Below are 61,099 nucleotides of genomic sequence, written 5' to 3' on the forward strand. Positions count from 1 at the left end.
TGATTTGTCTTTGTAAAAATTTCACAGTGAGAACACATCTTACTATCACAACTACAAATAAATTTTCTTCTTCCATGTGCTTAACAGCAAACAAAATTTCCATTAACAGAGTTTCTTTCTTAGAACGTCCCATCTGTGGAACATGCCTTCACGAGGTTGCTTCCCCAAGGATTACAATATAGTCATCTTCAAATCCAATGTCGGTACACACTTGTTATCTCCTGTCATTCAATTTTGTCCATTCCATTAGTCATTTTCAATCTTCTTATAATATTCTCTATTGTTCAGCTGACAATCTATTTATCCCCGAGTAGTCTTTGGCCTTGATAAATGGTTAGCCATCAGTAATTTTTTTAAAAATGATAGAATAAAAATTGCAAATTGAAAGGGAGGTCTTAAAATAGTGAAGGGTCTAAATATCAAGGTGTTTGAAGTTTGAACCAATTTGTGTGAAAATGTGAAAGAAAGCAAAATAAAAAAGACATTACGTTTGGGATCACCAATTTTGAGGAGCAAATGACAGGGTTAGGGTTAGGGTTAGGGTTGAGAGGATGAAAGTTAGAGTTAGGGTTAGGGTTGAGAGGGTTAGGGTAAGGGTTAGAGTTAGGGTTGAGAGGGTTAGGGTTAGGGTTGAGAAGGTTAGGGTTAGGTTTAGGGTATGGGATAGGGTTGAGTGGGTTAGGGTTAGGGTCATGGTAAGGGCGTGAGTTGAGAGGGTTGAGGTTAGGGTTAGAGTTAAGAGGGTTAGGGTTAAGGTTAGGGTTAGGGTAAGGGTTAGAGTTGAGAGGGTTAGGGTTACGACAAAGAGGGTGAGGGTTGGGGTTAGGGTTAGTGTTGAGAGGGTTGAGGTTAGGGTTGATAGAGTTAGGTTTAGGGTTAGGATTGATAGGGTTATGGTAGGGGTTATAGTTAGGGATTAGGTTTAGGTTTGAGAGGGTTAGGGTTAGGGTTATGGTAAGGGTTAGGGTTTTGGGTTAGGGGTTAAAGTAAGGGTTAGGGTTAGGGTTAGGGTAAGGTTTTAGGATCAGGGTAAGGGTTAGTGTTTGGGTTAGGTTAGGGGTAGGGTTAGGCATCAGTGTTAGGATTAGGGTTAACGTTGGGGTTCAGGGTAAGGGTTAGGGTTGGGTTTTTGGGTTAGGGTTAGGGTTTTGGGTCAGGGGTGAGGGGTTAGGGTTAGGATAAGGGTTAGGGTCAGGGTTAAGGTAAGGTTTTAAAGTCAGAGTTAGGGTTAGGGTTATGTTAGGGTTAGGGTTGAGGTTAGGCTTTAGGGTTAGGATTAGGGTTAGGATTCAGAGTTAGGGTTAGGGTAAGGGTAAGGATTATAATTTTGAGTAGGGGTTAGGGTTAGGGTAAGGTTTAGGGTGAGGGTTAGGATTAGGGAGATGGTTAGGGATTAGGGTTAGGGTTAGGGTCAGGGTTAGTGCTAGGGTAAGAGTTGAGAGGGTTAGGGTTAGGGGCAGGGTTAGGAGTAGGGTTTGGGATTAGGGGTTAGGGTTAGGGTTAGTGTTAGAGTTAGGGGTTTACTTTAGGATTATGGTTAGTGTTAAGGTTCGGGGTTTGGATTAGGATTTGGGTTAGAGTCACGGTTAGGCTTATTTTTACGTTTAAGGACAGGATAACAGTTAGGGTTAGGGTTTAGCGTTTGGGTCTGGGTTAGGGTAAGGGTTAGGGTAAGTGTTAGGGTTAGTGTTAGGAATAGGATTAGGGTTAGTGATAGAGTTAGGGTTAAGGGCTTGGGTTAGGGCTAGGGTTAGGGTTAGTGTTAGGGTTAGGTTTAGGGTTAAGTGTAAGGTTAGGGTTAGAGTTAGGGTGTGTTTAAGATTTAGGGTTAGTGTTAGGGTCAGGTTAGGGTTAAGGTTTATGTTTGGGTTAGGGTTCGTGTTAGGATAAGGGTTAAGCTTAGGGTTGAGAGGGTCAATGTTAGGGTAAAGGTTAGGGTTAGGGTTTAGGGTTATGATTAGGGTTATGGTTACTGTTAGCGTTAGTGTTAGGTTTGAGAGGGTTAGGGTTTGCTTAAGGGTCAGAGTTAAGGTTAGGGTATGGGTTAGTGTTAGCGTAAGGGCTGAGGGGTTTAGGGTAAGGGTAAGGGTTAGAGCTAGGGTTAGGGTTAATGGTAAGGGTTAGGTTTAGGGTTTAGGGTTAGTTAGGGTTAGTGTTAGGGTAAGGGTTAGGGTTAGGGTTAGGGGTAGAGTTTATGGTTTGGGTTAGGGTTAGGGTTAGGGTCTTGGTTAGGGTTAGGGTTAAGGTTAATGGTTAGGGTTAGCGTTAGAGTTAATGGTTAGGGCTCAGGTTAGGGTAAGTGTTAGGGTTATGGTTTAGTATTAGGGTCTGGGTTAGGGTTAGGGCTAGGGTTAGGGTTAGGATTAGGGTGTAGAGTGTAAGGATAGGGTTAGGGTTAGGGTAAATTGCTAGGGTTAAGGTTAGGGTTGCGGTTAGAGTTAGGGTTACGGTTAGGGTCAGGGTTAGGGTTGGGGTTAGGGTTAGGGTAAGGGTTATGGTTAGGTTTTAGGTTTAGGGTTAGTGTAAGGATTAGTTGTTATGGTTATGGTTAGGTTTAGGGTGAGTGTTAGGGTTGGGGTTAGAGTTAGGGTAAGGTTAGGGTTAGATTTTAGGGTTAGGGTTAGTGTAAGGATTAGGGGTTATGGTTAGGGTTAGGTTTAGGGTTTGGGTTAGTGTTAGGGTTGGTGTTGAAGTCACGGTTAGGGTTAGAGCTTAGGGTTAGTGTTATGGTTAGGGTCAAGGTCAGGGTTAGGGTTAGGATTAGGGTTAGGGTTAGGGTTGGGGTTAAGGTTAGGGTAAGTGTTAGTGTTAGGATTAGGGTTAAGGGTTAGGGTCAGAGTTAGGTTTAGGGTTAGGCTTAGGGTAAGGTTTTAGTGTTAGTGTTAGGATTAGCATTAAAGCTAGGGTTTAGTTTTAGGGTTAGGGGGAGGGTTAGGGTTTAGTGTTAGGGTCTTTGTAGGGTTAGGTTTAGGGTTAGGGTTAGGGTTTAGTTTTAGGGTTAGGGTTATGGTTGGGCTTTAGGGTGAGGGTTAAGATTTAGTGTTAGGGTTTGGGTTAGGGTTAGAGTTAGGGTATGGGTCAAGGTCAGGGTAAGTGTTAGGGTTAGGGTAAGGATTTAGGGTTGGCCTATTGTTAGGGCTAGTGGTTGTTAGGTTAGGGTAAGGTTTAGCGTTAGGGTTAGAGTTAGTATTAGTGTTAGGGTTAGGGTAAGGGTTTAGGGTGAGGCTTATTGTTAGGGTTAGGGTTAGGGTTTAAGGTTAGATTTTGAGTTTAGTGTTAGGGTTAGGATTATGGTTAGGTTTAAGGTTAGAGTTAGGGTTATGGTTAGGGTTAGGGTAAGGGTTAGGTTAGGTTAGGGTTAGCGTTAGGGTTTAGTGTTAGGGTTAGTGTTGGGTTAGGTTAGGGTTAGGTTTAGGGTTAGCGTTGAGAGTGTTCGGGTAAGGCTTAGAGTTAGGGTTAGGTTTGAGAGGGTTAGGGTTTGAGTTAGGGTTCGTATTGTGGTTTTGGTTGAGAGCATTAGGTTTAGCGTTAGGGTTAGGTTGATGGTTAGAGTTTTGATTAGGGTTAGGGTTGAGACTTTTAGGGTTAGGGTTAAGGTTAGGTTTTAGTTTAGGGTTGAGAGGGTGTATGTATGATCCGTGCCCAAATGAGTTTAATTTGCAGCATGTATATTCCATCGCTGCTTTTAGCAATTCCTGAAATCTCTTGTTGATTAATTCAGTATCTTCAGCTAGGAGCTTAGGTTAGCTTATAACGATGTTTGCTTTTAATGAGGTTAATGTTAGCTGAGGTTAGCTTTTAACGATGTTAGCTTTTAATGAGGTTTATGCTAGCTGAGGTTAGGTTTTAACGATGTTAGCCTTTAATGAGGTTAATGTTACCTTAGGTTATCTTCGGACGATGTTAGCTTTTAATGAGTTTGACATTTGCTGAGGTTAGCTTTTAACAATGTTAGCTTTTAATAAGGGTTATGCTAGCTGAGGTTAACTTTTAATGATGTTAGGTTTTAATGAGGTTAATGTTACCTTAGGTTACCTTTGGATGATTTAGCTATTAATGAGATTAATGTTTGCTGAGGTTAGCTTTTAATAAGGTTAGCTTTTAACGATGCCTTGTCTGTAGAAAATAACTAACAGAAAATAGAAAGAAAAATGCTGTGTTTGAGTTTTTATAGCACGAGTGAGATTTGGAAGTAAATATGCTTACTTGTCTAATTGGCTGAACACAAACACCATTCATTGCTGCTAAAAAGTCTGTGAGATATCAAAGTGAAAAGAATAGAAAACATCAAAAATTAACATCATAGGAGCGTTATTTATTAGCATTGTCTCTGAGGAAAATAAAGTCTGATGCGATAATGTTCATGCTTAATGTAGGATTCTTCCGTCTCATAATCCAATCACACCCAAAAGTAACATGTCAGTAAGTAAATATACAGAAATTGCCTACTCCCCATGGTTTTGCATTGCAACAAAAAACAGAAATAATCTTGACTCATGATCTTCCCCCTTTAGTGCAAAGAATCAGTGAGAAGGCAGATGCTGCCCGTAGAGATTTGGGATCTTTAGAGATCTAGTTTATTTCACTCTTCATATCCTGTTACAACCAAACACTAAAAAAGAAAAGCAACGGCATTAACAAAATATTTGCGGCATGATAACAAGAACTACATATTAATAAATATAGCTGTATTAGTTGTCTGCTTTATAAGGGAGAGTACTCAATATTCGTAATAGAGCTTATGTATATCTAAGTTTAAGGACATGCAATCAACAGCGCTAATTTTTCTACCGACTCTGCAAAGAGCTCTCTTTTCTTTCTCTGTGTACTAAAATCAAACTGAATTTCCATGAACAGAGTTTCTTTCCAAGAACTTTACACCTGTGGAACACATTAACATGGAAATTTTTCCCCACAGACTACAACATGGTCGTTTTTTAGTCCAATATCCATAAATATCAGTCAACTCATCCTGTGAATTAATCCTAATTCACAATCCTTCTATAATATTGTACTATCATCCAACTGAGTATCTCTAATCCTTGTCCTTGAGTGGTTTTTGAAATTGTTACTGGTGATCCATCAGTGTACAAATAAATGTCACTGTTGCATTATGCCTTACCGTGAGTCCTTTTTGTTAATGCAGGTTGTTGTTGTCATTGTCATGGTCACCACGGTGAAACTCAAGTTGCTTTTCAGCTGTTGATAAAAAACACATGGACGCTAATCTTCAGTTTTTTTTGTTTTTTTTAAAGAATTTATTTAAAACAGAAACAGAAAACGGATTGCATTATTATGTTTAATAGGGAGAAAGATATAGAGAGAGGGATGTGGGCAGATAGATAGGCAGACAGATAAAGTACTTGTCTCATTACATCTAATACATTGTACACGGCCGCTCTCACGTTCGCTACTTCCCCACCCTCACCCACCCAGGGAGAAGAGCAACATTTCGCTTTTGCTCACTTCAGTTGTCAGCCAGAAAGAGCCAAAAATACTCTCACCTGGAAGTCACATGGTTTCATCGATTTCTACTTTTAGGTCACCTCTAACCTTTAGGGCGTCACTCAAACCTTTCCAGCTAAGCACTTCCTGCGCAACCAACACCGTGTTTAATGATTTAGTTCAGACAGGCTTATAAAATAAATAATTGACATTGGGTGTCAGTCTGTAACTGAAATTATTTCTTTTTTCTTAAGTTTTCTATTTTTAAACATTGAAAGTGATTTTCCTATTAATAGTGAAACCTGGCTAGTGAAGATTGAGTTGAGGACATGTGTTGCATGGAGAGAAATGATATGAGAATAATGTGATGGATGTATGATGTGTGTCTTAAAGACATATTTAGATTTGTGACTCGAGAGCAAGATTAAATCTGGGCAGTATAGGGAGATGTTGCAGAACAGTAGACTTCAATGTTTATTATCTTTAAAATTTTTGGTTGGCATTGTTTCATTCTCCTTAAACATTGAATGTTTCGATGCCAGTCTTTGATTTTACCTGATAGCATTTTCAGTTACCGAAGCAGCTGCTGAGTTTGCAATCCTATTCTGCTTATTGCATTTATTTAAATCTTGTCCTTTTTCTTAATCTTTGCTCTTGACGATCATGTATGCTTTTGGCTAGGAGCAAAGTGTAGTATCTGTTCTCATACTCCACTTTAACTGTTCTGTCCTAAATTACTGAAGGAGAAATTCTTATAGACTTTTTTTTTTTTTTTTTTTTTTTTTTTTTTATTAGTGAGTGGGATTTTCCCCATATTATAAAATCGACGTAGTATCTGTCCTCATGCAGAGGCAAGTAAATAAAGACTGTGCGCGTTTCATTAAAAGTTTTCATTTTATGAAGGATTCAAATCTATTCTAAATATTTTATTGCCCCTCCCACACACACACACCACCTTCTCTCTTGCAAATTAATGGGTACCTTCTGAAAACGGATGCTTGTGTGATGACTTTATAACAAAGTAAGAGTTGTGTAATCCCAAACTGCCCTTCTGATCCAATATCATTATAAAGAGAGTAGCATGCATCATGTGTCTACCATTACATCATAGGATTTAAAGAAAAAAATATATAAAAGTTATGACGGTCGTAGAGGAGCCTATCTTTGCGTGGATTTTAAGACAAACTAACGTTTTCAATTTCTAAAAATTATTTTCATATGAGTTTTTTTTTTTTTTTTTTTTTTTTTTTTTTTTTTTTTTTTTTTTTTTTTTTTTAGCTCAGCTGATAACAAATCACGTAAAAAAAAAAAAAAAAAAAAAAAAAATTTCTTAGCATGTACAGAAAAAGAGAACTAAGGTGTTTGTTGGAAGTTTTAATATTAAGCTTATTTGGAGAGAAATAGCTCATACGTGAGAAAGACGAGTATTTTCTTAACTAATCAAGGATAAATGAATGGACACGGCGAATGGAGATCTTGGGGAGGAGGCATTTCACTTTTGACGGTCGTATAGGAGCCTATTTTAGCATAGACTAAGACAAATTCCTAAAATATTTTGTAATGAAAGGAAAACAAAGTCCTATAAATAACATCTTTATTTGAGTGACCTACAGTATTAGGTGTAGGTCGATGAAGGTTATGATGGCATAGAAAAAGAATTGAGAAAGAAATTCTGTCAGCTGACAAAGCTTCACTACAATACATCATCACTAGGGCTGTGACAACAGCATATTCTTTTCATTGTTTTGACTCTTGAGTATATATCATACATGTTTTTATATAGACAGATGTGGTTCTCAGTTAATTAAGTGTGTCTGTAAGATATATACTTGAGAGTCAAAAAATAAAAAGAATATTCTGTTGTCATAGCCATAATCATCACACTGTGTACACATGCCTAATAGACTCTTCCCTTAGTTGACAATGGCAACGTGTTGCTGGTTAGTAATGACAAAAGTTCATTAAATTGCCTCCATCTACTCATAATTATTGCAATCACATTGAGCACCTGCTGTTCCCATAGTATTACTATTAGGTAACAAAACCTCTGAACAACTTCAACAAGTTCACCATCCAAACATACTTTATCAACACCACAGTTCTCATCTGCCTCCATCGTATTAAACTTTTTACACATAAGATATATCTTCTCTCAACCTACCAGTAAGTCAAACTAAACTTAATGTAGTATTACAAGAAAATGGATTGAATAGTCAGGAACACATCAGTTTTTCAGTTGGAAAAGCTAAATTCTTATAATTAAGACATGTTTTTCATTTTTTGAAAGTGCCACAAATAATGTGATCAAACTAACAAAGTCCCCTATTTTGCAGATTTAAATCAGTTCTAAGACTATCTTTAAGACTTCATGTTACATATCGATCGCACCATTCCAATATCATTTCTTTCCATGCAACGCATGTCCTTAACCCCCCCCCTCCACTGATCAAGTTTTACATTTATACATCATCATACTGCATACACATGTCTAATAGACTCTTTCCTTGGTCGACAGTGGTAATGCTATGCTGGTTAGTAATGGCAGGAATTTCCTGAACTTATTCCGCCCTCTTCTGCTATCACACTAACACCAGCTCCACCCTGTGTTCCAATTTAAACGAACATAAGCAGAACAAAATTATAAACTTTTCTGGTGATGCCAGTAGACTCAAGAACATCTTCAGGAAACGAGAAATACCATAAACCAAAATGAAAGATTTTGGCATTGAATGCTTAACGACACCAAGAGAAGACCAAGCAAAAATTAATCGAAGTAATTTAAAGTGTGACTTATACAAATATTCAAGACTCACTTAAATACTTTGCATCAATAAAACTATTACACAGGAACACAACTTGGACTCTTACCAAAAGTCAACCAAAATCATTGTTCCATACAGAAAAAAAAATGTAGACATTAAATTAGTGAAAAATAAAATATTTTATTATTTTGATGAAAGATGTTCAACTGAGCTTCCATCTCTGGTTCCTCCTCTTGCTTACCACAATTGCAGGGAGGTGAAGGTCGTTAACACGGACTAACAACCTGGGTGTAACAAGTTCAAATCTAGTTCATTCTAAGGAAACACTTTTACTTAGGGATGTTGACAAATTTTACTGGGAATCTCCCATAAGTACAAAAAAAAAAAAAAAAAAAAAAAAAAGGGGGGGGTCAATATCTAGAGATTCCAGCACATTTTATATGAGGCAATATCATGTCTATTATGAAGTCATCCTGCTAAATCTACAGATTGGATTATACTCAGAGTAAGAGAGGTCAAAACTGGAGTAGCCTGGATTCATATAGGTGTGAAATTCCACCATGCACAAACCAACAACTCTACAACCCACTTGCTGGCAGGTTTTCTTTGCAATGTGTTAATAGGGAAGTAGTCGCACGTGGATGACATGAACCACTTCATGGTCTGGGACGGGGTGGGGGGGGGGAAGCAGTGACTGGAAGTAGGATTGAGCGAGGTCTAAAAGGTGACATTACTGCAAAGTTTTTGTCCCAATTCAAAGAGAAAGAGGTACTACTGCAACATTTGTTTTCCGATTTACTCAGAATAAATAAACACCCACAAAGTAAGACAAGTTCAGTTTTAATGTCAAGGGAAGGGGGAAGAGAGACACTGGATTGGAACAAATAAAAATTGTCTTAGTCTAGAAGGAGGAATTCTTTCACCGATCGGAATAAAATAGACCAAGTATAGCATCAGAACATGCTATACTTTGCCTAGGAACAAAGGAAGATTACAGAATTCGTTACTGCATCCTCCGTACTTACCTTGTTAAATAGGAAAATAGCAAATACATTAAAACAGGTGAGAAACTGATGCAGCAGAGAAAAAAAAAATAAATAAAATAAGTACAAACAAATGTTTTTTTTTTCTTACATATTTAATATACAATTACAAACTAATACAAAATATACTATATCTGTAAATTCTTTGATACATAAATATTATGTGAAATATAAATCATGTATTTTTATTATGACAAACATTCATACAAATATATAATGACTTTTTTGAAATTGCACAAATTTTTTCTTTTTTTGGGGGGGGGGTAGACACTATCATCTAGTAAAATGGCATAATGCTGATCAGCCTAGGCAGAAATATTTTTAGCACTAAGAAAGAACCTTATTTTGTTTGGCACAAGGATACGGAACTGGAAACGCCAAGAATTTGATTTTAAAGCATCTTATTTGCAATATTAACCACCCATTTATGTCAATAGTTGAGCTTGCACGATATATATAAAAAATGTAGACTTATATACAATTAGGGTGGGAGTTACAACATATGGAATAAGATAAGAGAGGAAACAAACTAATCCTCCACTAAAATAAATACAATGATCTTTATTAAATTATATATTTGCTCGGTCACAAAATTTAATGGAGGGGGGGGGCATTTTCAAATGTTTAAGGAAATGGAAAAAGCAAGTAGCAAGTCCGACACGACTCAATGAATTGGGAAAGAAATATCACACTTTTTAGATAGATAGTTATAAAAATAAAAAGAATCTTTCTAGTTTGAGTTTTTTTTTTTTGTTTGTAACTTACTTGACGTTATTTTGTATAAATATTCAGGTGATGGGGGGGGTACATTTGTTAAAAACAAATGTGTTTCAATAAATTCACGGACTGATATTTCATCTTAATTTGCAAGTTGAAATAACGGATGAAATGACTTGGCAAATCCAGTTGCAGTATAAAACTGCAAACATTTTAAGCATGTTTTTGTGCCAATAATTTTAGTTTATTTTTGTCTACCATCTTATTTTATTTCAGGTTTTTGTTGAAAACTTAATTTCCTTTAAACAAACTCCCTCATATATATATATATATATATATAACAATAAATTAAAAAGGGATTATTTTAACACTTTATTGCAGTTTCACGGTAGATCCGATCGTCAGTAGTGCATTCTTATTCCACTCATCTACATATATTCGAGAATTCAAAACTATACAAAAAGTTGAGTAAATGTGTTAATTTTATATTAAAAAAAAAAAAAAAAAAATCCAATTTTTCAGATCTACACAAAAACATCTCTACCCTGACCATACGAGTTGAAAGCTGACAAATATAAGCATGATGAATATTGAAAATGTAATATTTCCAGGGGGGGGGGGAGGAAGATTTTATGAAAACCACAACCATTAAGTATCAGTTTTTCTTGTTTAAATTAAAATTTGTTGGCCACACGCATACTATACATGTATGTATACACAAATGGCACTTATAGAAATTTAAATTCTTTCCTTCAGGTTATGTTCTTAAAAAATAAATAAATAATTTAATTAAAAAATCCAATTCTATGGATGACAGATCCCATGATATTGTACCATATTTGAATATAACACTTTGATCCAAGCTTGAAGGCTAGGAAAGTGCCTTATATTTCATGTTCAACAACAATGCATCAGATGACATTACCTATTCGGCATGCAGACAAAGTGTGGAGAACATGAGATTACCTGACTGTATGATACATGAAATTATAAAATCATGCGAACATCGCCTACTCTAACAAATTCTTATTGAACAATCATCGGTCACAAAATGGTTTGCATCTGCTAAGCGTTCATGTTAAGTTTTGTGAGATTTTTTTTTTTTTTTTTGCAAGCCTTTAATTGTAGAACAGAGCATAGTTTCAAGTTTTACATCATTCAAATTGCAATTGTTTGTCAGTCACTCTTTTGTAGTCAAACCTTCAGTGTTTAAGCTCAATAGATTTTGATTTATAATTCCAGAGCATTTATAGAATAAAGTTCCACAGAATTTTACTTTCAATAAAACAAATCTCTTTACTCGAAAATAAAGATATAGTAGCTGGAATCTTTTTTTTTTATTCATTGTATAATTTAAAATAAATGCTGCCTTGAACCGGCTGTAAACAACCATAATACTTTGGTATAAGCTCTTTATCTGAAACTCGATAAAAAATAAAGTGCTTTGAATCACATGTATATTACACAAATTGGATTCCTCATAAAAATTTTAGTTGAAAAAAAAAAAAAAAAAAAAAAAAAAAAAAAAAAAAAAGTGTGATCATGTTATATAGCTTCGTTTCCAATTGCTCAATGGACAGAGATATATATTTATAGCATAATTATATACACATACAGGACGTTATACATTTCGATCATCCATTGGTACTGTCGCTTTTATTAAATCAAAAAGGTACCAATAGATCAAAATAATGTGTAGTGTACATTACATAAAAAAAAAAAAAAATGTAATAATCAAGCACTCTTGCTATTTCTGTTATAGCACCAAATTATATACAGACATCACATAAGATCAGAACTGTTAAATTCTAACAAAAGGGGCCTATAATAGGAGAGTCCCGTAAAGGATCCCCTTTTTAGAATTGAAACCGACAGTAACTAGGTTTTGATTTTTTGTAATACATGTGAATAAATATTACACTTTCGTTTTTGAATTTTCTTAAATCGAATACTTTGGAATGCTCTTCCATTAACATACACACACACACACATATATATATATATATATATATACACACATACTATTAAATATTTCAAAGTCACAGGAATATACATTTATTTAATTCACATTGTTTAAATTGTCTTACGCATGTTTCATTGAATGACAGACCAAGCAAATTAGACTTTTCATTAGTTCAAAGAATAAAATGTACATTTTATTCTTTGATGAACTAATAAAGTCTGGCTTATGTCATTCAATGAAACATGTGTAAGACAATTTAAACAATGTGAATGTGAATTAAGTGTATATTCCTGCGATTTTGAAATGTTTAATAAAGTTACATATGCTCTGAAAGTGTAAATATATTTTCATTGAGCTTAAAAGCTGTTGCAATTTTAAGATTGCCTTATTAAATATATAAGTTTGTTTTAAGGAAAACATACATATGTGAGAGAGAGAGAGAGAAAGACAATTGTTTATGCCCACATTTAATTATCTAATGCAACTCGGATTTGTTTATGGAAAAAAAAATTTTTTTAAATAACTAATTCCTATTGTGGCATTGACAGATTAGTAATTGAAACACTGGGCCTTGATTTTAGAACCAATCAAGATTAAGAAAATTTAATTTTAAACTAGATAGATTTTTCTTTTTGAAATGAGATTCAAGCCTTACTCAAACAAGTATTCTAGTAAAAGTCTAGGTACAAGGAAGAGGGTCTATCACTCCTACCAATTTTCTGGAAAAAAATGTTTCATATAAAGCAATAGAAATGCTTGACAAGATATGGTTGCCAACCATCAATTGTGAAAAGGGCACTAAACACCAAGAATGAAAGGTTTGATAACATTAAAAGATTTGGCACTAAAATTGTTGAATTATCTTTTCTTTTTTTTTTTTTTTTTTTTTTTTTTTAAACTTGAGCCAAATGTTCCAAAGGCAACTTTTGTATCTAAGCTGATAACATTCAGGCAAGGATAATGGCAAAGTGGATACAAACACTGCGTAGTGTGTTAGACACTCATTGGATCTATAGTACTACATATATTAGGGACGTTGGCAACATTTACGTGGTGTCCCCTTTGAGCATGTAGTTCTATTAAATATTGGAAGGGGTGTTACTAGTATAAATATTAGTTAAAATATAATTGTTCAGACGGATGTGGCATTATGTTGTAAAGAGGATATCTTCTAGATCAGTGGTTCTCAACCTCTGCGCCATGGCACATTGGCAGGTCGCAAAAAAATGATTACAGTTGTGTAATAAAGAGGTTATAGGTGGAAGTTACAAATTATTACAGATGGAAAACAGCTTTCATATTATAACCAACATTGTAATAAATACTAACTTGCACATTATTACTGATGTGATATTGATGCTTAAATATCACAAAATACAATGTATGATAAATCGTCAAAATTTTTATATTAAATTTCCATAAGAATAAACATTGGTAAGAATTGTTAAATATTCTTTTAAATATTATTTTTTTTTTTTTTTTTTTTTGCGATGGGCAATGGGCATGCTGCAGGAATTTAAAGAGGTCAATAGCATGCACCCATGAAGAATATAAAAAAAAAAAAAAAAAAAAAAAAAAGCTTGGGAACCACTGGTCTAGACAAAGATCATGAAGAGGTTATGGGATTGGTCCTTCCCTATAAACTGGGACTCATGAGAATTGAAAATGATAAAAATTAGGTGAAATTTACATCGAGCATACAATTGAGAGAATGGAAGTCACCAATCTCTGAAACACTTGATGGGAAGCTTCGATGACAGAAAACCTGCTTAAAGATTGTCTCAAAATATTTTAGTTTACAAGAATTTGTTAGTTACGCTACCCACCCTCGATTTTGGACCCCCACCCCGGTTACTACAGTGTTGATTTAATTTACATTTAAAAAAAAAAAAAAAAAAAAAATTTTTTTAATTTAGAAAATTGCCAAATTATGATTGTCCAAAGTGAATATAATTGATAATCATGGCATTTATGCAACTGTAGAAATATTTGGTAAATAAGGTGTTTGATAGTCAAAGAAATTTCTTTAAATATCTAGTAACATGCATCACATAACCTTTCACCAAAGAAAGTCTCCAATAAAAAAGGTAGAAATATTAATTCTTTCAAATATATAAAAATAGGTTTAATATGTATAAATGGTAATAAAAAAAAAAAAAAAAAAAAATTTTATATATATATATATATATATATATATATATAAAGTTAACGTGTGTGTGTGTATGTGTACATTTCCCTACGCAATAACTGTCAATTTTTAGTCTACAGACTCGAAATTTGATATACAGGGTACTGATTTGGGAAAATCGATGTGATCGGTTTTTGGCCAGAAATTTGGCGATTAAGGGGTCAAAGTTCAACGATTTGACCCTTGAGAACTCTCCCAAACTACTCCGACAATTTTGGGTCTACGCACTTGAAATTTTAGACATAGGTTCCTTGGACATGGATCTAATGTAATAACTTGATTTGAGCCCAAAACAATAAATTTTAAGGGGTCAAAGTTTTTAAAAAATTCACCTCTGCGGTCTCTTCCAAATTACTCAGACAATTTCTGGTCTAAATATTTGAAATTTTACATAAAGGGTATTCAGAGATAGGGCAAGCTTTTTCATCAGTTTGGATCGAAAATTTTTAGTTACCAATATATAAATGTACGTATGCATGTCTGCCTTAAACTTTCAATAGAAGCGACGGATTTTACCAAGATCAGTATCATTTTAAAGTTCGACCTTTCATACGACAAATATCGAAAAATTGGCTAAAAACATTAATATCTTCTCCTTCAACTAGGCACTTTTCTACAGGGGGGGGGGGTCACTTTTTTCGCCGATATTTTTTAAAGTTATCCTCTCCTTTAGATTGTCTAGCCTTAATTTTAAAAAATGTCGCTTCCGGTTTGGCGGTGGTCGTAACAGCATAAACGTTAGGTTTTACCCCGTTCTTTTCCTCCTTTGCAGTACGGGTTCAAGCCTGCTTTCCTATTACCACTTTTTTTTTTTTTGCTCAATATACACATCCAAACACCCGGGCAACGCCGGGCTGAAATGCTAGCAACAATTGACAATTCAGCAGAAATACTGACGAGAATAGCTCAACCCCGCCCCCAGAGCAGCAACAGTAATAAGGGCGGTATGAGTGCAATTTCAATTACAAAATGTTATACTCATTTGATACGATTTTTGTTATAATATCCAGCAGTATTTGTCCAAATCTGTGGTTTAAAACAGATCATTAAAAGGGTTGTGTTACAGACTCTTTTACAGGGATCACAGTAAAAGATCTTAACAAAAATTTTAAATATAAAAAAAAAAAAAAAAAAAAATTTTTAAATCTTTTAAATAACATGAAGAGGAAAAAAAAAAAAATACAGAACAAAATTGGACGTAATCTCTGAAAAAAAGCTTTCCAAATAAATTCAAAATATACCAAAACAAATAGAGCTAGATATGCAGTTGGCCAGATTTTAAGAAATAACATAATATTGTAAGTTGAAATGAGTAAAATCTAAATAAAAATGAACAGAGGCATATCTGGTTTACTTGGTATGAATATTGACATATGCAAATTTATTTTTGATTAGTGTTGGAGGATTAATTAGAATCGAGAAATTCAGAATTTTTGAGGGTAGCGGAAAAATTTGTACCTATTTTTCGATGCCAAAAAAAGATTCCTTTAACGACATGGTTTTTATTTTATTTAAATAAAAATCTTCCACTGTTGATAATGATTCAATTTCCAATTTAATTAAAAATCTATAGATCATCGCCTATAATTGTATTTTTATGTTATGTGTGCATATTTTACATATGTTTTTACGGTAATCGTGGAAAACTAGTTCAATATTTAATGATTTATAAAGAATCAAAAGGACCAAGTAAAGATTAGATATGCTGTAGCAGAAGACGAAGATTGGCACACATTTCAAGTGACACCAGTTGTCCGACCTTGATATTGCCGGTGGTTGTTTGTAAACATGTCAAATAGACATGGTCGAATGTTCGCGAGCAAGATTTAAAATATATTTATAAAACATGTTTTTTTTTAATATTAAATATTTACAAAACTTACGGATTTGAAAACTTCTCTATTTGCACAAAACTTTTTAATGAGTAACAAAACAAACATATCTAAAAATATATTTAGATAAATGGGTGTCTTTCCGAATGCGTTTTTTTTTTTTAATAAAACTATTAACAATTATAATAAAAATAAATAAAAGAATGAGCTTTATTTATTACAAAACATTAACTGAGAATTTCGGATGCTAAAACTTATTTAATTTTCCCTTATGAAGAAGTAAGCAAATATCAAGTTATTTTAATAAAAAGAAGTTATAAAGATTTGTATCTTGTGATACATTTCATCTTTATAAAAATAAGTTATAAAAAAACGTGAATAAAATATTTTTTAAATCTTGATTGTTTATACTCGTTGCTTGTATTTGTGATTTTATTATGCATAAAAATTGCCTCGGTCTAGAAGGATTTCTCCTTCACCGACCACCGACATACATCGCACTTTCAATAAATATTGAATTGTATTAAAAACGCACAGAAGAAACACACTGTACATAAAAATCAATCTTGGTCGCAAAAACCGGCAAAACATTTGCAAAAATCCAAACAAGTCAGTTATTCTATATTTGTTTCTGCCATTAAAATGTTTTTAAAATTTTATTTAAGTTTTTAAAAATGTATTTTTCTAATAGCGAGAAGAGATCAGCGTCCGAAATTCTCAGTCAAAATATCGGTTTTTAATGTGATTAATATAGCTCATTCTTTTTTTTTTTTTTATTTCTTTATATCATAAATTAGTTTTATTAAAAAGTTCTGTAATTAAAAAAAAAAAAAAAAAAAAAAAAACAGAAAGACACCCATTTATTTAAATATATTTTGTTACATTAAAAAATTTTGTGCAAATAGAAAAGTTTTAAAATCCTTAAAAGTTTGTAAATATTTAATATTAAAAAACATGTTTTGTAAATATTTTTTCTTTTAAATCTTTTGTTTTGTAAATATATTTTTTTAAGGATTTTGCTCGCAAACATTCGACCATGTCTGCTATTTGACGTGTTTACAAACAACCAACCGGCAACATCAAGGTCGAACAACTGGTGTCACTTGAAATGCACGGCAATCTTCGTCTTCTGCTACAGGGTATCTATCTTGGTCCGATAGAAAATCTTAATTTGTAGTTGTATCGGAATCGGGAAAAATACTGGAATCGTCCCATCACTCGCTTTCATAAATAAGGATTCATTTTAATGATTTCAAGTAGTGAATATAAATTTAATTGCAAAGCAACAGGGAGCGAATAAAGGCAGCTAATAAAAGCTAACTTAGTACAAAGTGTTTCCAAAAGATCTTTCAACTGACAAAATTTTTATAAACCTTGCCAACAGTAGTCCTGAGCACCTTCCTGATCTCCAAGTTTCTTAACACATGAACATGCCTTCAAAGTCAGAAAAACAGCTTCCATGAATTTCAGAAACATTTTTTTCACTCAGAATTCCTGAAACAGAACTGTTGTATTTCTGCTGCATTTAAAAGCATGACGACACACAAATATATGAAAATGGGTGCCCGAAAGTGTGTGTTGAGAAAGAGGTAATAAAAAAAAAAAAAAAAAAAAAAAAAAAAAAAAAGGTAGTAGGCAGGCAAGCCTGAACCCAGCGACACGAAGGTGGAAAAAGTGAAAGAAAATCTGACGTCTTACCGCTACTCCATGACGTGACACGAAGTTCAGAACATTATAATTAGGCAAAAATCAATCCCACCAATACGAGGACTAAGAGAAGAGAAAAAAAAAAAAAAAGACCCCCTCCTTGTAGAAAACTGCCCAGTTGAAGGTGAAGGAATTAATGTTTTTGTCAAATTTTTCAATATTTGTCAGAGACGCCGAGTTTCAAAATGATGCTGATATCATGAAAATCCCTCGCCTTTGTCGACAGTTTTGGGCATACAAATATTTAAACTGACAGGTGAGATTTATATTATAGATAATATATCTTGATCGGTGATTGATAGTCGTTAGGGTTGGTTGGTTTTACGACATATCAACCCTTTTCGGGTTATTTAATGCCGAATCCAAAGATTTTGAAGAAAAAATTTTTAATAGAATTTATTTGTTGTTTTCAAGTCGGTTTCTATTTAACCCATAGCTGGAACCCTAACAGGTACTACCACTCCGGGTCAGAGTGGACCTGGGAGCAATGGTAATTAAAGGGTGGCTCCACACTCCCCGAAGCCCACAAGCTGGGGCCTCACCACTGAATATAGTTTAAGGTCATATTCAGGACCAGTTGTTAGGGAGATGTATATATAGGAATTGAAGGAATCTATTCTCTTTATGGTCCACATTGTCAACAATGTCTTTTTGGTTAATATATAACAATTTTTGACCACCTGAAATGCCCCCCTTGGGATAGCATTGTCACTAGTCATATGGCAAGTGAGTTTTATTCAGCCATTATCATTTCACTGAATTGACCTGACTGATTACATCTAGATCAGTATACTCAAAATCTTAAATGTCCACTTTAGATAAGAAACATTCTGGATGATCAGTTTCTTTGCAGCAAGTGCCAGATTCATTAAAAGTTAATTTGCACGGTGATAAAACAGCCCATCATTTTCAAGTAGGCTGGCTGCGTAACCAAAATGAGACATGAAGTAACCCACTTTTTAGAAGCATGGAGAAAATCAAATTAAAAACCCGAGGTTAGAAAGAACACCCACATGCGGATTTATTTTTTTTATAAACATTTAAAATTTCAAATTTTCTTATAACAAAGCCTCCATTAGGAATATTTAAAAAAAAAAAAAAAAAAAAAAAAAAAAAAAAAAAAAAAGTCCTTTTTCTTACTATTTGTCAACAATGGTGATAGTGTATTGTCCAGTCCAGTGGAGAGGCACCCGTTTTTTCCACACGTAGTCGTTCTTTCTAACCTCACGTTTGGCACTTCATTTTATCCATGCTTTTAAAAAGTGGATTACTTTGCTACGCATTTGCACAGGAACAGGCGCCTCTCCACTGGACTTGTCAATACACAATCATCTACTATCTATTATCTAAATAAACTGCCAAACGTTACCATAGCAAGAAAAAAAAAAAAAAAAAAAATCTGCATGTAGTCATTCTTTTTAACCCCATGCTTGTTATATATATACACACAGGGAGACCCGACGTTGCCCAGGATTGAATGATGATCAACGAATACTTCCCACTCCTATATTTTTTATTGTCATTGAAATCCGTGAAATCGCTCGGGAGGAAGCTTCACATGCCTCCATGCAGTAACTTGGTCCAAAATATGTTACTCTACATTGCACTCTAGAGAACCATTTTTTTCTTTGTTTTTTATAGAATTATTTTATATAAAATTCTTTCCAGTTATAAAAAAAAAAAAAAAAAAAAAAAAAAAAAAATTACGCACAAGGTTTGAACCTACAGACCACATCATGCAAACAAAAAACACTATCAACTTACAGTAGAATTTTCAAAGCCCGTTGTTCTATCATTGATGCTAAGTGACAACATGGAAAAAAATGGCTTTACCAATGACAAGTAAATTAGAATAACGGTTTCATTATCAGGGTTATTCCAAGACAAAACTTGACTAAGATCACTCTCAGACTTATACACTAAAGTTCTGTAAATTGTAAAGAATATGTTGAGCCGTTTTGGAGTCTATAAGGAATGAACCCACAAAGTTGCATTTATATAATTGTAGAGATAGAGATATGCCAGCAAGACAGGCAGAGGGAGTCGGCTGGTCTGCTTGGTTTGAGGGATAGAGGGGTCCTTAGGTGAAAGGACTGATGTTAGGTTGGAAGAGAGTTTTGTCTATTTTGTAAATTTGTCATTCTGTGAACGAGCCATGCATCATTTGTTGCTAATTTTAAACTAGTTGTCATCTTGTTTGGGAGGAAAATTCTTTTTGTTGCATCAACAACAACAGAAACCACATGATTGACATGATCTGTGGTGATCAACGAACTTGGACAAAGACTGAGGGGACAACGCACACAAGTATAGCTTCACAAAGAGTACATTAAATCTTATAGTAAATTGACAAAATGAGGAGTTTAAAATTTGCTGTTGAGAACCTAAAAACCCCATCATGGGTTAACATGACACTGCTTGGAGGTTGCCGATCTTTGATCTATCGAACCATGGAAGGATTTGATTTTGATAATAGTCTTTTTTTCTTAATTGTAAAACTCCAATCAAAACAGATGAGATTGCTGATGTACACTTTGAATTTAAATATATCACACAGCATTTTGTAGAAAAATAATTTCCCTAAAGTTTATTCCCCCCCCCCACACACACACACACAAAAAAAAAAGGTATATTATCAAATAAGCATAAAGGACTACTGTGGCAGTGGCTAGATTTGTAGGGATCAACACGAGTGAGGAGTAGAGTAGGGTTTTTTTATATTTAAATTCTAACAATAGTTTTGGAAAGCAGGAAGAGAATTTCCAAAGCAAGCGATGATTTCTATAAAAAAAGGCTATTGGAGTAGAAAATCCTCAGACATCTGGATTCATATAATAAAAGAGTGGGATTTTGTTGCTAGTTGAGTGGAGGTGGGGGTCAGGGTATTCTCGTTTAGGGAGCATAATTGCAATAAGTTTGGAGCACATTATGTGTAAGAACTAATAAAGCAAACACAGGTCTGATTATTGGCAAACAGTGAAGGACCTATTAAGTTAATTTTTTTTTTTTTGCACCCTGTCCAAGAGGGAGAAGCTAGAAGTTGGTTTATCAGCTCATAATTGGCAACAGTATGTCATGCGAATAGTGGTTCTGTAGAAATATGGGATACCAACAGGTGAGTTTTTTTTGTTTGTTTTTTTTAATTCACTTAAAAGCCTATCTTTTCTACAGCAACATCTGTGTACTTTTCCATTTGATGTTATTTAAGAATGTCATGGGTTTGAACATTGGACTTTTTAGAAGTGCTATCAACCATGAAAATTGATGGCTGAAAAGGTTTCTCATTAAGGAAAGAAACATACTACAGACTGGAGGTAATTTTTTAAGGATTCTGCCATTGCCTTGGAGATATATGGGCAGTTGATTCACCCTCATACCGGGAATCAAATGTAAATACATCTGATGCTATTGCATCAGAGAGTTCATTTATAAAGATCAGGAATAATATAGGTTCAAACAGATATATGGCATAATCATGTTTACACACCAGTTCTTGTTAAATCAACAAAGTTAAGCAATGCTGAGCTTAGTCAGTACCAGATAGGTGACCATTTAAGAATACAAGGCGCTGTATGTAGGATTGGTTTTATGGCATATCAATCCTTTTCAGGTTATTTAATGCCAAATCTAGAGATTCGGAAGAAAAGTTTAATAGAATGTTTTTTTCAAGTCAGTTTCTATTTAACCCATCGTTGAGACCCTAACAGGTACTACCACTCTGGGTCAGAGTGGACCTGGGAGCAATGACAAAAAGGTGGCTCTCCACACACTCCAAAGCCCGCAAGCTGGGGCCTAATCATCCAATATAGTTTAAGGACATATCCAGGACCCTGTATTTAGTAAGACATCGATGTTTCCGGTAGCTCTTGCATCCCACCTGCCCTGCAGCTGTTTCAGTTCTGTTCAGCCACTGGATCAGGCTTTGTGCACAAACTCCCAATGTGGGTCATTCATCATCCCAAGGATGATCAGATTGTTCAGACATATGAACAGTTTTAGGTTCAAGCATTACACCCACACTGATTAAAAAAAAAATTATATTTACTGTTGTATTTACTTTACTTTTGTTGCAAATAAAAATGTCATTTTAATCAATATAAGATCCAAATCCATAAGGAGTACTAAAACTCGCAACTGAAAAGTTGGTTTCAGAATTTAAGATTAGGAATGATAATTTGTATTATTTTGGACTTCTCATCTTATGAGATTTTCCACAAGGACCCTTAGCACAATGGATATTAGTGCTAAGTTCAAGTTTTAAGTGTTTTCTGGAGGTTGAAGCTTCAATCTTTAATACAGACAACTAAAAATTTCTGTCATACCTGATACAAAAGCAATTTACTCAATTATTTAGAGGGTTGCATTTGAAATGCTCCACCTCCTTAATTAAAAACTCATTTGAAGGTCAGAAGTTACAGTGGAAAACGAGAAGATCTAAGAGGAGAACAGTAGTCTGAATAATCTAAATACTGAAAAGTTTTTCTTTGATTAAAAAAAAAAAAAAAGGCAAATCACAAAATTTTAGACTTTAAATTAAAATTTCAATCATTTTTAACACTCAAATACATTTAAACCTCATTTTCTAAAACAAAGTTTGGCTCTGAGTAAATTTCGTTTTAAAGTAGTTTGAGGTTCTTGCATTTGCACTTATGGGGTACCTATTGGAACCCTTAAATATTATAAAGCTGTCATGGGACGGGTATTTCTGCTGGTATAAAAAAAAAAAAAATGGACAGACCTGGCAGAGGAATGCAGCTAAGGACAGCCAAACTCGTTGGCTTTATGCTTGACGTACATGAAAATAAGCAATTAAATATGATTAAATAAATTTTGCTTATAAAAAAATGGAGAAAAGCATAAAAAATTTATGTATGAATGAGCTTCATTCGGATGTTAGTATTCGATTCAGAAGAGGGAGCATGTAAAAGGTGGAACATTAAAACATGGACCATCGATAAGTTTATCACAACCACCACTTTAATTCAGATTTCGATTATATAAAAATGTAGAGAGAAAAGTTTACCAACAAGATCTATGGGATCATAGAGCCAGTTATAAAAAAAAAAAAAGAAAAAGCCCAATTTCCCAATGTAAAGTGATGTAAAAAAAAAAAAAAAAAAAAAAAAAAAAAAAGTTCATTTTACATGAATCATTTACAATAGTTGTTTTGGCACTAAATTACACACAAAAAGAATGATATGCCATTAAAAAAAAATAAAAAAAAATTAGATTCTCTTAATACTGATCAAACAATATTTCATTAAAACTCCAGAACAAAATGAACAGACCTATTACACAGTATAGGTGTGAGAGAGAGAGAGAGAGAGAGAGAGAGAGAGAGAAAGAGAGAGAGATCAAACTAAAAGCAAGTTTAGCTCAATGGAGCTTATTACACTTTATGGATCCAAAGATCCTAATATGAGATTCCAGAGCAAGTATAAAAAGTACTTTGCTTGATACAATTTTTTTTTTTTTTTTTTTTTTTTTTTTTAAACCTTGTCAGAAACATTTGTTTGAGAAGTTGGCATACATCAGATCTAATAAAGAAAATTAAAAATCACATTTTACAATATAAAGATTGTAAAAATAAAAAGTTAGATCAGATATTTGGGGAGGAGTCAGTTATGATAATTATCAAATTTAAGAAAAATCAATAAATAGGATTTTTATACATGAGGTTTGATTCAATTATTTTGGCAACAGAAAAGATATAATTGGTTATTTGATGCTTTCTACAACCATAAGGGATTTTTTTTCTTTCAAGAATCAAATTTGTGGCATAAGGACTCCAATAGTCATAAAATATTAATTGTATGCTTTTTATAACAAGTATCAGGTCATTCTACAAGTTCTGCCCAGATTTTAATTCTAAAATTAAGTAGGAAATTTTATATAATTTATCATAAAGTATTTTGTAATGTAATTATAGATTATATATATATATATATATATATATATATATATATATTTATTTTAATTACATCAAATCATATTTAATTATTTAGTTCCATTAAACATTTTTTTTCACTAAAATTTCGGAAAAGTAAAATTCTGACAGATTTCATAGGATAACCTTAGTTTTGTTTTTGTAGTTTTTAAAAAGATCACATTTTGGGTTTTAGCTGCATTGCTTGCCTCTGTATTAAAATCATAATGGAAAAAAATAAAACTATTTCAACATTTGTGCGATGTGTAAACACATTACCCACCAGCATCAGGTTTTGCTAAATTCAATTTTATTACCAAAATTCAATAATTTATTAGCATACAAATAAGTTTGAAATAAGCTTTATTTTTTAATAATTACCATTATGAAAATTATATAATTTGCAAAAATTAAAGACTTGGAAACTTAAGTTCACTAAGAATCTAAAGCTTCATTTTTTTTTTGTAGTATTTATCCATAGGAAAACTATTTGGTTGTAACATGTTATGTAATAAGTAATATTTTTAATGAAATTTTTTTTTTTTAAATATTTGTTTATATCAAAATGGTTAGTTTTAAGAATTTATGGATATATTGGAGTACTCCAGTAAATTGAACATAAAAATAAAGCGCTTTTTAGCATTCATGGCATCATAATTGTAAAGAACATTATCTTTTTCATTTATTTAAAAATAACAGATTTAGTAAATCTTCTCTTTACTCGCACTTATCAGAGGAAGCTGAAAACCAAAGTAAGAGCTAAATAAAATGAAAATCCTTCCAAATCAGCCAAACATTCAAAGAATAAAACTGAATTTCAAATCTTAAAGTATGTTCAATCACCATTTCATTTGTGCTATTGAGACTGTAGTTTCCACAGATTGGAATCATCTGCATTGCAAAGTCACTTGTGATGGTATAGGCATGATGAATAAAGCTTTGGTTGGATAAAGACATACACATATCTCGGTTGAGAGTAACCAATGAAAAGGCAAGCTGAAGATTTGAGTGATTCAGTCAAAAATGACCTCCAGCAATGACATCAAAACCGATGCAAATAGAATTTTGGTTTAAAATCACCTCTCAGATTTCATCTCGACTTGATATTTTTCTTTTTACCCACCTACATTTTCTTTCTTTTTTCTTTCTTTAATAAAGATACAAGATCTTTTAAAAAATGTAATTTGCTCACATTTTAAAATTTTTTTCATAAAGTCATTATTTTTCTTTCCTGATCGTTTTCATTTTTAATTTCTGTCCTCACATTTTTATTTCTTCTTTCATCAAGTCATCTTCAAATTCTTTGTCTCAATTTCCATTCCATTTTCTTTTATCTTACTTTTACCATTCAATCTTCCATCATTTCTCCTTGGCCAACAGGACTCACACCCCATGCAAAAACATGCTAATCAACAAAGTTTGAGGCAATCTTATTAGCAACCATAGTTATCCCAAATTATTTCTGAAGTACATAAAGATTTTATCAAATATCTAATTGAGCTTTTTTATTCAGTTCCAAGCATTACTTCTGATGAATATGAGTCAAGAGGAGAAAATTTTATTAAAATGACGATGCTTTTTTAGTTGGAGAAAAATTTGTACTAAATCGCAATTTACTTATTTTTTTGATCCCAGAAATAAGTTATCCATTTCCACAACTTAAAAAAAAAAAAAAAAAAAAAAAAAAAAAAAAAAAAAAAAATTTTCACACACACACACACACACTAAATAAAATTGAGATTTATGAAGTGATGTTCTTAAAGAACAGAAACAGAAGAGCAGTGATAGCTGAAGTTGTAAGAGTTAGCGTCATGAATGGCAGGAGGAAAGCTTTGGAGAGTTTGAGGTAGGAAGTAGGAGCAGTGGTAGTTGATAGTTGCAGTGGCCAATAGTCACCACAAAGGGGAATTGGTGATAGGTCCTTTCCAGCATGCAAGATCAGCTCTCGCCAAACGTTCAGCAAGAAAATCCAATTTTGGTTCCACATTCTGTTCAAGTTCCTGCATAAAAAAAAAAAAAAAAATTGTTTTAAATTTAAAAAAATTATCATTTAAACTATTTTTATCTTTGTTGCTATTTTTTTTTCACATTTCACCTAATGTAACTTTCAACTTTCTTCAGGTGTATCATGTCAAATTGTAAAACTTTCAGTCAATGACAATAAAAGGAAAGATGCAAGATTCAGAATTAAATGTTGGATTATTTGACCTTGAGATCTCCATAGCACATCCACACCTAAGAAACAATCGAGAACTCTTACAATTACACCAAATAAAAAACGATAATGAGAGAAATCTGCAAACAGTTAAATACGAGGAAGTAAACTATCAAGAAAATTTCTTCAATTCAACCTCCTATAACAAAAGTCCAAAGAACTCAAATTCCTCAACTCAGAATCAACACCAAATTCTTCAACCTGTCTTTTCTCCAAAGAGACAAATCATTTTTCAAATGATTGTTACACAACTGTTAAAAAAAAAAAAAAAATGTTCAGAGCTAGTTTTTTTTGGTTGCTGACTGAACTAACCATTTATTCAAGTCTGACCAAGTTTAAATCGACTATAAAGTTGTGACTTTTCAACAGTTAGAAATGCATGTAGCACAATAACTAAAAATAAGCAAACATTCAATCCATGAAGTTTACAAGCCTTTGACAAGGATAGTTATTAGACTGGTTACCTTGAGTTCATGTTGATCTAAGGGAGATCACATGATTTATGCTTGTAACAAACATTTTTCAGCAACAATACTGAATTTTCTTGCTCATATACCTATTCCAAATTCATGGATCACTATCAATAGATAGATTCTGACACCAAACTGTCAAAAAATAAAATCGCAATATTTTTTAAAGGAAAATTTTATAATTAAAATTTGCTGGAATAACTTAAATGAAAATTAAATATCAATTCCATTTTTTCTTGATAAAAAAAAAAAAAAAAAAAAAAAAAAAAAAAATTTAAACATTTAATTTTCATTGTGCAGTCATTTATAATCGTTTGAAACAGTCTAAACTAATCTTAAAATTAGTATTACTATTTGGTGCAAGAGAAACAGTCCATTGATAGCAGCCTATGCCCACAAATTTGAAACCGTGTATGAAAAAAAAAAAAAAAAGTCTTAGTTTATTTTCTTGTAAATAGACCTTAATCTTTTAGTCTATAAAACTGGACCGTCCGGGTGTGCTTGCTTGAATTTTATCTTCAATGCCGATTCCATCTTTTAAAAAAGGGATCACAAGTCGTATGTGTGTGGCTCAGAAGCTAAGAAATAAGGGTTGAGAGTTGTAGGTTTTGGGTTCAATTCTAGCTGATGGTACTCAAGTCATTTAGTTTTGATCTCACTGTATATTAGATTTAATATAATAATCGATAGAGAATCATCTATAATACATAATCTGCATGAATTAAAATATATTTAAGTGCATCTTACAACCAGGCAATGTCGGGCAGCCTGCTAGTATTTATATAATACAAGCATAAACTCGAGATAACTACCTTAAATCATTAAAATGATCTTGACCACATTTAGAGATTGATCAATATTTTGCAAATTATTTACATTGAAAGTTTTTAAGCTGGCCTTGTGCAAACAAATGCAATATTAAATAACTAATATATAATATAACTTTAATAAAATATTATATAACTTTAATATATATTTAATATAGAAAAATATTAAATAACTTTAATATTTTTGCTTTCTAAAAGAATTGACATTTCTCTGAAAGAGGCCATGGGAAAATAGTTACGAAAATACATCTTATATTTAACTAGCTGGAAGCCTAGCATTGCGCAGTCATAAAACACGCTTAAACATAATATTTTAATTTATGCAGATTGCATATGTATTATAGGACTCGATCCTCTATTGAATATTATATATATATCGGAATGATTCACCCAGTAGACTAATTTGCAAAAATGTTTTAAAAAAATGATAATGTCATTCACGATGTTAAAGTCTTTCTCAAAGAATTTTTACAGGGGGGAATATTTTACATTACATTGGCAAGGTTACAGTGTAACAGTAAAATATTCCCTTGTAAAAATTTTATTATAAAGATAAGACTATTAAGATCGGATTTTTTCGATACTTATTGGATTTAATTTCTGTACAAAAACATCCAAGAACACTGCCAAAAATATAAATTATCTTTGTGTGAAATTTGCAAAATATAGGCAGAGCCGTTTTGGAACTTATGAGGCAGGAACTCAAAGTGACATAATAGAGATAACAAAATTTCATGATGTAGACAAATTTACAAAGTAAAAAAAAAAATCTAGCTGAAGGGAGATAACTCCCATCAACTATAATTTGATACATTGAAAAATTAAAGTGACTGTTTTTGCCTCGTTTTTGGTTTTAGATTTTAGCACATTTGAGATAAAGATTGTAATATGAACAAACTTTATTAAATGTTATATAGGTTGAGAGGCTAACCAGTTTATATGTAAAAATGTTATGATAAACTCAGACGTGGATAAAGTATATCTGAATTGTGAAGCTACTGAGATTGTAGAGAAGTTTTGCTACATTGCTAATACAATTGTAGCATAGGGTGACGCTAGTGCTACTGTGGATGGAGTAACTTCTGCCTTGACTAACCAGTATACGTTACCGCGGTTGAAAGAAAAAGAGTCTTTAAGGCATGTATAAGTAAGGTGATGTATAGAAGTGAAATCTGGCCAGCAAGAGTTGAGGACATGTGTTGGATGGAAAGAAATGATTGAATGATACAATGGCTGTGTAACAAGTTTTCAAGAAAGGACTTAGCTCTAATCTCAGAGAAAGATGAAATCTAGACAGTATAAAGAGATGTGAACAGGAGACTTTGATGGTATGGTGACCTTAAAAACAATCGAAGAGAGCTCTTGGGTTAGTAGAAGTAGAACAGTTGAGGTAGCAGAGAGGTAAGTAAGGGCCAAGAAAAAACATGGGATTAAATGATAAAGAAATATGGACTGTACAGAAAGATAAACACCTGGCTAGAAATAGGTTAGTTTGGAAGTTAAACTTTTAAATCAAATGATAAAGTATTTTTTCCCCACTTTTCTTAAAACTAAAGGGAAGTAACTACGATTAATTATACAGGTGATTGATAAAGAATTTTTTTTCTTTTCTTTTAAATCATTTGGTATTAAATAGACGCTAGCTTAATTTCAGTTGCGAATGTTCAACCACTGTTCAATTAGCATTCAGAAACAAACGGCAGAACACATGGCTATGGTAGGTTGGAGGTTATGGAAGAAGGATGAGTGGGATCAGACAAAGTCAAAGTTATTTCTGCAAAGTGAGAAAGATACTATGTGAAGATGCATGTTTTCTACAGATATGAATTAAAATAAACAGCATCGCTATAGCCAAAGAGATGCATAACAAGCTCTTCACTAAAGCCAATCAAACAGTTAGCTAGCAAACTCTTAGTGCCCTATTTTGACATTTTCCAGCTAACTTACAAATAGGAAACTCTACCTGCAAATACATTCATTCATATTTCAAAAAATATGAGAAGTGGTTTATTTGCTTTGTTGTTGCTTCAAACCAATGCTTAACCTCATATATATATATATATATATATATATATATAAAAATTTTAAAAGTTCACACATACGCTTCTAAGCAAACTAATGACTTCTCTTCGTCACTCTCTTTGGGTCATGTGATGTCAATCTTTCTAGTACAGGAGGTCAAGCTGACATCCAAATACACTAAGTTGACCCCCAACTGAACTCAATTTCCAGTTATTAAAATTGTATAAAAATTGCCAAATATCAAACAACATTCAAGATTAAATATCAGTTTTCATTGGGTCAAATATAACTGAAAAGGTAGATATGCCAAAAACGACATCAAATAATAGACTAAAACGTTTGACAAATCATGCAACAACTAGATTCTTAAACCCTTTATATATTTTCAAGTATCTTGTGTACAAGGAAAAGATGGGAGTGGAGTTGATTTTAAGTCATGTCACTTTCAGTATTGTATGAATGAATTTGGATCATTGTCCTGTAGTCAATTTTAGAAATTAAAAAGAAAACTTGCTAAATATTTCAAATTTTTTTTTTTTACCATTGAGATGTAAAGAACTAATGTGAATAAGGGACCAAATCATAAGTGAGGAGTTGTGCACCAAGATATTTGTTCACTACATTTAAATTTCTGGAAGTTGGTATAATCAAAGAGAATTCCAAAGGCAAAAAGTTGAGGAAAGCTATTTTAATAAAGTTTTTCAGTATTTTTGAGATTTCTACAAGTGAAGGTGTACAATTTTGCTGCAAGTTTGGGAGGAGTGGGTACAAATGCAATAAATTAGCCGAAGAATATTTTGAAGTAATTTTAAAAACAAGCACAGCAATGCGTTGGGACTAGAGCTTGGTATGCAGTGAAGAACTCCATATAAGGTTATGCAAAATGATTAACTAATTAAATCAATTTAACAAGGTATGGGTTCTTACCCAGACATGACTAAAAGATATGGCCAAAATATTGTTTCACAGATCGTTTTGAATTTACCATTAGTGTGAGAAACTGATCCAACTATCACAAATCCTGTCCCTACCAGCATTGTCCAAGATTATGTTTACTTTAATTTGCATAAATAAAAAACCATTTGCATCCTTTGTAAATAAAGTGAAAAAAGTAGATCAAAGAAAATTGAATCTGTATTAATTTTAGTCAATTAGAGTTATTTCCCTTTTAAAATTTGTTTAAAAGGTCTATTAAAGGGAAGTAATCTATAATATAGATCTCGCGTATGTACGTATGACCAAACAAGACTTATAGAAAAATACAGGATATGAAAAGATTACAAAATCAGAACTTACTTTCACAACTCTTTCTTCAATTTTTTGATGATAAACAGGAATTGCATTCTCTAAGCGATCAAGCTACAAATAAAAATTAACAAAAAATTGTTAACGAAAACACTTCAAGGTCAAAACTAGCCAACAATAAATGTTGGATCCCAACCCAGAAAAACAGCAATTCTTTCCCCTTTGTCAGAAAGATTGTTTATAAAATGGCTAAAAGGAGAGTGAAGGCTGCCGAAACCTGAAAACTTAAGTATGGCCAAGATACAGAGAGCCTCCTGCATAGATGTTTAAATGTACAGTTAAAAACCAACGAACAGAGCCTTCTGGTGTTATGTGAATATTCCATAACGACGTACATGTTTAATAGTTGGGTTTTATATTTTATCTATATTCGTGTATGTGTAAATGCGTGTATGCATACACGTCGTATCATTTAGTTGATCGTCTAGTGTGTATATTTTAACGTTTATGCAACAGTTCTAACAGGCAACAATTGACGTGGACGTATCAAAACAGTTGTAGACAACAGTTCTTTTTAAACAGATGTAAAAATAACACATACCTGATTTATTTATGAACATTTATTCTCATGATCTGGCCGGCATTTTCAGAGATTATGTGTTCTTTACATCTTGTTATTTTCTCTTCATCTGAGGCTTGGTGTATTTATAATTTTTTTCATTTTTATTGGTTAGAAAAGTGGCTACCGGAAGGTTAGGGGCGAATTTTTAATCTCAATTTTCTTATTTTATAGTTTATTTAGTTTCTTGTTAGTTATTAAATACTGTCAGTATATTTGTCTTTGTGTTAAATGAGATCTGGTTAAAAAGGGATTGTAGTTTTTTGATAAGTATGGCTTCTAGTAATTTTAGTCGTCGTGTGCAGTTGTTAAGGCATCAAATTTTAGTATTGTTAGTTAAGATATTTCTAATGTCGGACGACTAGGTTTTTTATCATGGGATGTTAGGTGTTGTTTTATGGCGATATTGTCAGCTAAATGATAGGTTAGTCATCAGGAGAGTTTTGTTGTGGTGTGGCCTATGTATGTGTTGTACGAGTTTTTGGAGTGGGTTAGGAGACATTCTTCGAAGGGCCAAATAAATTCATACATTACATTAGTTTGGTTTAGTGTGGTGTTAGTATTGTTATTGTTTTTCATAAAATTGGAGGTTTTAAATTTAGTATAATATATTATTAGTTTGATATTTTGTTCTGGTCGGTGGGTCTGGTGTATCTTTTAATTAGGTTTGTTATTTTTTTCATCTTTTTTATAGTTAGTGTGCAGTTGGTTTTATAGTATACTTTGATGGTGTCTTTATTAGGATTAGGATTTATGTTTTTATTGTGGAGTGAGTTTAAATAGAGTTATGTGCTTATCGACGATTTTATTGGGAAAGTTTGTGTGTGTGTGTGTATATATATATATATATATATATATATATATATATATATACACACACACACACTTTGCTCAAGGCATTGCTGGTAAATAAGTATATGTGTATTTAATAAGGCTGTATGCAATGCGAAAAAACGAATGGTAAAAAGAAAATGTTTTCTTCATCTCTTCACCATTCTATTTTTATCCAGCATTGTATGCAGCCTTGTTAATATAGGCATATACAAGAAAATGAGCAGAAAATACATTTTTAAAAACTAAAGTAGTCGATATATGTTTAGTAAAGAGGGGGCTGGACCAATAGATACATTTGCAGACTAAAATCCATTATTCAGAATTTAACTCATCAATAAATGAAGCTATATACAGAATAGATATAATGAAGGTGCATACAGAATAGATTGAATGTGGAACCATGTAGTCAAATAGTAGGCTAAATCCATCTGAGTGAATTTTGTTTGGTCTGTCCCCTTACCTAGGGCATGATATATACATATAAACAAACCATTGACAATTGAGAGAGAATAATTTTTCCAATTTTTTTTTTTTTTTTTTATTCCTGTAGTAAAATAAGTTATCGTTTAAACATAATACTCGTTTTCTTTAAAACATAAAAAATTATTTACATGTTTAACATTGGCCCTCCTATAATTATAGCTTTTTTTGGCCATCATGCTCAAAAAAGGTTTCTGACCATTGATGTAAATAATTTTAAATTGTTTTTAACACCAACCCCATTACTTTAGACACCTAATTTTTCCTGTCAACGTAACTTCCAACCCCACCCCCCAAATTACAATTGTTTAAGCTATTGACACAATTATAAAAGAATTTTATATCAATATACTATTTATCTACCCGTCATTGCATGGGAGTCTTTCCCACTTTTATTTCATTCACTGATCTTCCTCACACTTTGCCTTTTCTCTTAATATTTTGTAAGAAAACATTGGTTTCAAAATATAACTCCATGAATAAATATGTAAAAATTCTAACAATGAATATTTATTATAAACACTTACCGATCGAATAGAGTTACTTACAGTCCATTTAAAATTAATAAAGTTGTTTAAAATAAGTTATAAAAAAAATTTTTGAACATTAATTGCTACATAGAAAATTTCTTATTAAATACTGTAAATGAAAGTTTCTGAACAAGTTGATGTCCCCTCAGAAATCATGGCATTTTCAGAGGCCACAGGGCCAAATTTTTAAAAGACAAGGGACATAAGGTGTCATTTTGAAAAAAAAAAAAATTCATGCAAAAATAAAATATTTTGTAATTAATAATTATCTTTGTCAGTCAAAATTTATTTTTGTTTAAGCATAAATACCTTGCAAAATTTGTCTCATTTCAAAACAAATCTTAACTACTTTTAGAAATGGAGAATACCATCATAAAATAAGTATAGCTTGGCATGACGTCCAAGAGGCTTGTTTATTAGGTTGAGAAGAAAGTGGTCACAGAATTTTTAATTTTCATTTCAAATGATGTATTTTAAAATTAGGTTTTGTTATATCATTTAAAGAGCATTTTCGCTCTATCATTTACATTACAATTGTTTTAAAACAATGTCTTTTCAGAACATTAAATAAAAAAAATTTTTTAAAAAAGGGGGAGAGAGAAAAAAAAAAAGAAAATTTGCACAATTTTCTTATAATTCAAGCTAGGCCAAAAAGCTGTTAAAACATCTTGCAATATCAACAAAGCATTTGGCCCAGAAACCACTACTAAACACATAGCACAATTGTGGTTTAAAAAATTTTGTGGTGACAAGTCTTGAAGATGACGGAGCATAGTGGTTGACCATCTAATGTTGACGACCATCAATTAAGAGCCTTAGTCGAAGCCAATCTATGCACAACTGTTCGAGAACTTGCTTCTGAATTAGATGTAACATGACGATTTTTAACTACTTGAAAGATTAGAAAGTTTTGTTTATCATCACAAGACCAATGATGCTTGATCTGTGAGCTTGCATTGAAGAAATTAATGCCATTACAACAAATGACTTAAGAAAAATGACAAAATACTTACTCGTTTTGTTGTTTCACGTAATCGTATATCCATATATGTATTCAAAGAATTATCAATTTTTATGATTGGTTTAACTAGAAAGAAAAAGAAAGCACAAAAATTACTAAGATATTAAAACATTTAAACTGTATGCAAACCTATGTTTGTCCAACAACTACTTTAAAACTAAGACATAGGAACTTGAAGGTTGTAGTTAAAAAAAAAAAAAAAATTGATGGTTACTCCATTTTAGTTATCTAATGGCAAATCCAGTAGCAAAATTTTTTTTTAATCTCTTTAGGTGGAAGTTTGATGAAAGCATTTCTGTAGAATGGACTGGATCAAACATGGTACATAGCAGGTTTTAAGTCAAGGTTAACTATTAACGCACAGAAGTTATGCTTCAAGTTCTTCATATCTTGAAGTATTTAAGAGATTCCATTTTATAAATAAAGGTTTTCTAGACATATTTTATGAACAAATTTTGTAATTTATAAATATTATTTAACCCATATACTATCATGCCAGGTAAGAATAGACATGGTAGTAACTTCATACTCCACAAAAATCCTAATTTAAAGTTTTTATGGTCATACTTAGAAACAGAACTTGAATGCCAACAAGACACTGTCCTCAACTGTCCAAAGTTTTTCTGTACAGGGTTTATCAAGACAACTGGTAGGCGGATAATTTTCACTTCAAAATCATAGTATTCGTGGCCCAAAATAAGATTCCCTTGGTATGGGTAACCCACAATGAATTATACTAAGAATGGTGCACCTTCATGTGATGCTGCCTATAGTAACAGTACTAAGCTAGATCGTCTAAACTAGATGTAGTCTTGTCCTGGAATCCAGCAAGTCCAAGAGACTGCAAGGAAGATACTATAACATTCAACTGGTCAGTTGGAGAAAGGAAAATTAATATTAACTTCTTTACTAACTCAACATTTCAGATGTAAAGGATATTTAATGAAATATTTGAATATGTATATTTCATGTATAGAAATCAGATGCGAGTCCTAGGAACAAGCCACTTGATTTTAAGGAACTTTGAAGTAAAATGAAAAAAGATTACGAAGAATAGGTCAGTACTTTAGCCAGTACACAAACAATAGATATTTTAATTTTTAGCATTTACCGATAGAAGTAATGTGTTATGACTGAAGGCTAACCTGGATCTCAAGATGGAGTGGAACACTGATTTCTTAAACAACTGATTCCAGATTTAAAATGTTAAAAAAAAATTTTTTAAATAAAAAAAAAAAAAAAAAAAAAAAAGGATAAAAAATTTTATTTAGAAAAAAAAAAGGATAAAAAATTTTATTTAGAAAAAAAAAAGGATAAAAAATTTTATTTAGAAAAAAAAAAGGATAAAAAATTTTATTTAGAAAAAAAAAAAGGATAAAAAATTTTATTTAGAAAAAAAAAAGGATAAAAAATTTTATTTAGAAAAAAAAAAGGATAAAAAATTTTATTTAGAAAAAAAAAAGGATAAAAAATTTTATTTAGAAAAAAAAAAGGATAAAAAATTTTATTTAGAAAAAAAAAAGGATAAAAAATTTTATTTAGAAAAAAAAAAGGATAAAAAATTTTATTTAGAAAAAAAAAAGGATAAAAAATTTTATTTAGAAAAAAAAAAGGATAAAAAATTTTATTTAGAAAAAAAAAAGGATAAAAAATTTTATTTAGAAAAAAAAAAGGATAAAAAATTTTATTTAGAAAAAAAAAAGGATAAAAAATTTTATTTAGAAAAAAAAAAAAGGATAAAAAATTTTATTTAGAAAAAAAAAAGGATAAAAAATTTTATTTAGAAAAAAAAAAAGGATAAAAAATTTTATTTAGAAAAAAAAAGGATAAAAAATTTTATTTAGAAAAAAAAAAGGATAAAAAAATTTTATTTAGAAAAAAAAAAAGGATAAAAAATTTTATTTAGAAAAAAAAAAAAAAAAAAAAAAAAACATTTTAAATTCTGGTACTTTATCATTTTACAAAAGAAAAAAAAATTGCTAAATAGTTTTTGTTTTTTTAAATTGAATTTATATAAAACCTTAACAGTGGAAGAGTACTTTAAATTCTTTAGCTTTTTCCTCTGCCGACTTTTGAGAAAACGAAAAGTTATTTTGCATATATCTTAGTATTTTTAATGCTGATAAAAGGAATTTTTTTTACAATAAGAAACTGGAAATTTTACTTTAAGACCAAGAATTGACGTATAAACTAGCCTAGCACTATTTGAAGCAGCAGGTGGGGAGTTTATATGGTGTACTACTCATTGAAGAAAAGACAAATCAAGTCATCTTGGTAAGGGCTTAATACTTTTTAAAAATGCATTAAAAAAAATAAAAAAAATGGATAATTTTAAAATAAATGAGGAAGGGGAGAGAGAGTCTTCCATAAAAGACAAAAGAAACTCATACTTACCATTATAATGGTATGGAATTATTTCAACATGATAAGGGCTGAAGGAAAACAAGGTAATATTTATAGAATACAATTAAAAACATGAATATATATATGGTTATTTCATACATTCATAATAGGAAGATTAGTACAGGAACCTAATACAGATTGCAAATAAAAGTTAAATATTTAGAAAATTGTGTTTATGCATAAGGTATGAAATTAGGTGCAAAAACAAGTTTTTATTTCTATATAAGAATTAGGCACACATACTTTTAGATATGTAAGAATATCTAGAATTTAAGTGAAATTAGAGTAGAATAGTGGTAGTGACCCAGCAGGTCAGTTTAAAAAATTGGTACTAGGAAAGATTAAAAAATGAAATGTCATGAAAACATTTTTGTTCTAGAAATATAAACTAGAAAATATCATGTAATGACTTTCAAGAAAATACCTAACCATTTGTAAGTGGTTAATGAAAATAGTTTAAAATTACATAAATTATCTTTAGCAAAAAAAAAAAAAAAAAAAAAAATTACCAAGTAACCATAACTCCTGTTTGACTTTCATTAAAGGGGGACAACTTCATTTCTGACAATCAATTCTTAAAAGAAATCCTACATTCCATAATTTAATATCACAAAATAGATCATAATCGATCTTACGTTTGTTTTACATGCTGGCAGGTGTTGGACGGCTTTTAAAAAAATTACCTCTAAAACTAACATCTGATCAAGTCTTTATCGCTCTTTCTCTTAAACCTCTCGTTAGCACTTGGGATTGTTTCATATATTTTTTATTTTATTAAAGCTAAGTATAAAAGGTAATGTTCTGTAATAAACATTTAAATGTTTGTATTTCATTAATGCATGAATCTTGGATAGTTTTCAAGCTTTGAATAGACCTAGCTGGAAATCTGGTACAAAATCAGTCATGCATGCAGCAAGCCAATCACAACTGGAAGATAATCAAAAAGAACCTCTAACCATCCAACTATGAAAGAGCATCCTCTGCAAATCACATTTCAAGGACAGAGCAAGAAAAGTTATTTCCTAGTTGTCACCCTTTATTAAATAGTTGGACGAGTTATTGTTACTTTCAAACCTCAAAATATTAAACAGTGATAAACAGATTAGATGATAAAACATTAAAATGCACATGTAGAGATTAATATAAAATTGGTAATAAATGTTATATGCATGTGATGATAAAAAACTTTCTCCATTTATTGGGAAAAAGTGAAAAAAATGTTACTTACTCATCTATTGAGTTTTCTAATGTTCTTCCTGTTAAAGCGATGCCAAAGCCACGATTATTTCGAACCTGTTCATATAGTTTTCATAAAAACAGAATTGCTTAAACAGTAAAAACAAAAAAATGTTATGTATATCTATGTCACTTTCAAAAAGAAATATGTAGAAGTGTATAAAAAAAAAAAAAAAAAAAAAAATTTAATTTTCTTTTAACTATAAAAAGCATCTAAACAATTTCTAACAAAAGATCTATAACAGGATTAATCCTTAGGTCCTGGGGTAGTTAAAACCAGTTAAGTTTACATGTCCCTATTTACTTGCATCCCCATGAAAGTAAAGTTAGGCACATGGTCGTTTTGTTTTTTTTTAGAGAATTTGATACACAGCTGCAATCTAGGCTGGACATATCAGAGGAAGCTTCTTTGATTTCAGTCATTGGGCTGTTGATTCATATCCATAAAGGAGATCTGGTAACTTGCAAGATCTAAAACTGAAGTTGCCAGCCGAGTCAATCTGCAGTACAGTATATGTACAATAGGAGAATATGAATAACTATCTGCACATTTGATATTGCCAGACTTGTTTTTTTTTTTTATATATATAATACTTGAAAATTACATTTGATTATGGAATTATGTTTCTGAATTTTTGAAACAATGATTGATAATGTGTATTTGGATTGTTGTAAAAAGACTCATGGTGAGAAAAATCCAAATACATACTAGCAGGACACATGGAAATTCTACACTACAGCAAAGGTTTCTGATAATGCTAATGATTTTCTCGATAAAAAAAACTAATAACATGCAACAAATACAAGTTTAAGATAAAAATAGTGCACATTGTATTTTCAATATAGAACTGACCCAAATGAGATAAGTACTAATACATACTCAGAAAGTAATATTGTGCTACATAGTTCAATACAAAACAGTTTAATGAGCAATTTTCAAAATTGAAATCAGAATTTTAATAATTATAATCAAATAAATTGGCAATCAGCAACAAAAACCCAATAAATCTTTTCAATTAATGAGATCTATTACATACATATCGATCTTATATTGTTAGAATACAATGCTAGTTTAATTCACTTTTAAACTAAAAATGTGGTGTTGCTTGATATTTAAAACATTTCATATATGAAGTCAGAGGTATTTTCAATCACTCATCAGCTACCACCGTTATCTATGTAAATGGAAAAAAAAAAAAAAAAAAATTGTATAGTTTTTTTTTCAAACTGGGGGATGAGACCTACTGAATACCAGACATTCACCCACTATCTCATACATTCCAACAGACATTGTTTTAAGATTCTAACCATCCTTTTAAGTACAATAGCTTTTTAAATTGTTTCACAAATCCGGTTGCTCCTATAATTACTGGAATGAGGAAGATCTTCCTAAGACTGCATTTTCATTTCAATTCATACATAAGACTATGGTATTTCATTCTTTTCCTTCTCAGCTATTTAACGCAATGTCATTGGGAACTGAACACTAATTTCTAGGGTTGCTTCTTTCTCCTTGTCTCATATTACTATGGGAGGTTTAATAGCTCCGTTTTCCAGATACATAGCCATAGGAATTGCATAGTCATAGTGCACGACTCATTTCCAACAGTTCTTTCTGGTATATGTTCCCAGAACTTGCTGCTATACTGGATATTCAACTGCTTTTTGATTGATTTTTTTTTAAAGGCTTGACCTTCCCTCCTGATCTGAAATGGAACACGTACATCAAGTCTGTTGCCAAGGTCGCTGGAAAGATAGTGGGATCCTTCTACCGCTCCAGAAGATATCTCACTACTAATGCAATTCTCTATCTATATAAAAGCAAAGTTCGTCCAAGGATGGAATACTGCTACCATATCTGGACAGGAGCTGCTAAAAATAGCCTATCCTGCCTTGACAGAGTACAAAATAGACTTTGTGGCTTAGTGGGGGATGCCCTTTTCTCTTCCCTGCAACCTCTCTCCCACAGAAGAGACGTTTCAAGCCTATCTTTGTTTTATCATTATTTCCATGGCAGGTGCTCGTCTGAACTCAAATCTCTGGTCCCCCCCCCCTCGCCAATCTTTTACGAAAAACACCCGTCTAGCTGAATCCACTGTCAAAAACTTTCCCCACTCTTTATCTATGCCTAAATCAAAATGTGGATTCCATGAACAAAGCTTCTTTCTTAAAACTGCACACCTGTGGAACTGTTCTGTCTGCTTGCTTCCCTCCTGACTACAACTTGGATGTCTTCAAGTTCAACGTAAAAGATTCCTGATGAACCACCCCCTTAAGTAGACACTTTAAATATCCACACTAACGTACTGTACTTACAATAACCCTTATCCCTGAGTGGCTTCCGGGCCTTGATAAGTGGTGACCCCCTTAAAAAAAAAAAAGTTCTGTGGAAATATTTACACATGCTATTGTTTCCCCTAGTAGAAACTTATAACCGAATGTCAGGTGGCTCACTCTTTATTTCTACGTAGCAGAACCTGCACTTGTCGTTGCCAACTTGTTAGAAGTGAATGTGCATTTTCAGATGTAACATTTTGTAATGTAAATTTAAGTTTCAGTGACAGTTAAACACATTTATTAACGTTTGGTGGAAAGTGCAAGTTGACATTTTTTTTTTTTTTATGTTCCATTACTTACCTTTACAACATAAGATTTCTGGTCCAATTCCAGTCTTTCTAATATCTTGTTCCGAACGACTTTGAAAGAATTGTTTTGTTCAACAGGTATGCATAAACATTCAGTGACATTACTGACTAGAAAATAACAAAAACAAAAACCAATTAAAAAAAATTAAAATAAAAATAAATTTTACCTTTATCTTCGCACCTACAATATTTAGGAAAATAAATAGTTTAGTAAAAAATCTGACTACAACTCTTAACCATGCACATAAATTGATACTGCACCTCTGGTTTTTACCTCATAGATGAAAGTGATAATTTAAAAAATACTTTGTATCGACATGAAAGTAATGAACGTACAATTTTATTAAGGGAGGTCTGGAAAAAATTGGTATAAATGTTATATATTAGGACCCTACGCCAGTAAGAGGCTTTCTTTTTTTTTTTCTTTTTTAAAAAAAAAGAAAAAAAAAGAAAAAAGGTGATCACCACTTATCAAGGCCCGGATGCCACTCAGGGATAAGGGTTATTCCATGTACAGTACGTTAGTAGTGTGGGGATTTAATAAAAGTGTCTACTTAAGGGGGTGGTTCATCAGGAATTAGTTTACGTTGGACTTGAAGACATCCAGGTTGTAGTCAAGTGGGAAGTAGGCAGACGGAACAGAGTTCCACATGCGTGCAGTTCTAAGAAAGAAGCTTTGTTCATGGAATCTACGTTTTGATTTAGGCACAGATAAAGAGTGGGTGAAATTTTTGACAGTGGTTTCAGCTAGACGGGTGTTTTTCATAAAAGATTGGCGAGGGGGGACTAGAGATTGGAGCTCAGACAAGCACCTGTCTTTTCTGTGGGAGAGAGGTTGCAGGGAAGAGAAAAGGGCATCCCCCACTAAGCCACAAAGTCTATTTTGTACTCTGTCAAGGAAGGATAGGCTATTTTTAGCAGCTCCTGTCCAGATATGGCAACAGTATTCCATCCTTGGACGTACTTGGCTTTTATATAGATAGAGAATTGCATCAGTAGTGAGATATCTTCTGGAGCGGTAGAAGGATCCCACTATCTTTCCAGCGACCTTGGCAACAGACTTGATGTACGTGTTCCATTTCAGATCAGGAGTAATGATCAAGCCCAGAAGCTTGTCAAAACATGGGGCTTCTAGACGAGAGCCATGCATTTCAATTGATGCCAGATGGGTATCAGAGCATTGATGATGTAAAGATAGGAGCTTGGTTTTAGATGCATTAAAAGGTAACCAGCCACGTCTTCCCCCACTGAACCCTGCGCTCAAGATCAGAGGAGAGAGAGAATCAGAGAGAACTTTGTCATTTACAGCCTTTGATGTGTTGCCATAGATGGTCGTGTCATCAGCATAAATGTCAACGAATGATTTAAGTATGTGTTTAGGGAGATCATTGATGTATATCAGGAAAAGAGTTGGGTCCAGGATGGACCCCTGAGGGACTCTAGCATTATTACAGCAGGCTCCTTATTTTTGTCCATCGACCACTACTCTTATGAGCCTATCAGAAAGAAATGATTTAATGATAGAGAGAACATTTCCAGTTCTACCGTAGCTGGAAATCCTCTGAAGTAGGCTTTTATGCCATACTTTGTCGAAGGCCTTTGATATGTCAAGAGCAATTGCCCTAGAAAAGAAGCCTTTGTCAAGAGATTCACTAATCCTATGAGATACAACCGTTAGCACATCTGCGGTAGATCTTGCAGAACAGAAACCATATTGCGTGTCACTAAGGTTATTTCTGCTGAGGTGGTTGACTATTTCTCTATTTAATATGGATTCCAGCAACTTATGACACAGGAGACTTATTGGTCTGTACTGAGGGAGATGACTTATCACCTGAATTCTTAAATACAGGGCATACTGATGAGGTTTTCCATAGTGTTGGAAAGCACTTCTCCTTAAGGCAACGCTTAAACAGTTTTGTAACTATCAGAGCAAGTTCTGGTTGAAGCTTTAACACTATAATTGGGATGCCGTCAGGGCCAGTTGCTTTACTGGAATCAAGGTTCTTGATTAGCTTGGCGACCATGCACAGATATTTGTAAGTTCCCTAGCGTGTTCTGTGTTATAGGAGGAAATATGGGGAGTTGATGGCCTTCATCACATAGGGTAGAATTAGCTGCAAAGTTCTTGGCAAATAGTTTGGCCTTGTCTGATGCTGACGAGATGACCTCAGGTCCATTGATAATGGTTGGGATAGAACGCACACTTCTGTTCAGGATCCTATTTGTTATTTGCCAAAACTGGTGGGAACCAAGCCGCTGCTCAGCTACTTTGGATTTAACAGACCGAGCATATAGCTCTCTTGCATTTTTTTTTTTTTTTACTCTTTTACAGTGGTTGCTGGCGTTCCTGAAAGCAGCTTTAGTCTCAGTGCATCTATTACGTTGGTAGTTATGGAAAAAGTGATTTCTGTGCGCGATGGCAACAGCACATTCTGGGGAGAACTATAGGTTTTTGTTGGAATTTTTTAGATGGTATGAATCGGTCTATGCCTACAATTAGCCATTCGGTCAGGTCTGATATTATAGAGGACACATCCTTTTTAAACATGGAATGCAGAGGTAGATCAAATATGAATGTACAGAAGCTATCCCAGTTAGCCATGGAGTATCGGTATACAGTACGGTGGAGGGGTATGTCTGGGGACTTATTAAATTTCATTTTTATCTTAACCGATACGAGTGGTTGGAGGATCCTAGAGGAGAAAGAACGGAACATGAACATAACTCAGGGGAAGTGAAGAGAAAAAGGTCTAGAAGGCTTGCATACTGACCTGTAGTATCGGGCACATGGGTGGGCTCGCTACCAATCTGAGTGAGGTCATAAGCAATGGCAAAATCATAACAGAACCTCCCCTCATTGTCTGTCTTATTTGAGTGGGTCAGCCATTCCACATTATGGACGTTGAAGTCACTAGATGTGGATGTTAGCCGAGGGATGTCCAGACAGGATGTGGTCTATTTTCTCAGATATACTCTTAAAAAGATAGTAACTCTGCTGTTATGGGGCCAATAGAGGACAAATATAAATGCAGCGGTGTAAGATTGAGAGCACTACATTAAGTACATGTCGGGATAACCAGGCGGCAGACGGAAATAGAACCAGTGCAACTAGTGTGAAGAAGGTGGGGTTGTCACGGGTTAGCCCCCTAGACAAAACATGCTGGAAGCAGGTGTCGATATTACATAGGAAATAATCACATGTTGGGGGGGGGGGGAGTCAGAGCTTCAAAGCAGATCAGATATGGCTAAAAAAATGTAGGAATCAAAGTGACCCCCTCCCATCCCTGAAACCCTCTGGTCATCAACTATTTTAACTAAATAAGAAAATTAAGTAAAAAGGACTTAATTTTAATCCTTCATGAACAAATTTTCAACCTTTGAAACCGCAATAAATCTTCATTTCATACAAAAGTTTTGTTTGTCTAAGTTAAACAGTCAAAGAATAAAAACCAGACTGTGCAGATGTCAAAAAAAAAAAAAAAAAAAAATACTTATGTTCCTTGATCACTCGGTCTCCTTTTTTACATTTTAAAGTTTTATTACAAACGAAGTTCAATTTTTACATAATTTTATTTAAGGAAACACACAGTTGTGAAAATATGGCAATTAAGCTACACAAGCTTATGCCTGATGAATTCTCACGAGAATGAAATGCAGAATATTGTGTAGCTTAATTGCTATATTTTCGCAACTTACTACCTTAGCTCTACCTATGTATTGAGTAATGTTGAAGTAAATACTGAAAATTTATACAAAATTATATCTTCATATATTGATTTATGTGATTAAATGTAGACACACTAATTGTGCGTGTGTCTACACGAATAGGCTCCTATATGGTTTACTATTATACTAAACTGACCACATACAATGATAGAAGAGGTATCAAGAAGCAAAAATGGGTATGTTACATCTTGAACAGAGGTGGTTTATTAAAATTTGTGGAGCTTACATACACGCCTGGTCTCCAAATAATGGAAATAAAAAAAAAAACTAGCAAACTTTTACAAGGGTTTTTGATATAGATATGCATAATACTTTGATAAGTATTTTTAAGCTTGAACAGGGATGGTATAAAATTGTGGGGTCTGTGTTCGCGCCTGACCTTCGTAGAATGGAAACATTCCACAAATTTTAACAAAAACTTGATATCTGTCCATGTAAGTACTTTGATGTTGGTTTCAGTTTGAAGAACTATAAAATTGTGGTCTGCATTCATGCCTGACCACCAGAGAATGGAAATATGTCAAGTTTAAGGTTTTTTTTTTTATATATATAGATCCAAATAATATTGTTATAAGCGTATTTCAGTTTAAACAGGTGTGGTATAAAAAAAATTATGGGTCTATCTGGCTTTCATAGAATAGCTTTTTTTTTTTTAATAAAATATAGTTTAAAAATAAATAAACTGAGTAATGTTGAAACCAATTTAGGTGACCAAAATAGGATTTGATCTATATTTAAATATTTTCTGATAAAAATAGAAAGGTTAAACTATTTGATATTATTTTCTGTTACTGTTCTTGTTCCTTTTAAGTGCGATTTTTATTTTAATATCAGTTACTTAAGGGTGTTTAGTTTAACTTTTCATCTTTTATAAATTAAAATATTGGTCAAATCTTATTTCAGTCATAAATTGGTTTTGACAATACTCCCAAAAAAATTATCTAGATTTCACTGTCTATGTGTGTGTCTATTTTTCAACGTGATCAACTATGAGAAACATTCCAAAAGTAATACCTTTTTTCCTTTTGAAGCTTCCTAGAAAGATAACTATACGAGAGGCATTCCAAAAGTAATGCCTCCTATTTTTTTTTATTTTTTGAGCTTACTAGGAAGATATTATCAACTACATGAGAGACATAATAATTATGTTCAGAAACTGATCCATCTTCTAAAAAGAAGATTTTTCTGAAAAGTATGATAGCGTTAGTGGGAAGAGAAATTAGTTAGTATATCTTGTACAATACCTGTTGAGAGCATGTTTAAATGTTTCATACATATTTTTCGAGGGTAGGTAAAATTTTAAATGTGTTTTACATAACCAGTCCTAGGGAAGGTAAAATTATTTCATACATATGTTGTGTAATACCCATCCTAGCATAGGTAAAATATTCTTTTGCTAGAGATTAAAAAAAAAAAAGATACATTGACATCAAATATTCCTCTATCCTAAGAATAACAGGTTCAGAATCAACTCCATTTTTCTCATTGTCTTATACAGTCCCAAGCAACACCGGGTAGCCATGCTAGTATGGCTTTTTTTTTTGTGTATTGATATATGAAAAACCTTTTCTATTTATTTAAGAAAATATAACATGGGTTGCTGAATTGTATTCACTAGCAAAAGATCAAGCTAATTTGCATATTTGTTTAAACATTCATTTTAATTCCCTATTAGTTTTTCGGTTTTATGAGGTGATCATCTTTAGTTAACTATTATATGTAATTATATTCATGCCGATATTCTAGCAGATTTATACTTGTGTAATATTTGCATAAAATGTTTAAGTAAACACGCGTATATATTTTTGTTTAAAAAATTTTGGTCTACAGATATGAAACTTATATAGGGTATTTGAACCCATGTGAAACTTTATATTTGGGTTTTAGCCAGAGTAAAAAAATAAAAAAAATTTTTTTTAAATCTGTGCAAAAGTGAAAATTAAAAAAAAAATGAAGTTTGCCAAGTGAAGGTCGAACGACAGCATTTCGAATATGCATTTGTGATGTAATAGCTATTAGTTCAGGTTTAAATTTTTATCTTTCCAGTAAAGATGTCTTCATAGTACAGTCATTAATGTCAAAGGAAAAAAGTATATCAAGCTAAACGTTTTGGTTTCGATTCTCAGTGGTGGCGCACAAGTCTTTTTAAACTTTAAATCATTACTATGTATCAAGTCAAATATAGTAATTTGAAATATGCATTAATCAAAATATATTTAAGCATACTTTATGCCAAGGCAATGCCGGGCAACCAGCTAATATACATACCTACATATACACATGAGTTTGGATACATATAAACAGTACTGTATGTGAATAACAGTATCAAAGCCCCTCCCTCCTTTCGGTTGAGCACTGTCATAAATGCATTTCACTCGTTGCTTAATTTAGCAATTAAGCGAAGCCCGCTGTGTTTATAAACAAATTATCAGCTAGAGCACTGCGTTGGGCAAATGTTTAATAGACATTTGATGAATCATTTACAAGTACAGATTCTTAGTCTGGTGGTTAAAGCTGCCAACTGTCAATGCAATGGTTAGAGCCATGGCTAGGGAAAGGTGCTAGTCTAACCACACTGATGAGTTGTGATACAATGTAACAGTATCGCATGTGAAGGAGATACATATGTATATTTGTGACTAATCGATAATCTAAACCACTGGACCGATTGTTTCGACATTTTGGTGTAGTATTTTCATCATACCCATATCTCTATAAAAATAGCATTATACTTAATTTTTATTTAATAAATTATGTGGTTTTCTTTAAAAATGTTGGCATTTCTATATGGAAAAATATCAATGATTTACCAGTCACGTGACATTGATAAAACAATCTTTTGCAACATTTTTTTACGCTGTAAGATGAATATATACAGACAAAATTTAAAATAAATGGCTACAGAATTTTTTTTGTTTAGTTTTATAGGCAGATTTGCTATTGTACAAATATCCTCAGACCACGTAATCACTAAAAGGAACTCTTATGGTCACGATCATTATCTCACTTAATGTAAATATATGTTTATATTTATGAAAATGAACAATATGGGTATATTAGAAATGTATTACAAATTTTAAATGGGTAAAATTTAATCATGCGATTATTGAAAATCACACTGATTAAAATTACATTTTAATTAACCACGTGTGGTCGCTTTCCCGTTAATTCTTCGAAAATGGATATTAGCAGCAAAGCAAATATTGTGGGACATGTTTTTACTGTTCAGGAAATTAAAGACTTCAAATGGAATTTGACTATTCGTTCAGTGACTAATGAGATTCCTATTTCAGTCACCTAAATTATTTAGAGTGAAATAATTTAGGGAATTTATATTCAAAAATAATTTTTTTCCTCAAAAAATAACATTAATTCACTAAGTTATAAGTTTTGCGAAACCAAACTTCTATATCTACTTACGTTGTATTAGAAACTGAGCAACCCCTAAAAATCTTTAAATATTGACTTTTCCGTCAGTTACGAAAAGGGCTCAACTGGCAATCACCAGATTAAACCAAGCATGGTTTGAATGTTGAAATACTAAAATATTTGTTTTGTATAAAAATGTAATTTTTTAATTATTTCTTGAGAGGTATTTCTGTTTATTTTTTTTTTTATTAACATCTGTTGACAAAAAAATAATTTGTAAATTTTAAAAACTTTATACTTTCACCTAACAATTTACAGTTTCCATAAAAAGCATACATCTTTTCTTATAAAACTTGTTTACTACCAGTTTTCTTTATAAAGACTTCCACTTAATTTATGGTAGAAAAAAAAAAAAAAAAAAAAAATCCATCTTTTCTTGGAAAAAAAAAAAAAAGATAAAAATTGCAAAAAATAAAAGTAAATACAAAATGCAGCTTAGAGGGGAAAAAATATAATAGAAAAATGCGAGCATGAAAAGTGATATGGTTAAGCTTAAACATAGAAAAGTAAAGGACTAGTTAAAACTGGAAAAGAAAAGGACAAGATATTCTAGTAAAAAATATAGATTTATAACTTAAATATTGCAGCATTAAGAATTTTTTTTTTTTTAATTCAATTTATAACATTATATAATTAATTCTTAATGCTGCAATATTTTAAGTTATAAATTTATTTTTACTAGAATATCTTGTCCTTGTCTTTTCTAGTTTTAACTAGTCCTTTACTTCCTCTCACTCCTAGACAAGGTTCAAAAGAGTCCCCAACCCGATAGATCCTGAACTGTCATCTAAGCTTCAGCCTCTGTCCCATTGACAAAATGTATCCCTCTGCCTGTTTTACAAGCACTTTAATGGTGAATGCTCCGACGAACTGCAAGCACTTGTACCCCCCCCTCGACGAAAATAACCGACAAACCCCGACAAGCAGCAAAATCACACTCCTTCACAGTTGAGATCCTAACTGTAAGAGAGCCTTCTACTCCAGTAGTTTCTTCCTCAAAACCGCTAGACATTAGAATTTCCTTCTGGGTTCCTGCTTCCAACTGTACTGACATGCATAAGTTCAAGTGTAACGTGAACCAACATCTTGCTGCCCAACTCCCCACATAGTACCCCTGTAGCTTATATCCCTGATAGTAGCCCCCTATATCAAAGTGGCAATGTGCCTTGTTTGGGGTGAAAATGTAATAAAAAAAAAAAAAAAAAAAAAAAAAAAAGTCCTTTATTTTCCCATGTTTAAGCTTAACCATATTACTTTTCATGTTCGCATTTTTCTCTTGTAATCCATGATTTATCCAGGCTTCCAATAAATCCACTTGTTCTTTGTTTAATTTCAGTGTTATTTTTTGCCCCCATAAACATAACATACACATATGTAACAATGTACGGCACTTGTCTGCTTTCAATAAAATCCCAATTATCTCCCTTTTATGCTTTCATTCTGTTTCACTTGTTACTTTTCGTGATAGCAATGAATTAGTAGCAACAGTAGTCACAGAAGTGACATGGTTGCTACAGAAACAAATAAAAAAAAAAAAAAAAACGTTGCTCACCTTATGTTTTTTTCCGATTTTGAACACCAGAAAATTCATAACTTTTTTTACTGAACGAAAATTGAAATTTGTCACAATATAGCTGAGGTGATCTATAAACTGTAATAACTGTTTGAAATTTGGTTGAAAAATGAGTGGTGAAGCTTTAAAGCAATGCTAAATGACTAAAACTGCCACTTAACCATATATTTAAACACTGTAGTGTTTGAAGGAGATATATACATTAGGTTTTCACTATTTTTTTTATTTGTTGTTTTTCTATTTCTTTCCGGTTTGTTTTGAAATGTGTTACTTTGCTCAGCTTAATCCAGTGACTACCAGTTGAGCCCGAACCATAATTGATAAAAAAAATCCTGAGGATCTAGGTCAAATTCTGCATGAGTACAAAAAAAAAAAAATAACACACACACACACACACACACACACACACACACACACACACACACACACACACACACACACACGGGGGGGGGGGGGTTCATTGTACAGGTCGGCTGATAAAAATGTTGCTTCATTATTGTAGCAAAATCTGACAGCCAAAAAGTTGATTTTTATTTAAAAAAAAAAAAAAAAAAACTACCTACATTTTTTGTCGATTTCAACAATAAGCAATATTATCTACCTAATTGTCATGTCACAATCATTTAAGTCTTCCATGATTCAACGAAAAAAATGATTTCATTGATGTTTTGTCATGTGACAGGTGATGCAAACACAAAGGAAATAGCTAAAATTTCTAATTTCTTTGAAAACTATTTTCTTTAATAATTTCTATCGTTTTCGTAAGTTTTGGATATTTTCATTACTGCAACATGGCAATTCAGTAGATATTATTCGTTTCACTTGAAAAGAGAAATATTTTGATTTCCAAATTTCGCTACAATAATGAAGTACCAAAAATGTTTACAAATATTCTCATTAATTATATTTGAAAGCAATATTTTTCTCAGCAAAAAAAAAAAAGTAAAATAAAAATAAATAAAAATGTGCCAAAATAAGGATATTTATTTGAATAAAAAAGTTTACCAAACTTATCCTACAACATTTTTACATTCTTTTCTTCCAAATTATCATCGATCTCCTACTTTGTTGGTTTATTCTTTAAACAGTTTTTTTTTTTTTCAATGTTTCTATATTTATTTTTGATAAAACACTATACTTTTATACCAAAAAAAAAATCAGCTAAATTTTTTAATTTACAAGATTTTCCAGTGTGTGCTCACATGTCTATAGTAAAATTAAACCGTCATGTTTTCCCCTCAACCTCAGGAAGAATGTGCAGTGAACGATTTAACCATTAAAGCTCAGGGACAATTTTTACATTTGTGTAACTTACATCTACACCAATTGCTTCTCACAGACAAGTTTGTTGCATGTTCTACAGTTGGAAAATGAGAATCCCTACATCTGCACAGAAAAAGGAACACCTCAAAATATTGTGTATCCACAAATATTGAGAACATTAAAACAAATGGAGCCACAGCAACGCATGGCTTATATATATACGAAACAGTAGAATACATATGAAAAACGTCTGTTTAAAGTTAATTAAAAGGGTTAATTCCGATTGCAATCACAAGACCGGAAGAGTCGCCCTTCAAACAAGTTGAGAAAGAGGCAAAGCGGCTAACTTAAAAAAAAGTTTATAATTTCTTAATTAAAAGAACGAGGAACTTTTTTTTTTTTTTTACAGAAAAGGTAAATACAAAAAGGTAAAGAAAATTTGTTTACCATGTTTGTATTTAAATAGTATTTTTAGTAGCTTGGAGAAAAAATAAGTTCCCTGTCTTTGACTAAAAAGGTTACAGGCTCAAGTTAACAAACTCAACCTGTTTTCTATTTGTTATAAAGTGGGTAATTATATTTTTCCGGACTACTTTTCATTTTATCGTTTCAAGAAAATGCTAATAACATTGATTAAATAAAAATCTCTCATACCACCATCTTTGAAATCGGATTTTTCAAGCTAATCTTTAAAAAACAAATTATGTTCAGTAATAAAAAGTCATACTTTTTGTTTTATATTTTTATTTATTGCATAAAGTTTGTTTTTTTTGTTTTTTTTAAGAAACTTATTTTATCTTGCATTTAATACACTTAAATATTGGGTGGGAGTATTTTAGATTAAAAAAAAAAAAAAAAAAAAAAAATTTATTTTTTGCTTTTCAAGTAATTTAATGCAAATGTGTTAAGTTTTTAAAATCCAAACCGTTTTGACCATATTTTTGCAATATTTGTAATGATCATTGTTTAGCCTTTATCTTAAAAGATAAAAGGGGGGGGATAGCCACTTATTTTTTCTTTACAAGTTATTTTGATAATTTCTTTTTTGTCTCCAGAAGGTTAATGAAAGGAACTTTGTTGGCTTTATTTTTAAAGGGGTTGGGGTTGAAAGCCAGACATTTAAGGTGAGGATATTAACAAACTCCATTTGATCAGTTTCATGGAGTAACTAGTGTATTAGTGGATCATTTGGATATTTCTGAAAGAGGGTACTGGTGTTGTGGAATCAAAATAAAATGGTCAATCTCCTTACAAAAATAACCTTTTCTGTGCACTTACTGAAAAAAAAATACAAGATAAAAATAAGTTTCTTTTACTAAAAAACGTATACATGAAAAATACCAATGGCCAATAACTTTTTAATCGAGAAAAGTCAAGGATTTGGAGCTCTTCTAGAATTCGTCATTGTGACGAGGGAGATAACTCCATTTTACCAAGAGAAATTCTTTTCAAAGAATTTAGGATGCCAAAATCAATGCAACTTCAAGGAATTGTAGTAAACAATTATTTTTTCAAGGAATGAAAACATTAAAGAAAAATATTTCAAAAATCGACGTGACTTATTTAAAAAAAGTCATGATTTAAAGGTAGATGCAATAACAAAGACAGAAAAGAAAATATGACTACTTTGACATTTTTATTTAAAATTTTTAATTGGTGCTTCTTTAGAATAAGAATGAAAATCTTAAGTCAAAAAATTGAATTTCCATTAAAACTAATGCATCCATTTTTATGTTAATTTCAACTAACAGCAATGTTGGCCAACGTCCACTAGCGAAATATACATCGGCTCCAATGTTGAATGTTGTTCGATTGAGGGAGAAATTATAGAAATGAAATGGTCTCATGTCGATGAGGCCATTTATAGCGAAGCTTATAACATGAAAAGTGCAAAAATATTAGATAATTTTGAAACATTTTTAGAGCATGTTCATGAAAAATATGGTAAGAAAAAAAAAAAAAAAAGTTTTGAACAATTGAAATTTTTATTTATTTTTGAATAAATAAAAAAAAAACAGTTGTGTTCTTGTTGAGTAGTTTTTATTTTAGTCAAGAAAATAAAAAGGTACTCATGCACTTATTGAGCCATGCTGAAATGACATTTAGAAAGCCATTCTTAACATGGGGATGGGAGGGCGTTGTGTACCTATTCTGTACTTTCACCTAACAAAATAAAACGAACAGATAGCGTAAAACTAATTGAATGTGCTATTTAAAAATAGCGCGGATCAACAAGTGCACTAGTACCAAATAACATTTCACAGTGTTTCGATCTACAACATTCCATGAGAGTACGTATACGCTAAAGCTTTTTATTTATTCAAACATTGGGGGAGGCACTTAGACCATAAAAAAAAAAAAAAAAAAAAAAAAAAAAAAAGGCAACATAAATGCATAAGCACCAAATTTGTTTTCATTTTGTTTTTTTTTTGTCGGATTTAACAAAGTTCAATCGAACTTAAAAAATAGAAAATAACGCAGGTATCGTAAAACTTTAAACTTGAAAATATTTAAAAAATAGATTCCATTTTGACTTTCAATTTTCCTGTTAATAATTACATAAACAATATCCACCCCCCAAAATATTCTTTCCTTATAAAAATAATGATTTCTCCCTCAATCGAACAACGTTCAACATCGGAGGCGATGCATATTTCGCTAGTTGGGTAGCACTCGTGTACGTCGGCCGCAATGTTATTTACTTAACTGTCATGTCACAATTAGTAACATTACCACATTACATAAAACATGTACTTACCGGATTTCACAATTCACTGAACAGTCATTTAGTTTGAAATGTAACGTAACCAAGTGAATAACTCTGGAATTCTGTTTGTGTAATCTGCAGTTTCTTTGAAAAATATTAATTCATTTTATACTTTACCGTTTTTCATAAATATTAGATTTTTTTAATAATTTCGGTATGACAATTAAGTAGATTTAATTCAGTTTTCGTTCAGATTCCGAATAAACTCCAAAAATGTTAAGTTTAAAAGTCTAATATTGAACATCAAAAGGAAAATGTGGCGATAATTTAATAGTAATTTTCTTTAAAAAATAATACAACTTTAAGTGTCTAAAAAAATGGAAATTTATACTTCAAAACTAACATTTCTTTACTAAAACTAAATAAATAGTCGCACCGGCACCGTTCTTTTGTGTATATTTTCTTAATCCCCAAAGTTGCGTTTAGCGTCCCAAATCTTGTATGATTACTGAACAAATCAGAGTTATCTCCCTTAGCACAATGAATTCTAGAAAATTTAACTATTTTAAGAGTCTGAATAAAATAAAATACGTATTATATACGTTTGAAGCCAAAACAACGCATTATTACAAAATAAACAGACATTTATTGTTTGAAATTCATAAATATATTTCGAAGGAAACCATCTTCAGTATGTCTTTTTGCCATGTTGTTGGAGCAGAAGAAGGTTTCCTTCGAAATATATTTATGAATTTCAATATAAATTTCAAACAAAATAAATGTCTGTTTATTTTGTAATGTGTTGTTTTGGCTTCAAACGTATATAATATGTATTTTATTTTATTCAAACTCAACCAGCTCTTGTAAGGAACAAAAATCTTAACATTTTAAGAATCATTTTTTTTAAATATTTGGACTCGGTTATTTCCCTTCCATTGTTTATGCTTTCTGCAAAAGCACCATTTTTTTTTTTTTTTTTACATTAAATTTGTGAAATTGATCCCCCATTAAGTTCTAAAATTTAGGATTTGTTTGTACTTGTTCAGAGAAGGTACAGTGGTGTAATAACATTTAGAAACCCATTCTTAACATCGGAGAGAATTTTGTAACTATTCTATACTTTCACCTAGTTTAATAAAGAAGACATTGTAAAACTTGAATTTAACTTTAAAATACTCTAAAATATATTTGGGTACCTCTGCATAAGCAACTTTTGTTGCTTATTATTTCGAAGCATTCTAAATTAATTAAATACAGAAAAACCTTCATGGTGTACGTACTCTTCACAGAATGTATTTCAAAACTAGCATGAATTCATCAAGTAGTTTTTGTTTTTTAATTAAAAAATTATGACTAAGTGAGACGTGCAGATTTTTGGTTGGCCATGTTTTTGATCCTGCATGAATAAGGGGGAGACAACTTAATTCGAAGTATCGAGATCAAATTCAGTTTTATGACTTATATGAATCGCTAAAAAAAAAAAAAAAAAAAAAAAAAATTTCTTAGTTAAAACTTCTTGATCAATTTACATGATTTTCTGCATCTTTTCAGAGTTTTTTTTTTTAATGGCTTTATATCATTTAAAATAAAAAGCTCAGTATAAAATAAAGTTTATAAAATTTATTGCTATTTTTCAATGAATTCAAAATTTCATCTGAAAATGGGCTGACGACCTTTTGTCTACTGTTGAATGATTACCTTAGTGTCATTTTATTTATAGATTGGAGTCGAGTGACAGTTTTAAATTGTAAACACTACCAAATGACAATTTGAAGACTTAAGCAGCTTTTTTTTTCTTTTCGTTTCACTTTACTTCAAAGTTTTCAGAAATCAAGTGCTAGCCTCCTATTATCTCTCGTCCCAATAGATCATTTTAAAATGTTATCTTTATTTTTGGTCTCTTAGTCTTGCTGGATTCCAGAACAAGAATACATCGTCAGGTGGAGTATCCAGCTTCATGCTATTACTGGAGGTAACATCACTTGGAGTAGGTGCACCATTAAAAAATAAAGCCAGTGTAGGTTAGTCATACTGAGATCATATTTGGGCCATGAATACTGTGAGATTTTGAATATTTAGTCAGGGTTTACTCATAGCAAAAAGTAAACTCATGCCAAGTTGTCTTGACAAACCCCTGTACAAAGGCCTTTAAACACTCAAAAATAGTAGGCATTCAAGTTTCTCTCCAGATGTGAAATTGGATTTGGCTCAACACTTTAATTTTCCATCTCAGTGAATAGTTTTGTTATGAAAATTGTTTACATAAATTCTCTTATGAAAATTATACAAGAATGCAGAGATTCACTCAGAATAATAACAGAGTGAAAGACACAAACTGATCTCTTATGTAATTTAAATTTAAAGTTTTTTGGGCAATAGACATTGTGAAATTGGAGATAAGTTGAATTTATTTTCTTGCAAGATATTCGAGAGTTAGAAAAGATTTAACATAAAGTCATTGTTTAAAGTTGTATTTGCAAAAAGTCAATAAATTTAAAAAAAAAAAAAAAAAAATTTATTTGTAAAATAGAATGCAAACATACCGTATTGAAAATATCCAAATCAATGTATTTTAGTCAGAACTAATTGTTTTGAAAGTGTCTTTGAAATTAATGTTTATATATTTTTATGAATGAAAAAGTGTTCATATTTGATTCTCATTTCTTTACAAAAGAATTTAAAATTTCTAAAAAAAATATAGCATTAAATTTAGATTAGGATATAAATTTTCAGAGTCACCAGTAATATTTTATTACTTGAGAAAAAAAAAAAAAAAAACGCGTGAACCTGATATTTTCCCAAGGCACCAAGTAACCTTTTCAAGTAAGAATCGTTTTCTTTAAGTTTTCCTCCGTCATACAAGATTTCTAAAGAAAATAATGATTTGACTTGAAAGATTTTCTAAAAAAAAAATTTGTAAAGTTAGAATATTTGGTTACTTTTATTTTCGAACGACATATAGACAAATATGCAGTTTTGTGCAATGCTATAAAAGAAAATAACTGATAGATATTAATCCGAGAGGTAGGAAAAATGCAAAGAGCATAAAATAACCCCAAATTTAGTTTTTCAACTACACAAACAATAAGTGTAGTGATCTAAATAAATTCTTAAATTGTTCACATTGAACAAATAAGCAGTTCTTTAATAAAATATAAGTATTGATATATTTTTTCCTTAAATCTTTCACGATATTTTTTACAATTAATTTTTCTTAAATTTTTCTTAAAGCTTTCAAATTTAGCTAAATTTCTGAGTTTTGAGCCACTGTGAAAGCAATTTTTTTCTTCTTTATATACCACTTTTAATGTTAAGATGGAAACGAAGTAAAAAAAAAAAAAAAAAAAAAAAAAAAAAAAATTTACTTTCCCTAGAGATTAATCTTTTAAAACAAAAATTGGAAACTTGGGGGGGGGGGCAAAATCATGGGCGCTATAAGTTTTATTGCATGTACGTGTCATTGTACTTTTTTAAAGATATTTAAAAATTAAATTCCAAAGAAATAACTTTTGATTAAATTATTTTTAATATGCAATAATTTATATTAATATGAAATAAGTTAAACTTAATAAGATAAACATTGTTTATGTCCATTTCGGACAAAAAGAAAACATTTATGCCGGTCAGCGGTCCCGTCGGTCAGCTGCTATGAAATCGGAAGAGGCATATGAGCGACAGAAAAAGAAAAGTAACATGAGAACCCTTTTGTCTATTAGATTGTTAAGTGAAAGGGTGGAAGTGCACTGGGGGACGACCCGAAGACTTGCCTTTAATTTGATTACGGGGAGGTTGAAAATAAGAAAATGCCTTTAGGAATAAACACCCCCAACCTCATGTTAAGAACGGCTTTCGGAATAAACATCCTTTGCAGGTTGGACAACCAGTGCACATTGACCCCCCCCTTCCCCGTGCAAGTGACCTTTAGTGAAAGTACAGAAACTCCAATATTTAGAATAAATAGAATATTTGAGTTATTTAGGCATTTTTCTTTAAACAAACAGAAAACGTGGTCAAGAAACCAAAGACAAAATAGGTTATTCTTACCCACCTGGATAAGAATTTTTTTTTTGGGGGGGGGGGTAGTTTGTTTTTGTTTGAAAGGCAAACTCGAAAATAAAAGATACTGATAAACTTAAGAAATCTACCCAATTGATCAGTTTTGGGTTTGTCTATATAAAATTAAAATTAAAGTCCCATTATTTTTAACACGGTTCCTATTCTCAGTAAGTACCAATGAATATTCGCATAATAGGAAATTATATATATATATATTAGAGGCGATAAACAGACATAAGGATGGTCACCGAATTTTTTAATAAAATAAAGTAATGATTAAAGAAAAAAAAATCTTAGACTTTCGTGGGGGGGGGCGAATAAAAGAAAGGACTCAAAAAAAAAATGTAAAGAAAGAGCTTGTTTATTTGTAAATAGTTAGATTCCCTTTTGTGTCGCTGGTTGCGATATTTGTTTAAAATACCAGCAAGAACGAGAGCTTGACAATAAAAACATTTTTGAAATAAACATTTCTCTAGAAAATAAAACTTACCAATATTGTTTATCTTGGCGTACTTTGAGATTTAAATTAAAACAAAAATCTACAGCCTTGAGAAAAATATATATATAAAGACATTTAATAGACTGAGGCGTTGTAACAAAAATAAATAACAAAAATAGGTATCAAAACACTTACTTTTAGCAACAGGAGAAAATATTTTCACGTAAAACACTTTGTTGTCAACTGCCATCTTGCGATGGAAATTCTTCTTTTCCTTACAATAATTCGGTGAACTTGCAAAACCGTACCCTCAGTGAATACCTTCCGGACTTGGAAGAAGCCGAATACAGTGTCGTATTTATTGCTCTTGTTATTTCTTTTTCTTTTCTTTTTTTTTTTTTTTTTTATTCTTAAATAAATAATTAAATAAATTTAAAAAAAAATTTAAAAAAAAATATATATATATATATGTGTGTGTGTGAACGTGTGTGTGTGTACATTTCCCTACGCAATAACTCTGTCAATTTTTAGTCTACAGACTCGAAATTTGATATACAGGATACTGAGATTTGGGAAAATCGATGTGATATGTTTTGGGCCAGAAATTTGGCGATTAAGGGGTCAACGTTCAACGATTTGACCTTTGAGAACTCTACCAAACTCCTACAACAGTTTTGGGTCTACGCACTTGAAATTTTAGATATAGGTTCCTTGGACATGGATCTAACTTAATAACTTGATTTGACCCCAAAACAATAAATTTTAAGGAGTCATAATAGGGGTCAAAGTTTTTAAAAAAATTGACCTCTGCAGTCTCTTCCAAATTACTCAGACAATTTCTGGTCTAGATATTTGAAATTTTACATAATGAGTATTTAGAGATAGGGCAAGCTTTTTCATCAGTTTGGGTCGAAAATATTTAGTTACCAATATATAAATGTGTGTATGTATGTCTGTTTGCATGTCTGCCTTAAACCTTCAATAGAAGCGACGGATTTTACCAAGATCAGTATCGTTTTAAAGTTCGACCTTTCATACGACAAATATCGAAAAATTGGCTAAAAACATTAATATCTTCCCCTTCAAGTAGGCACTTTTCTACAGGGAGGGGGGTCACTTTTTTCGCCGATATTTTTTAAAGTTATCCTCTCCTTTAGATTGTCTAGGCTTAATTTTAAAAAATGTCGCTTCCGGTTTGGCGGTGGTCATAACAGCATAAACGTTAGGTTTTACTCCGTTCTTTTCCTCCTTTGCGGTACGGGTTCGAGCCTGCCTTCCTACTACCACTTTTTTTTTTTTTTTTGCTCAACATACACATCCAAACACCCGGGCAACGCTGGGCTGAAATGCTAGTATATATATATAAGTGAAAATGTGTGTGTGTGTTGGTACATTTCTCTACCAAATAACTCTGTCAATTTTCAGTCTAGAGACTTGAGATTTAACATAAAGAGTATTGAGATTTGGGAAAATCTTTTTAATCGGTTTTCGGCCAACAATTTGTCTGTGAAGGAGTCAAAGTTCAATAATTTGACCTTTGAGAACTCTACCAAACTCCTCCGTCAATTTTAAGTCTAAACACTTGAAATTTTAATTGTAAGTTACTTGGACATGGATCAAACTTTTTAGTTTGATTTGAGCTCAAAACAATAAATGTTAAGGGGTAAAATTTGGAGCCAAAGTTTTAAAAAATTTGACCTCTGCGGTCTCTACCAAATTACTCAGCTAATTTCTGGTCTAAACATTTGAAACTTTGCATAAAGGGTATTCAGAGATAGGGCAAGCTTTTTAATCGGTTTGGGTCGAAAATTTGAACAACCAAGAGGTCAAAGTTCACAAGTTTTGCAATTTGTTGTGTCTAGCAAGCTACTCAGACAATTTTGGATCTAAACATTTGAAATTTATACATAACGAGTATTCAGACATGCAGCAAACATTTTAATCAGTTTGGGAAAAAATTTGGCCGCCAAAAGGTCAAAGTTGAAAGAGTTGACCTTTGCAGATTCTACCAAATTTCTCTGTCAATTTCGGATCTAAACACTTGAAATTTTAGATGTAGGTAACTTGGACATGGGTAAAACTTTTATTGTGATTTGAAACCAAAATAATAAATGTTAAGGGGTCAAAATTGGGGTCAGAATAAAAAAATATTGACCTCTGCAGTTTCTACGAAATTACTTCAGACAAATTTTGGTCTAAACATTTGAAATCTTACATAATATGTATTCACATGTAGGGCAAGTTATGAACAGTACATAGGGCCCAAGCAAAGCAAGGCTGAACTGCTAGTAAATATATATAATATCACCATTTATCAATCTATCTGAGGGTAATGGTTAGATTATCGATTGAATGATGGAAGATTATGTGAGGATTAAAAATGGTAGGTGGAATGAACAAAATGTGATTACCTATGGGGAAGGTTTATGATAAGTATTTGCTGACATTGGATTTGAAGACGACCATATTGTAGTTTGCAGGGAAGCAGTACGATGGCAACATGTCCCACAAATGGGATGTTCTTAAAAAACAAATCTCTATTCACAGAAATTTCGCCTGACACAAAGTACATTGACGAAAAACAGAAAGCTCTTTTCAGCTGTGATGATAAGACGAGTTCTTGCTGTGAATGTCTTGTAAGGAGAAACCAGAGAGTGGTGCTCAGTCAAGCATCTTCGATAGAAATAAAGATAAAGTAGAGGAAGACAAGCAAGGTCTTTTATGAGAAAAAGAGACTGTAGAAAACAGAAGAGATACCCCCCATCAATTGGATTGTTAAGTTGTGTTTTTATTATTAGTCATAGTAGTAGTAGTTATTAGAGGTTCTCATATGATCACTTACGACGGGCAGTAATGTGGTGCTGTGGTGTGGTACATGCTTCTGGTAGAGGCCATCTTTAACAATGATAGCATCTTTGAGTATTGCCAAGAAACACATGTAGTAACCGACAATCGCTACAAACAGGCAGAAGCTAATTCTCATAATTCGAGATTTGAAATCCATTTCCTCTTGGCTTGTCCAATCACAAGCCAGCTCTCAATCACGTAACAGAGTATATAAAAGGTGAAATCTGAAACTCTCAATCCTCTTTGATCCTGACCTTGTCTGGGAGCAGACTTTGCCCCAGGCTGAATATGAGTACTACGAGCTAACAATGGCTCTCTTCTAACTGAAAGTATCCTGTACTTCTATAAGGCCACCATTCGCCCATGTATGGAGTATTGTTGTCACGTTTGGGCTGGTGCATCTGCTGCTAGTCTCTCGTTCCTAGACAAGGTTCAAAAGAGAGTCACCAATCTGATAGGCCCTGAACTGGCATCTAAGCTTCAGCCTCTGTCCCATCGACGAAACGTTGCATCTCTCTGCCTGTTCTACAATTATTTTAATGGTGAATGCTCTGACGAACTGCAGACACTTGTGCCCCCATGACGTAGACACCCTCGATTTATTTGCATGTGCTGTACCCACACAAACTTTATCATTCTACAGGACTACTCTCGCCGATACAGCTTACACTCACCCACGACAACACGCAAACACACTGATGACTTTGCCCTGTCTTTCTCCTGTAATCGGCTTCTTTTGCCCCGGTGACTACTAGCTATAAACACGTGTGGATGGAGCTGTTCTCTCCTCAACAAGCCGGCAATATATTAATTCTATTTTTACACAAGAACACTTCAACCTACTAACCCGTTTCTCTCTTCTAATAACGCTACTAACGAAAATGACAAATAAAGTTGTTTATTAAACGTTAAAATGAGACTTTTTT

At 32.1% G+C, this 61,099-nt stretch overlaps 1 protein-coding gene across 1 annotated transcript; it reads right to left on the minus strand.

The window, feature by feature from the left end:
- Nucleotides 1–24,116: 24,116 nt before the first annotated feature.
- Nucleotides 24,117–57,640, minus strand: LOC145239754 (uncharacterized). The gene is made up of 7 exons (XM_080103162.1): nucleotides 57,522–57,640; nucleotides 40,123–40,238; nucleotides 37,478–37,542; nucleotides 36,241–36,278; nucleotides 33,839–33,912; nucleotides 30,414–30,476; nucleotides 24,117–25,583 (listed from the first exon to the last, which is right to left on the minus strand). The coding sequence occupies exons 1-7, from the start codon at nucleotides 57,574–57,576 to the stop codon at nucleotides 25,476–25,478; spliced, it is 519 nt and encodes a 172-aa protein (XP_079959288.1). The 5' UTR covers nucleotides 57,577–57,640; the 3' UTR covers nucleotides 24,117–25,475.
- Between the last annotated feature and the right edge of the window lie 3,459 nt (nucleotides 57,641–61,099).

Source organism: Euprymna scolopes, chromosome 19, assembly GCF_053919585.1.
Source record: "Euprymna scolopes isolate OS-2025 chromosome 19, ASM5391958v1, whole genome shotgun sequence".
Taxonomy (NCBI): Eukaryota; Metazoa; Mollusca; class Cephalopoda; order Sepiida; family Sepiolidae; genus Euprymna; species Euprymna scolopes.

Coding starts and splice junctions, on each gene's coding strand:
- LOC145239754 (XM_080103162.1), bottom strand. CDS start 57,576: ATGGCAGTTGACAACAAAGTGTTTTACGTGAAAATATTTTCTCCTGTT. Junction 40,239..57,521: donor ATTTTCTCCTGTTGCTAAAA/GTAAGTGTTTTG, acceptor GTTATTTTCTAG/TCAGTAATGTCACTGAATGT. Junction 30,477..33,838: donor TACGTGAAACAACAAAACGA/GTAAGTATTTTG, acceptor TTTTATTTGTAG/CTTGATCGCTTAGAGAATGC.